Here is a 72,089-nt window from a genome sequence, read left to right as displayed (position 1 = left end):
AGCACATAATTAATCCAGTTTTTTCACCATATACCCCTGACAAATTTTTTTTTGCACCGTATACCCTTTCAACTTTCCAAATTCATCATATACCCCTCACTTTTCAAAAAATACATTAACTTACCCTTTTGACTAATGGTGTTAGACTTCCGTTAGTCATTAGGCCATAATCTACTCTTAATCCTAGTTAACTACCCTAAAACTAACCCTCTCAACCCTAAACCTAACTAACCAAAAAACCTAACCCACCCCACTAGCCCACAGCCCACCACCCCATCCCCAACCCACAGCCCACCACCCCCCTTACCCTAACCCTAACTAGCACCACCAACTGACCCACCACCACCTGACCCCGGCAACCCCACCACCCCTGACCGGATTTTTCGCAACCCCCTTCCCTTTCCCCGGTAACCCCACCCCTCCCCTTTCCACGGCAACCCCCCCCCCCGCTCCCGCGCAGCCACCGCACCACACCACGCCCTTAACCCTCCCCCACACCAACGAGAAAACAGAGACCGGCGACCCCCCTCACACACCCCTGTCCCCTTCGAAAAACAAAACGGCGAAGACTTCGAAAAACAGAGCGACGAAGACTGGCGAGAGGAGAAGTGGCTCCGGTGAGCCGAGGAAATGCCGGCGAGAGAGAGGAGCAACGAGAGGGAGAGAAAGAAAAACGGCGAGAGGAGAAAAGGCTCCGGTGAGGTGCGAAGGAGGGTGAGAAAGAAAAATGGTGAGAGTAGAAGAGGCGGGGGTGGGCTTCGGCGGTGGTGGGGCAAAGGGTGGGGCGGGGGTGGGCTTCGGGAGTGGGTTTCCGTGGTGGTTTATTTGGGGAGGCGATCGGATTCTAGGGTGGTGAGGTAAAGGGTGGGGAGGGGGGTGGCCGGGGATAAGGGGTGGGGGAGTGGGTGGGGGCTGCTGCCTGCTAGGGTAAGGGGTAGGGGGCTGGGGGCTGGGGTAAGGGGTGGTTAGGGTTAGGGACTTAGGGTATTAGATTAGGGTTAGGGTTTGGTTTAGGTTTAGGGTAGCTAATTAGGGTTAAAGGGAGGATTAGGGTTAAATGACTAACGACGTTAGCCTTCCGTTAGTCAAAAGGGTAAGTTAATGTATTTTTTGAAAAGTGAGGGGTATATGATGCATTTGGAAAGTTGAAAGGGTATACGGTGCAAAAAAAAAATTGTCAGGGGTATATGGTGAAAAAACCGTAATTAATCAGCAAAGTTGAGTACTACATAATATATGATATATAAACATTCCTAACATGATACTAAGAAATAATAAGCAAGGATAAATATTAATATAACAATAATCTAACATTCTGCAGATAACTTTTAGTGAACTAAACTTTAATTATCTTTTTATTACTTTAATGGAATGGTTATTGGACTGAGTTGTCTAACTAAACATGCCTTCACCTAGGAAGACGAAATACGAGCGCGACTTCGTATTCTAAAATAACCTGCGATATCGAGGAACCTTTGAAAAATTGGAACGATGATCAATCCGTCTCCCAGAAAAAGCCATGGGATACCATCATTGCATGTACTCCAACTCTTGATTGTCCAACTTCAGACGTGCATCAGTCTAAAGTTCATTACTATCCAAGTTACACTTTACGTGATTTACAATTTATTACTTGTTATGACACACAAGTAACACAGACATATATAATCAACATTCACAACTGAACTTCCTTTATATCTTAGGATTAAATAAGTGATCACGCAACTTACAATCCAAGATTAAATCCTTTTCATTCCAATCTTTCTTATTTGTTGAACCTAGTCAACAACCAACTTACCTTTCAAAGGCATAATTTATCAACTTACCAACGGTCCTCATAAAGTAGTGAAAATAATAACATAAGGGAACACATGATTCAACTCAACAATGATATTAACTCCCCCATGTGAATTAATAAATAAAGTTTCCAACCAACATGCTTGCATCAATATTCCATACAAACATGATAATCAACTCATAATCAAATCTCATGATCAACATGTTTGCACACAGACATAAAACATGTAAAATCCAATCATAATAGAAATCACATATGAACTTCCAAAGTTCTTATACATGATACTACAACTTTTCCTTCCTAAAATCATGATACTAATCACCTTGAAAATCGACTACTGAAAGATCTCCGCCTGAAAAGACCAATATAATTCAAAATCAGTTGTAACACCCCCAAATTTCTCTATCTTTAAAGAATATATTTTAATATAAAACACTTGAGAAGAGTATTACGTGATAACGTTAAAGGCTAAAACTACTAACTACTAATTTAACAATGCAGCGGAATTAATAATAATAACTTCTCTTTATTGATAAATAATAATTATTGTTGCTACTATGACAAAGAAAATTATAAAAATAATAACTACTAAACTAAACTATGTGATACTCCTCACTAGCTCCCCCATACGACGTATGCATCAATCAACTTGTAAATTCTGCTCACCAAAAGGGTCATCACAGGGACAAAGCCATAAAACAAACAAAACAAAATGCGTGTCAGTAAAAATACTGAGTACATGTATATGCGGAAATTTAAATACTTTATTAAAGATTCAAAATAGTCATATAAACCTTCCTTGGATGCTTGTAATAACTTGTATAATATAAAGTATATAACTTTAATAAAACTCCTTTTCCTTGCCTAGGTACCTTTCCTACAGTGTGCACACCCCCCAAGTTTAGTATTCCTTAATGAGTCTATTATGAGGGGAACTACCTTGTCCGCATGACTTATGCAAAAAGTACATGGGTGAAATATTATAGTTACCGTTCTTCCTAATAAATAACAAGTTGTGGCCTCTTTATAAATTGTGATCATAAAAGATCATATAACTAATATAAATCCTTCAAAAATAATACTCCTTTAAAAAGAATAATAATTCTTATATAAAACTTTAGCCATATAAAGGCATATAAAATAGATAACTTGTTCATGAAATAGTCTTGGAAAATCTTATTGATCATACACGAACTAATACTCTTTTTATGATAATACTAATATGAATATATAGTAATGATAATTATGCTAATAATAGGCAACCATATAACAAGATAGATAATTGAGCTTGAAAAACTAATGATACTAACATATTGATACTAACATATTAGCATGGGCGGATCTACTTAGTAACAAGGGGTAGCATAATATAAAAAAAAATTGGCGGAAGAAAAAATAATAAGAAACTCATATATACAAAATCTAGTAATATATAATTGAAGAGTTCTACTAGCCGCAGTGGTAGGTTCATTTTGTTAAAGTCCGAAGACAACGAGGTCTTAGGTTCGACTACCCACATAACAGTTTTTTGGGTTGTTACTTTTTGTTCATTCTTTTTTTTTCTCCTCCTTTTCTTCCTTTTTCTTTAACTTCCCCTATGCATTATAAGAGAATCTTCTTGGATTTTTTTATAAAATATAAAAATCTCCATGTATTTTCTCATTTCTACATTATTATTTTTTGGGATATTCCATTTGGTACCATTGAATTTTTGTGTTATTTTAAACTTCCACATGATACCACTCTAATTTAATATTAATCTTTATCATACCATTTTTTTAAGTAAATTGTTAGTTAATGGTTGAATAAAAATACGATTTTGTTTGAGTTTGCATGTTTCTATTTGCAGTTGCAAAAATTTAATAAATTAAGATTTTAGGATGTCGTTTTAACCCTTAAAGCTCTATTTTTCAGTCAAAATTTTCATAAAAATGATCATAATATTCTATGTCTTTTTATTGTCAAATATGACCTCAACTTTGACCTTAACGACTAAAACAATTACTAAAACCTTAACGCAAATTAAAACATGTAAATCGAAGTAAAACTCTAGCCTATTCTAACTTAAATTAACACTTTACTTAGTTGAATGCTACAATAGAGAATAAATTCAAATTATAGTGGTACCATGTAGAATATCTGAAAAATGGTGGTACCAAATGGAAAAGCCAAAAGCACAATGGTACCAAATAGAATATCCCTTATTTTATTTTTTTTCAAAATGTAGCTTTTCTATTTATTTTTTTTAGTTATTCTATATTGTATCCCTCTATCAAATCAACGTCAAGTTTTTTATTAGTTTCTTATTTTTAGTTCTTCAGACTTACATTATATGGGAGAGAAAATTCTTCGAATTTAAAACGGTTGGATATGATAGAGCAGTAGGGTAAGTAGAGTTTTTATGGGAAGAACTATCTCATGATGTAAGTATAAAGAATATATTATGAACCATATAATTGATAATATAGTGTCGTATTTTTAAAAGGGTTATAAGTGTAGTTTAACGTGAATTATATTCTAGTATTATGAACGGTTATTTGGTTAGTTATCTTATGTTACCCCTGATTGAAAATCCTGGCTCCGCCACTGCATATTAGTGTAAGCTAATACCCATGATAATACTGACAAAAAAAATTCAATAAGACTGTCGCACCCAGTAAAACTAATGATACTAACATATTGATACTAACATATTAGTGTAGATTAAAACAACTCTTATTCTTAAACATTAACAACTTGCACGTATTATTCCAAAATTACATCGTTCATAGTTAAACTAAACTAAAACATAAAACGTGTATTTTAATCCAAATAACCAACTTAGAAACATGATACTACACATGCCAAATATATATTAAGAATTTACATATACACGCACCTTGAATAATAATAATTACTAGGGAGGAAGTAAATTGAGATGTTTTAAACTTTCCTAAACCCTAAACCTCTGCTGGCGTAGGTTAAGGTGCACTGCTAACTTGCGCCTCTTTGATTATGGGCCGGAAAAAGAAGGTGAACACGCCGGTGGTTAGCTCGTCGGCTCAGGGGAAACCTTGTGAAACACCACAGACACAAAAAAAACAACCTTTAGTGAAGGAGAGTGAGAAATCCAATGAAACAGTAGCTGAAGAAATAACAACCATAGGGAGAACGCCGGTGGAGATTGTGAGCAATATGGAGCAAGATAAGAGTGTGGAGGGTGATAAAAGCAACTTCAATGATGCAGCAAAGCTGAAATGGAAGACTTTTACAGCTCAGAGTAGAATATCCGATAAAGGTATGGGCCTCAAGTTCATCCCCCCTGTTTTATGATGGAATTCCGACAGCTAAACTTGATAAGATTGAGGTTGAAAGAATGAGTGAATGTTGGTTAAATGCTGTTGTGGTGTATGTAGTTGGGCAAAATCCAACCCTAAATGCTATCTCACAGTATGTAAAAAATCAGTGGCAATCTCAAGAAGAACCACAAGTATTTAAACATGATGAAGGTTACTTTATTGTTAGAATGAAAACTAGGGAGGAAAGGGATAAAATTTTGTTTTCAGGACCACACTTATTTTATGGTAAAGCCATGATAGTGAAGCAATGGAGTGCTAATTTTAACTTCCATGAGGAAGTATTGAAAGTAATTCCTATTTGGGTAAAAATGCCTAACCTACCTCTGAATTGCTGGGGAGAGGACTCTTTGAGTAGGATAGGAAGTGTGTTAGGTGTGCCTCTCTATGCAGATGAATGTACTAGCCAAGGTTTGAGAGTTTCCTATCCAAGACTGCTGATAGAAATGGATGTAACACATGAAATACCCAAGGTGGTGGCAGTGGAAAACCCTAATGGGGTTGTGTTTAAACAAAAGTTAGAATATGACTGGGTGCCTCACTTCTGTAAAAAATGTCAAATAGTGGGTCATAATTATGGAGGAAAGACTGTAGCTACTCGAGTAGTTCAAAGGTGGATTCCTAAGAAGACGGTGTCTGTTGAAAAGATAGTAGTTCAGCCTCCCTCTATAATTGAAGTTGATGCAGAACAAGGAGTGGAAAACATGATGCAAGATCAATTAGAGGAGGTTAATGTGGTCTCTGAGGAGAATACTGTCACTCCTATAAATACTCCTGTTAACATTCCAGTTGTAGATGAAGGTGAGTGGAGATTGGTTACAAGGAAGACAAAAGACAAAGGAAAGCAAGTGTACAATCAGAGTGGAACACAATTGCTGTTTGGATCAGGTTTACCTGGGAGCTGTTCTGGGGGTGCTAGGGGACCAAATTCCTATTTGTCTTAATGAAGATTACAACATGGAATGTGAGGGGTATGAATGACCCTATTAAAGTGAAGGAAGTCATAAATTTTCTTCACTCTCAAAAAATTTCAGTTTGTAGTCTATTTGAAACTAGAGTAAGACAACAAAATAGTGAGAAAATTCAAAAGAAGTTTGGTAATAGGTGGAGTTGGATTAACAACTATACTTATTCACCAAGAGGTAGAATCTGGGTTGGTTGGTTGAATAATGATGTGAAAATTAATGTCTTGCTTGTCACAGAACAAGTCATTGTCATGGAGGTCCAGAATAGTTATGGGGTGAATATGTTCAAGATGGCTGCTGTGTATGGGCTTCATACAATTGCAGATAGGAAGGTGCTATGGGAGGATCTTTATAATTTTGTATCAGTTTGTCAAGAGCCTTGTATACCGATAGGGGACTATAATGCTGTCTATAGTGCTCATGATAGATTGAATGGTAATGCAGTGAGTGAAGCTGAGACTATTGATCTTAGAAACTTTGTCCTGAATGCTCAGTTGATGGAAGCCCCTACTACTGGTCTCTTTTACTCTTGGAATAATAAGAGTATAGGAAATGACAGAATATCAAGTAGGATTGACAAAAGCTTTGTAAATGTGGCTTGGATTAATCAATATCCTGATGTGGTTATAGAGTACAGTGCAGCAGGGATTTCAGATCACTCTCCTTTGATTTTCAATATAGCTACACAGCATGATGAAGGTGGTAGGCCATTCAAGTTTCTGAATTTTCTTGCTGACCAGAATGGTTTTGTTGAAGTGGTGAAAGAGGCTTGGGGATCAGCAAATCATAGATTCAAAATGAAAAGTATTTGGGTGAGACTTCAAGCAGTAAAAAGAGCTTTGAAAAGCTTTCACTCTAAAAAATTTTCTAAAGCTCACTGTCAGGTGGAAGAGCTAAGAAGAAAATTAGTTGTTGTTCAAGCGTTGCCAGAAGTATCTCAATTAAGTGAATTGCAAGAGGAAGAAAAGAATCTGATTGCTCAGCTGAGAAAGTGGTCTAGTATTGATGAAAGTATACTGAAGCAAAAAGCAAGAATCCAGTGGTTATCACTTGGAGACTCAAATTCCAAGTTTTTTTTCACTACAATAAAAGTGAGGAAAGCTAGGAACAAAATTGTGTTACTGCAAAATGATAGAGGAGATCAGCTGACAGAAAACTCTGAAATCCAAAATGAAATTTGCAATTTATATAAGAGGTTGCTGGGGACATGTTCAAGTCAGCTGGAAGCAATAGACTTGAATATTGTGAGAGCGGGGGCTAAGTTAAGTGTTACAGCTTGTGAGCATCTTGTGCAGCCTATCACTATGCAAGAGATAGATCAAGCTCTAGCTGACATTGATGATGCAAAAGCTCCAGGTTTGGATGGGTTTAACTCAGTTTTCTTTAAGAAGAGTTGGCTGGTTATTAAACAGGAGATATATGATGGTATACTGGATTTCTTTGACAATGGTTTTATGCACAAGCCTATCAACTGCACTGCTGTTACAATGATACCAAAAATTGATGAAGCAAAGCATGCTAAAGATTATAGGCCCATAGCCTGTTGTTCCACTCTATACAAAATAATCTCTAAAATTTTAACAAAGAGATTGCAAGCTGTGATTACTGAGGTGGTGGATAGTGCTCAGACAGGATTCATACCAGAGAGACACATTGGTGATAACATTCTATTAGCCACTGAGCTTATAAGAGGATACAATAGAAGACATATCTCTCCTAGGTGTGTGATCAAAGTGGATATTAGGAAAGCATATGACTCAGTAGAGTGGGTGTTCCTTGAAAGCATGCTCAAAGAGTTAGGCTTCCCTAGTATGTTTATTGGGTGGGTAATGGTATGTGTAAAGACAGTGTCTTATTCAATCCTTTTAAATGGAGTCCCATCTATTCCTTTTGATGCTAAGAAAGATTTAAGACAAGGAGACCCTTTGTCTCCTTTCTTATTTGCTTTGAGCATGGAATATTTGAGTAGGTGTATGGGTGATATGTGCAAGGACCCTGAGTTTAACTTCCATCCAAAATGTGAGAGAATCAAGATGACTCATCTCATGTTTGCGGATGATTTATTAATGTTTGCAAGAGCTGATGAAAGCTCCATCACCAAGATCATGTCTGCCTTCAATTCATTCTCAAAGGCTTCAGGTCTTCAAGCAAGCATAGAGAAAAGCTGCATTTATTTTGGGGGTGTTTGTCAGGAAGAAGCAAACCAGTTGGCTGAGAGAATCCAGATGCCTATTGGTACCCTGCCATTTAGGTACCTTGGAGTCCCTCTTGCATCAAAAAAGCTTAATTTCTCTCAATGTAAACCTCTCATTGATAAGATTACAGCTAGGGCTCAAGGATGGGTAGCTCATTTGCTATCTTATGCTGGAAGATTGCAGTTGGTGAAGACCATACTCAACAGTATGCAAAATTATTGGGGCCAAATATTTCCATTGCCTAAGAAATTGATAAAGGCAGTTGAAACAATCTGTAGAAAATTTCTATGGACTGGAACAGTGGATACTAGCTCCAAGGCACCTGTGGCTTGGGATTTTTTGCAGCAACCAAAGAGTACTGGTGGTCTAAATGTTACTAACATGGTCTTATGGAACAAGGCAGCAATTCTAAAACTTCTTTGGGCCTTAACTTTCAAGCAGGATAAATTGTGGGTTAGATGGGTGAATGCCTACTATATCAAGAGGCAAAACATGGAAAATGTTACTGTTAGCAGTAACACCTCATGGATACTGAGGAAAATTTTTGAAGCTAGAGAGTTGTTGGCTATAACAGGAGGATGGGAGACAGTGAGTAATCAAAGGAAATTCAGCATCAAGAAAACTTACAAGCTCCTTCTAGAAGATTTTGAGAACGTGGTCTGGAAAAGGCTACTTTGCAATAACAATGCTACACCAAAAAGCCAATTTATACTATGGCTAGCTATGCTCAATAGGCTAGCTACAGCAGAAAGAGTGAGTAAATGGAATAGAGATGTTAGTCCCCTTTGCAAAATGTGTGGCAATGAGATTGAAACAACACAACACCTGTTTTTCAACTGCATATATAGCAAGGAAATCTGGGGCAAAGTGCTGAGGTATTTGAACTCTCAACCTCAGGTTGATGCTCAGAATGAATTTGAGCTGGCCATTAAAACAGCTCGCAGCACCAAAGATAGAAACAAGCTGTATGTTATGATGTATACAGAAACTTTGTATGCCATCTGGCTTTAGAGGAATGCCAAAGTGTTTAGAGGGGTAGAGATTAATCAGAATCAAACTGTTAGAAGTATCATCTTTAGAATAGCAGTTAGATGTAATGATAAACAAAAGCAAATGCTTGTGATGTAAGTATCTGCTTTGGTGTTTTGGTGGCATTAGGAGTAGGCTGTTACTCTAATGCAGTAGATTGTACCACATTTTTTTTTTTGGTTATCAATAATAACTTTGAATTGCCAAAAAAAAAAAAAAATTACTAGGGAGGAAGAGAAATGTAGGCTAAAAGAGAGAGAGTTAAAGAGATTTATTTCTCAAATTTGGTGTGAAGAATATGATGGGTCCAGACCCCTATTTATACTAGTTGGCACGTAGAATCGGAATATGATTAGGAAACTAAAAGATAGATTTTTGAGAAAAGATAAATAATTTTAGCTAGGATGCACTATCTTTCTATGATCATATAGCTAGAATAGAGGTATATTCCATAAGATAAATAGTCTAGATGCTAATTAACCAAAAGATAAAACAAACAAATTAACCAAAAGATAAAACAAACAAATCAAACAAAATAAACAAAAGATACACATACTTAGCTCCCTGGCGGTGAGCTGCGTCAAAGCTTTGTTTTTTTATTTTTTCTTTTATTTTTAAATCTTTTTGGAATTTTCTTTTTAAAATATTTTTAATTTTATTAACCAATTACTTGGATTAGATTTGTAAACTTAATCCCAATATATAATTTGGGCTAGAATTTATTTGAAAAACCCATAATTTAATATAAAAGCCTATTCAAAATCTTTATAATTAATAAAAAAGCCTTTTTAGTATATAAAACCTTTTTTAAAAAATATAACTAATAACTTAGTAAAAATACGGAGTATTACATCAATACTCCAAATAAATTCCAGCAACTTTAAAATACTTTGAATCCTCTTTAAAAATATTTAAAAGTTATTTTTACCATTAAAACTTCAATTACTTATTTTACCTAGGATAGTACTACTATACTAGTCATTAAAATCCGTAAAACTCCATTATTAACACCCATTCTAAATTTCAGAAACTTATAAAATATTAACTCTCTTTAAACATACATAAACATGCTTAAATTCACAAGTTAAATCAATTTCATAGTTTACAACATGCTACTATGATTTTCTAATCTTTACATCCTAAAAATTCATGCTTTGATAATTAAAAACTCAATCTAAATATAATAATCAAATCTGAAATTTTATTCTTTCAATAGATAATTTATATAATCCAAGATTGATCTTTAAAACAGTAAATTAAAGTTATTAATCATAATTAGTACTCTCTTTTTTTTTTATCATTCTCACTTTCCTGTGCGCATCTTCCAATGCACGTTTTTAAATTTAAATATATTTCATTATATATTAGTAAAAATTATAACGATTGAATATTAATAAAGTACTAATTGAGACGAATCAAACAAGACCCCACATGACTATGTTTTTTCTTATAACTTGAGAACATTTGAGAAGATTCTTTCTAAACATGAATAGTATCAAGATTGGAAGTGAGACAGATAAAAAAACAGAGGGAGTACTTAAATAAAACATAAAAACACAATCTTTAATCAAAACTTGAGGAGGAAGAAAAGAATTAAACCAACGAATCAAAGAACGAAGAAGACAAAGGGGGCCGAAACACCCAGCAACAACGCCAACAGCAAGGTGGCAGCGACGGTGAAGGTTGTGGTGGTGTGGTGCCGTTTCTTGGCGAAGAAGAAAGTATTTCTTGAAGAAGAAGAAAGAGAATTGAAAGAAAATAAAAAAAAATGTGAAAGGGTAAGAGAGAGAAAGAGGGTTGGTTCTTGGGAGTTGTGTGGAGGAGAGAGAAAATTTGTGTGGTAAAATAATTGAGTTTAAGGTACTTATAAGTATGTTTTTCCTTTTGGGCTTAGGAAAAGAAGATTAGGTTTCAATAAAATTTAATGATGAATAGGATTGATGACGTAAAACTCCTAACATCAATAAAGATCTTTTTTCCTAATCCACTTAGAATTTGGATTCCTCAAGCCCATTTAAACTTTTTTCCAAATCCAATTAGTATTTCAAGGCATGCCTAAACAAAAATATTTTAACTTCCTTAAATCCTTAATATAATTCCTTTGACTTTCAAAATATTCAACCTTCTTTGAATAAATAAATCATTTCAAACTGAATTATATATAAATATAAATATATAAATACTAAAATATATTTATAATATCCATAAATTACGGGGGATTACAATCATAATGATGTTGTCATGAATAAAATTAATTAAATATAAACTAACCTCTAATAATAATTGAAAATACAATTTAAGAGAAAAATATCTCTTCATCAATCATGACCATATCAAGATTTATCAAACTTCCTCCTTTTTTATGATCCAATACCTCAAATAGTTTAGAAACGCGGAACCTTGATTTTCCAATTAGTTTTAGTTGAATTAAGTTCATGGAGAAAAGAAGAAAATTTGACATGTAGATATATGGAGAAGAAAAACATAAATAATTATACGTATACAATAAATATTCTAGGAATAAATTGATTAGTCAATTACATATTACCTCGGCAATGTTGTTGACAAACTTTCAATTGATTCTTCATGTAATGCCATCATGTTGTGCTTAAAACCATATAAATGTATTTTTTTTATCTTTATATAACTCAATTTTTATTTTGAAAGACATAATTGCTATGGTCACATATAATACATTATTTTTTTTGTTATTTAAAACAAAAATAATAATATGTTATTGTTCATCTAAATAAATATATATTCATAATCTCTAAAATTATATTGTATGCGGAACTTATTTCGAAGCATATTTCGAGCACTCTCCGTTGGTAAAAAAAAATATAATATTGCGAATTACATAGCAAAAGTTATATTCAATTTACATAGTATAATGATTTAAGTTGTTTATTAAAAACCAGATTGTAATCCTCATTTATCAAAACACCTTATATGTATTTATATCTATATTGAACACTATATTTTCTAAAAAATTAAAAATTAAAATAATGACATGACATGTTTAGATGAAGTTCTTTATAATATTCTAAAGGTTTTTTTAAAAAAATCAAATTCTAAAACATTTTTGTCATTCAAAACTCTAATATATATGTAACTTTATAGCTAAATTTATTCAATCTCTCTCTCTCTCAAACCCTAACCTCCTCTACCCTTCTTCATCAATTAAGGATTGTCATGGATGATTTCATCCATGATAAGACCCTTTTTCTCTTTTATTTTCAGTTTTAGTTCATTTTCTTGTTTTATTGAATAAATTAGTATCTCCTTATAAGATTTTTTCGATTCCTTTTATGGGGATTTTAGTCTCTGTTGTGGAGATCTCTTATTCCCCTATGGGAGTTGTGAGTATGGTTTTTTAGTCTTTAGATATCAAAAATTGTTCTCATTGGTTGAAATCTGAGACTCAACATGAAAGTATTGGAATCGCAGATGCGATAAACATGACTCGATCAAGAATGGTCTTCCCAAACTATATCATGATGATAGACTTCCTCATTAATAGCTGCATGATTCAGCAATTACAAGAAGGATGCACTATATTGCTCAATCTGGTTCATTGTAGTTTCTTCGAAGACGAATTTGGTTGACTTTGTTCGATTGTATTTTGTTTTTCTTTAATACCCATTGTAGATGTCATTTGGCCTTGAATTAATAAAATTTCTCTTTCAAAAAAAATGTAACTTTATTGATATATATTCTAGTTTTTGTTGTAATAACAAAGTTTCCTTAATAAATTTTGTTGCAATAAAATAGGGGTGGGGTAAATATGGGAAAAAATAATGGGGGTCCTGTACAGTTTTCTTAATTGTGCCCTTCTTTTGTAGTTCAAAAAAAGATAGAAGTAAGTATAAGACTCGTGTTTAAAAGTTTAAACAATAAAACTTTGATGAATTTCACGTTCTCATCATTTCTTCTCTTACACTTTTAGTATTGATCCAAATGTTTATCTTTCGTCTTATCTTTAAACAATAAAAAATATTTATATTTTGGGGCCCTTATATTTTGGGGGCCCTATTCCGTCGCCGTGATTGCATGGATCAAGAACCGCCTCTACAATACTACAGTTGAGTAAGGCTGAGATTTTGAAAGATAATATGTTTAATCTTGTACATTACACATATGATCAAATGCTATAATCACATATATTACACTATACTGATAGCTATTATTATGTTTATCTAAAAGAAAGATTAAATAATGCCTTATAATTAATCGAACTAGATATATTTTTTACGAGTTGTAAAACAATATTGTAAATAGATCTTATTCTAAAGCATATTTTAAGCACTCTCCAAGGGTAAAACATTATAATATTCTGAATTAGGTAGCAAATGTTATATTCAGTTTACATAATATAATAATTTAGGTTGTTTATTCAAAAATAAATTCTAATTAATCCCCATTCAAGACTCCTTTTATGTATTTAATAGATGTAGAATTTTATTCAAAAAAATATTTAAAATAAAAATTAATGACATGACAATCCTACGTGGCGCTATTTCATAAGTTGTATAACTATATTGTAAATGGATCTTATTTCTAAACATATTTCGAGCACTATCTAATGATACAAAAATTAAAAAATACTACAAATTACGTAGCAAAAGTTATACAAAATTACGTAATATAATAATTTAGGTTGTTCATTCAAAACCAAACTCTAATTTTCGCTTATCCATATCTCCTCATATGTATTTAAGTTTATGTAGAACTTTATTTTTGTGAGAAAATAAAAGTAAAAAATTGATGACATAACAATGCTACGTGGCACGCTCTATGCTCTAGAAATCTTGAGGAGCTCCACATACTCTTGAAAAGTTCTTCCTTTATATATACTTCATCCGTTCTGTTTCAAAAGAATCGTTTGCTTTTTCACGCAACCCAACATACTTCTTTTATCATTAATATCTTTAATTGTGCACACGTAAAAAAATATAAAAGAGTTATGATTTGATAATCTGCATCAAGACAAATCTAACAAGATCTCACTTGACTATGTTTTTCTTTATATAATGGCGATAAATTGGAGTGAAAAATGATCAATAAATAGTGTCATTTCACCCAGTATTTCATTTAAAACAGAACGGAGGAAGTATACTAGTTGTAATACCCCAAAACTTTGGTTTAAAAACATTACAAAATATTCGGTTTTGATCTATATATCCGACCAAACCTTTAGGGTGTTACCGCCGCATCTATTGTTAAAAATAAATGCAAGGCTAATTATTAGAATAAAAATTTGACTTACAAACCAAAGTATAAAAATAAACCGAACCAAATTGTCTAATTTAAACCAATCCAAAAGTAAACAATCCCAAATAACAGTACTATAATATTTATTAACCTAGGTGAACTTAAAAACTATAGATTCTCTCATTCCTGCAACATAGTTCCTTTCACCAACCTGCACAATATAAATAGGAAAAGAACAAAGGAAAAAAAATGCACAAAAAATTAGCGAAAGCTAAGTAATCACAACTCCACCCCGTAAAATAATAATAGTTGTATTTTGAAAATAATTTTTATAACATAGTACAGACAAGTATAACATACTACTGACAAGTATAACATTATGAAAACAAGTATATAATATACTTAACCATTTTAAACACTTCAAGTTTATATGATTCACACGACAACAAAATATATTATTAGAAGGGAATTGAACATCAATAGGCCGGGACTAATCCCAGTAACCACCTACTTCAACATGGATCGTCACCTAGTTGGCCAATATCGTTTTGCAGAACGTCCCTAGTGTGCACACCCCTCACTAATCTAATGGGTATCCGCAACACGCACCAATAGTATTAGGAGGAAGACAATAAAGAGTTGTAACAGAATAAGAATTAAGTATTGTTCATCACCTATGGAGGATCCAAGTCCACATGATAATTCCCTCAATTATATTTTCACTTTACGTGATTAATAAATTTTAAAAGTTATGACACATCAAATATCACAATAAACACCAAACATGAACATCTTTAGCTCAACAATTATTTTTCCCAACTTAATCACTTTATAGATTTATAATGATCAACATCTATAATTCATAATAACCAATAGGTCCATCATTACAGCCTCAAAGAGTCACAATGTCAACTTATAATAATCGTTTGTAACCTCATTAATTCACTTGTTGTACCCATTAAATTATATTATTCAAACTAGCATAGTTTTAATATGATGGAACGATAGTTACATTAATAAGTCCAACAGAAATAATCATACTAGTAAATACATATATATATATCGTATGTAGAGAAAATAGTACTACTAATAATAATAATCATAACTTTAGTCATACACGTACTAATCGTTATTCATGTCCTATAATGTATATATCAAACTTAACATATAATCACATGCTTACATCCATTACACACAGCATACAAAATTTCTAACGGGATTCTAAGTATTGATGGACATTGTGAATTACCTCGAACGCATCCCAAGTATAGCAATAGTGCCTAAAATTCACCTTCTACGTAGTTTTCGTCTACAAACAAATAATACTACCTAAAATTAGTCACTTGATATAATATCCCACAAATAAAACCAAGGTGTAAAACTTTAGTAATAACTATTAACCAAAGTCAAACAAAAAGTCACGTTTAGATAAACAATATTATTAAAAAGGTGAAAAGTTAAAATTCAAGAGTAAAATTTGCTTTGTAAATAATGAACCGTGACTTCATGTCACACTTAGAGAAAATAAGAAAACTCTTTTTTTTTTTTTTGGAAAAGAAAACAATAAAGGGCTGAACTAAAACTAGAAACTTTAAGTTCCTGCTTGCACCTGGCGCAGCAATCCATTTTCATTTATTTTTTTTTTCTTTTTAAAACCAAAAAGTTGAAGTAATCAAATCAAGAACATTTTATTACTGGACAGGCAAGAACCAGAAGAAAGAGGAATGAAGACAGAGAAAGAAGAAGAAAGAAGAAAAGAGAAGAAGGACGAAAAAGGTCGACCGGCTAGCGCTGGTATTCTTGAAAACTCACCGGCAACGGCTTAGTATTGGTTGCAATTGATTTTATTTTCTTTTTGAACCTTTGAAACACAACAATGGTGGATTCTAGATCTAGAATTTGGAACTTACCCAAGAGATGAAGAAAGTGGATTACGTGGGAATTTTTGGGTGTTTGGGGTAAATATATATATATATATATATATATATATATATATATATATATATATATAAATATAATGTTATATTCTTTCACGAACTTGTATTTCCTTGTATTTTCCAAATGGAAAGTACGGTAGTAGTCACTGACTAAGTTAGGTCTTCCGCTGCTAATCAAGAGTTAATTAATTAACTAATGATGCTTATAAGGCGAGGCGTTACATATTTAGCACGAGATTAAGGTTTTAAAATAAGGATGAAGATTAATGTCATGTAATGTTTACATGAGGGAATAGAAATTTAGGCGGTGAGGAATTAGTTAGGCGTAGGAATTGTTGTTAGGTGGTGGAGTTAGGGAGTTAGATGGTGTAGGAATTAGGATAAATATAAACTTACTTAAACATTAGTATTTATAGTAGTGATAACTTAGAACGTGGGATAAAATCATGTGTTAGTGGCAAAAACTTTTGCCCATGATGTTTCTTAACTAGAGGAACATGTTCCGCTTTGACACCCATGATCTCTGTTAAACGTGGGTTATGGATCTTTTACTGCTTCCTTAATTTAGCAACCACTTAGGTAGTAAATCAAAAATCCTATTTAATTAAAAAGTATTTTAATTAATAAAACCGAAATAAAATCCTTTTACCAAAAATATTATCATTAAACTATTTTACATAAAATCGAAAAGGATATTTATTATCTCATAAAAATAAAATCTTTTCCTTAACAAGGTTTTCCTTAAAATCAGATTTTTTTTACTTAAATAAAACGGTTTCCTAGAATCTAGGAATAAATCACCCATACGACATTATTAACAGTTGTACTGCTTCATGTTATGTCTAAGTTCCTTTTAATAGTTAGTTCTTTTAAACTTAATATGACAGTGACAGTTGGTCTGCTCCTTACAAAGGAATAGATGCTCATTCTTATTCTAACTTGTCACAGTTGCTTACCATTCTTACTCATTCCTTTCCATAGGAACTAGAAACAAAAAGTCTTGCTTTGATCTTCTTGCTCCAATGCTTCTCCAGTACCAAATCTTTGAACACCTTCCCTTAGTCTTCAAAATCCAACTTGATTTCTTCTTTTACTTAGTATTCTCTTTGCTCCTTTCATTGATACCTTGTATATTCATTCACTTAACAACTTGTTAGTTCAATACTTAGTTTGCATCTTTGTCCCTTTGTCATCATCAAAACTAGAGTTTAACAATTTTCCCCTTTTTGATGATAACAACAAAGTTACAAAGTAAGGAAAATAAAATAACAAATAACTTAAGGAAATGAAAGACAGAAAAAATACTTGCTATAATTTTTAGTAAGGCAGATTAAGGATTTTTATGGTTTAAGTTTTTTTAATTTTTCAAGATTTTCAACTTCGTTTGTTCCTAGTATCTTTTCCCCTTTGTCATCCTTAAAAAGATCAAATTCTTAGTGATTTTGGGAAGACTAATATGTACAAGACGCGAAGAACATTAACAAGCACAAAAAGAAATGGTTAAGTGAGGAAGGTCAAAGGTTAGACTTGCTCAAACATCAATCACAGAATACTAGCCATTCCAAGCAAAGAAATTATTCATTTAAATCATAAATGAAGACAAATGTAGCAAAAGTCATCATATTTATAACATTTGTTTCATAAAAGTACAACATAGAAAAGGAAGAAAAGAAAAGAAACAAAAGCTAAGAGTTCTTGTTCCTTTAAGAGAAACAAGACTAAACATTAGGAAGGGAAGGGGAGTTGTGTTCCTCTATTACTTTTTCTTCAACCACCTCCTCCAACTTCTTCATCACCTCCTCATGATGCCCATCAAGTTGCTTCTTTAAAGTGTTGATTTCTTGGGCCATCATCTCCATCTCCTTTTGTTGTTCTATCATCGTATCACTAAGGACTTTCATTAAACCCATCATCTTATCCATTTTATCATCCAAAGTCCGGTGAAAAGGAGATTGTAGAACTTGATCATATGTTGAGAAGAGAGACACACTTTATTTACCCAACTAAAATCATCCGAATGAACCCGTTCCTTTCCCTTAGAACTAAAGTCAATAGATGGTTTAGGTGGAGGTAATGGCGGATCTTGACCAACTATTTAACCGGGTCCAAATAGATAAATTTTTTATGAATAAAAACACTTATAAGAGTGCGCCAAATTTTTTGATGAATAACATGAGTATTATTAATGATCGAAAAGAAATTATTGCTAATGTAATTATTCTAATTAAATCTCAATCATACCTATTCAAATTTTAAGTAACTTTTTTCATTTATATGTTTGACCATTATCAAATCTTCAAGGAATTCAAAAAGAATAGTTCGTAAGTGGATAATTTTTTAAGAAATTGATGGATTAGTTCATCATTAGTCACTAAATAAATTGCCAAATTGCTTTTTTAAGTCACAACAAAAAAATAGCTTATATTTTATGATTGTTAGGAATGATTTGAGGAAAAAATACGAATTACAGTGGGAGAAACATAAGCTTTGTTTTTTTTTTTTGAAAAAAAAAGAAAATAGTAACAATATATGAAAAACATTTTCCAAAATTAGGCAAATAAATAGAAGCCAAAGATATAGGATAAGAGAAAAGAAAGACACTTAAAATAAAGAGAGAAGAAAATTCGAAGAGAAAAGCACTAAAAATGATGAGAGAAGAAACTTTGATAAACAAAAATACCTACAAATCTAGGTTGCAAGGTTCGAACCTTCAACCTAAGCTTTTCCTTAGTACCTAAGCGCTTTCTTCTCAACCATTGCGCCAACATTTAATTCATGTGATGAAATGCAATTGCTTCATTTTATTTACATATAGTTACGGGGGGCCAGGCCCCCATTAGTCCCCCTTATGATCCGACACTGGGTGGAGGAACTGGGGTATTTTCTTGGGATGGTCCTGTTGTTCCTATGAGAGGGACAGAAGGTGAAGTGGTGGTGTAAAGTGAAGGAAGAAATGGAGTTTGTAGTGGAAGGTCAGTGGATGTAGAGGAGAAAAGCTTTGGTTCATTCATCTCAACCTTCATCTGTTCATAACTGGAAGAAACAGAGAAGGATGAGGGAGATGGAAGGAATTATAGTGAGGGTAATTGGTATTTTTGGTGAGGATGGATGAGTGGGTTCCTAGCGGAGCTGGTAGGCAGTTCCTCTTCATCGGATAGGACAAAAGTTGAGTCCTCATTAGAAGGAACATGTGTAGTTTTGGTAATCTGCAACCTAGAACTTTGCTTAAATCTCTTAGGAGCCAGAGGGGTAGGCTTTTTGGAAACAATTTTGCGTCTCTTGGGTAGTTGTTCTTTTAGTTCAATAGGGGCAGAAACTTGTTCCTCTAGTTATATTTCCACTAGTTCATCTTCAACTGTCTTTGGTAGTTTTCTCTTTTGAGAGAAACTAGATGCAACCTTCCCTTAAGTTAAAATCCCATCTTGGATAAAGAGGTCCAATCCAACAAAGTCTTTTCATTTAATATATATATTACCTTATTTAATTTTCAAGGTAAGATAACCAGTGGTCTTGATTTTGAAGTGAGAAAGAAGAGAGGTGATCAAAGCACCATAGCCAACAACATACACATCGATTTTCTAGGCAATGAGTAAGGTGCTGGATAAATGGAGAGGGGAAGTTTATTTAGATGTGATGGTCAAGGCAAAACATGTAACACATATATAGGAGTCCCACTTCATTCCTCTTTTCAGTTTGAGGAATGAGTGCTCTTCAAACAAGGTTAAACAAAATTTTATGGACAGGAGAGAGGAGATTGTGATTAAGTTTTGTTTGGCCAGCAGTTCTCCCAAAAGATTTGACAATGTCATCTTGGGAGAAATTTGGAAAGGAGACAGTTCTTTTCCTCTTATAATATAGATCAGTTCCTTTGCGAAGAACTTCTCATTTTTTTTTCTAAAGTTTCTTGGGAAAATTTTATTTTCTTCCCACTAACTTCAGTAGTACATACTCCATCAGTATGATGAAGTTTGCATAAAACTCATCCAGAGCTAAATGAACCAATGCATTGTTTAATGAGGTTTCAAAAAGGTACTCTGTACCTTTTTCCTTTAGGATCTCAAGTAGTTCATTGAGTTGAACTTTCTTGTCCCATTCTAGATAAACACAAAATCCTAAAACATACCTAGAATTACTTCGTTCCACTCTTTTCTCGGAGGAAGAAGCGACAGTTCCTTTGGAATGGAACAAGCGTAGCTTGTTCTTCCCCCTCAACTGATTCTGGGATTTCTTCTTCATCATCTTCCCCAATCAGTTTTCTTCTTCTCACACTTCTCCTTGGTGACTCCAATTTTTCTACCGCAATTATTGTTTATTGAGATTTTTTGATTTCTAGGATTTTGGGAGGAGAAGAGGGGTTTTCCATTTGAGAGTTTGTGGGAATTTTTGCTTTTGGAAAATGTGAATTGAGAGAGGTTTTTGCCATTTTATGAAGGAAAATTTAGGTTTTATATGTGGTTTGAATAGGTGTAAAGGAGATGATTAATGGTGAAGATGAATCGATTAAAGGAACACGATTTTGGAACGGAAGAAAGAAAAAGAAGGAAGATGCATGTAACAGTAAATGGAGAGTTACACACGTAAAATTTATAAGATAAAATAAAAGTAAAAGAAAAGATAAAAATTGAATCAAGACTTGATAAATCCGATTCCTATATTTTTGGGATTTTCGGATTTTCATGAACTTTTTAATTTATGGAAAGAAAAAGAAAATATTAAGGAACTTGTGCTATAGGAACAACTTATGCTAATTATTGATATATAACTTAATCTGAGTACTTGAAGACTAAGTTATGGATATGTGAAATTATGAACTTGGAACACTCACAAGTTATAATTTTCGGATTCTTAGTTTAGTTGGAACACTCGACAACTTCACTAAGGGTGTTTATACTTTTATGAGAAACACTCGATCACAAAAGCTAAACAATGAAGATGAGTATTGAACCACAACACTCATTAATCAATTCACAATGCCGAGTGAATTCGTTAGCAAAATCAAAACTCTAATCTACCTTTTATTGAAAATAACTCATCCCTTATATAGGGTACAACTTATACTAATCCAACTAGGATTAGTTAGGTTTATCTCCTAGTAATTTAACTTATCCTACTTTAATTATTATTACTCCTACTCCTAAAGATAACATGAACAACATGTTTATCTTTTTAAACATAAAATTATCTATACTCTAGCTAGACAACAATGTCCTTGCGCCAACCATAATCCATGAATTATGAAATCATTTATGCCACGCATTTCCTGACGACTTAGTATCAGTTCCTTTTCTACCATGCTTGTATCAACCTCCTGATCATCCTCCCCTTCTTTAAAAGGAATTGACCTCAATTCTTGTACTTGCGTGTCATCCAAGTAAGGACTTAAATCTCCAACATTAAAAGTACTAGCTACGCCATATTCACTGCCTATGTCGAGTTTATATGCATTGTCTCCGATTCTATCTATGACTCGAAAAGGTCCTTCGGCTCGAGGCATGAGTTTATGTTTACGTTTAATTACCTGGGAAACGTTCTTTGCGTAGATGAATCCATACCAAATCACCCTTTTCGAATATGCGCGGCTTTCTACCCTTATTGGCGTGTTGCTTATACATGTTGTTTACTTTCTCAATTCGATCCTTCACTTGTTTATGGAGGCGAACCATGGCTTCAGCATGTTTCCTCGCATCATCATGTACGTACTCGGTTTTTGGTAAGTTGATCAAATCAATAGGCACATACGGGTTAACACCATATACGATCTCGAAAGGAGAATGCTGAGTTGCGTATGTAGGTGTCCGGTTGTAAGCAAATTCGGCATGGCACAGCTTAACATCCCAATCCTTCCCTGTCTTGCTCACGAGCCCTCGAAGTAAAGATCCAATGGTCCTGTTCGTGACCTCGGTTTGCCCGTCAGTTTGCGGGTGGTGTGACATGCTAAACAAGAGTTTGGTGCCAACCAATTTCCATAAACCTTTCCAAAAGTAACTGAGAAACTTACTATCACGATCCGAAACAATAGTTTTCGGGACTCCATGTAAGCGAACAATTTCTTTAAAATAAAGGCTTGCGACTCCCACTGCATCTTTGGTTTTGTTACAAGCCACAAAGTGCGCCATTTTAGAAAAACGGTCAACAACAACCATGAGCGAATCCTTACCTCTTTGTGTTCTAGGTAAAGCCACAATAAAATCCATACTTACGTCTTCCCAAGGGCGTTCTGGTACGGGGAGTGGCGTATAAAGTCCCTTGTGAAAAGTGCTTTTGGGTCGTTGACAAGTCCCACACCGTGCCAACACTGCTCGTACATCCCCATGCATTTTGGGCCAATAGAAGTGCTCGTGTAACAAATCAATTGTTTTATTGATGCCAAAATGCCCTGCTAATCCCCCTCCATGAGCCTCCCGAATTAAAAGGTCTCGTATAGTGCATTTAGGAATGCATAATTTGTTGCCTTTGAATAAAAAGCCATCGACCATATTGAACTGATTTGCGATATTATGCTGACACTCATTGTAAATCGTGCTAAAATCCGGATCTCCCGCATAGTACTCTTTTATAAGTTCGAACCCCAAGACTCTCGAATCCACCATGGTGAGCAAATCATGTTTTCGTGACAGTGCATCCGCAACGACGTTCGTCTTCCCTGCCTTGTATTTTGCCACGAAATTGAAGGATTGGAGGAACTCAACCCACTTGGCATGTCTTGTATTTAATTTTTGTTGGCTATTAATGTGCCGTAATGAGTCATGGTCTGAATGCAAGATGAAAGCCTGAGGTTTGAGATAGTGGCTCCAATGGTCTAAGGCAAGCACCATAGCATAAAATTCCTTGTCGTACGTGGAATAGTTTAACTTGCTACTATTCAATTTCTCACTGAAATAACAGATTGGTTTACCTCCTTGTGTGAGTACCGCGCCAATTCCCGTTCCACTTGCGTCACATTCGACTTCGAAAGGTTGCGCGAAGTCTGGCAATGCTAGTATGGGCGCATTGCACATTTTCTCCTTCATCAATTCAAACACCTTCTGTGCTTGTTGCGTCCATGTGAATTTGCCGTGCTTGGTGCATTCCGTGATTGGGCTCATAATAGTGCTAAATTTTTTTATAAATCGCCTATAAAACGATGCCAAACCGTGGAAGGAACGTACCTGTGTGACTGTAGTTGGTATTGGCCATGAAGCAATTGCCTCGACCTTCTTAGGATCCACTTTTATACCCTTGTTCGTCACAATATAGCCTAGAAAGCCGATTTTTTGCTGCATAAAATCACACTTTTCGAGCTTGGCATAACTTCTGCTTCTGTAGTGCCTCAAACACTTGACGTAGATGCCCTAGGTGCTCATCCTCACCTCCACTGTATACCAAAATATCATCCAAATATACTACCACAAATTTGCCAATAAAAGGGCGAAATACTTCGTTCATCAACCGCATAAAAGTACTTGGGGCATTCGTTAATCCAAATGGCATCACTAACCACTCATACAAGCCATGTTTTGTTTTAAAAGCGGTTTTCCATTCATCCCCTTCCCTCATTCGAATTTGATGGTATCCACTTCGAAGATCAATTTTCGAGAATAGTTTGGCGCCACTTAGTTCGTCTAATAAATCATCCAATCGTGGAATAGGGAACCTGTATTTTATAGTGATGTTATTGACGGCTCGACTATCAATACACATGCGCCATGTCCCGTCCTTCTTTGGTACCAAAAGTGTAGGTACTGCACAGGGGCTCATGCTTTCTCGAACATATCCTCTCTCCATCAACTCATCTATCTGCTTCTGCATTTCCTTTGTTTCTTCGGGGTTACATCGGTATGGCGGTTTGTTGGGTATGGATGCCCCAGGTATCAAATCAATCTGATGTTCAATTCCTCTTATGGGTGGCAATCCTTGAGGTAAATCATCGGGGAAGACTCCCTCAAATTCTCGTAATAATTCCTGCAACTTACGATTATCCACATTGGTGAATGATTTTATTTCCTTGGCTATGAGAACATAGGCCAGCTGGTGGTGGTGGAATTCCTTCTCAAATTGTTTCCTATTGACGTACATGATTTTCTTACTTTCCTTAGTGGTATTCCTTTTTGTGGCCTTGATATCACTAGGGTGTAATGGTAGTAATATTCTAGTTTTTCCCCCTTGTGTGACCGTATAAGTGTTAGCCTCTCCGTCGTGGATGGTCTTCCTGTCATATTGCCACGGCCTCCCCAGCAAGATATCACACGCATCCATTGGTACAATGTCACATAATACCTCGTCTCGATACTTTCCAATTGCAAAGTTGATTAATGTCTGCTTCCTCACCGAGACTTCATTATCCTCATCCATCCACTTAAGCTTGTATGGTTTAGGGTGTCTCGTGGTTGATAGTTGTAGTTTTGTCACGAGCTCTGCAGCTACGACGTTGGCGCAGCTTCCCCTATCGACTATTAATTTACACGCGAGTCATTCACCTTGCACCGTGTGTGGAAAATGTTTTCCCGCTGCGTTTCATCTACAGATTTCGAGTGTAGCACCCTTCTTAAAACCAAATTGTTCTGTCCCTCGTCCTCCTCGTCACTGCTCTCAGGTTTGCATTCTTGATCACGGTCCACCTCATCCTTTCCCTCGTTTTGGAAATCTTCAATCTCACGTACATCTCGTAATGATAAAACCCGAGCCGTTGGGCATTCTCTCTTGTAGTGGCTATAACCCTTGCATTTAAAACATTGTATCTTGGGTGTGCCGTCGTCCAAGGTGGCCTCCTTCCTCCCTTTATCCTTATCCATGTTGGAAGACATCTTATCCTCGCTTTTGTTCGCGCCCGAGGCCATGGATATTGGCGTTTGTTTGGATGGCGTAGCGAATGTATTCGAAAAGGCTTTGTTTGGTGTTCTTTTTCCTTGTGATTCTACCATTGCTGCGAGTTTACAGAACTCATGAAACGATAGGGTGGGTTGCAGCTCTACCTTGTCACGGATCTCGTAATTTAAGCCACCTAGGAACCGAGCCATAGTTTGTTCCTCCCTTTCTTCAACATCACACATGATCGACAATTTCTCGAATTCCTCTATGTACTGCGCAATGCTCTTCGCGCCTTGCTTCAACGTGGCTAGTTTCACATACAAAGATTGCTGATAATTATTGGGGACGAACCTTTGCCTTAGTACCTTCTTTAATTTCTCCCAAGTCTCGATCTTTTTCTTTCCCCCTCTGCTACGTTGTTTTTTCACGTTTACGTACCATAAAGCTGCGTATTTTGTTAATTTCGCCACTGCAATCTTGAATTGTTTTTCGTTGCTAGTTCCCTTGTATTCGAAGAATCTTTCTAAAGCCAACTCCCAATCAAGATAGATTTCGGGTTCACCTTGGCCATCATAATCACTTACTTCGAATTTAAGTCCACGATCATCATCCGTTTTATCGTTCTTGTTATTCCTGGATTCGTGGTTGATAACCTTGAGGGTCAATTGCGTGACCATCTCTTGCAATGCTGCTGTTTGTTGCGCTAAGGCTTCAATTAATGGATCCCGTGGGATAATCTGATTCGCTGCATCGTTATCTCCCATGATGTTTGTCGCCTAAACCAAAGCTCTTGATACCACTTGATATATAACTTAATCTGAGTACTTGAAGACTAAGTTATGGATATGTGAAATTATGAACTTGGAACACTCACAAGTTATAATTTTCGGATTCTTAGTTTAGTTGGAACACTCGACAACTTCACTAAGGGTGTTTATACTTTTATGAGAAACACTCGATCACAAAAGCTAAACAATGAAGATGAGTATTGAACCACCACTCATTAATCAATTCACAATGCCGAGTGAATTCGTTAGCAAAATCAAAACTCTAATCTACCTTTTATTGAAAATAACTCATCCCTTATATAGGGTACAGCTTATACTAATCCAACTAGGATTAGTTAGGTTTATCTCCTAGTAATTTAACTTATCCTACTTTAATTATTATTACTCCTACTCCTAAAGATAACATGAACAGCATGTTTATCTTTTTAAACATAAAATTATCTATACTCTAGCTAGACAACAATGTCCTTGCGCCAACCCTAATCCATGAATTATGAAATCATTTATGCCACGCATTTCCTGACGACTTAGTATCAGTTCCTTTTCTTCCATGCCTGTATCAACCTCCTGATCAATTATCAACATTCTTCAAATCATGCATGTTTCGTCTATGACTTTAGGAACAATAAAGGGAATATTATGTGACATTTGTGAGTGGGTTTATTCCTTTGAATCCATTTTTATGTTTTGACCATCTTAATTTGCAATGGTCTTAGGCAATTAATCATAGTCACTTAATATCACATAGAGTAAGACAAACCAATTCAGACATGGGGGATTGGAATAAGAACAATTACTTAAGTTTTATTAAACCTAACTCAAGCCTTGTTTTCATATCTATCTCTTTGTAGTAGCTTGGTTAGTATATCAACAATCTGATTTTTAGTTTGACAAAATTCAAGTTTAATCAGACCTTTTCCAACATTTTCTTTTAGAAAGTGATGTTAGATATGTATATGCTTAACTCTTGAATGATACACTGAATTCTTTGAAATACTAATGACACTTGTATTATCACAATAAATAGGAACATAATTAAAGTTTATTCCGTAGTCACCGAGTTGTTGTTCTATCAAAAGCATTTGAGAGTAACATGCAACAGTAGCTACATATTCTGCTTCATCAATGGATAAAGCAATCGAGTTTTTTTTCTTGGTACTCCAAGAAAGTATACTATGACTAAGAAATTAAATTGAACCATACATGAGGTGCTTTTCCTATTTACAAGATCCCAGCATAGTCAGCATCGACATATCCTCTTAACTCAAATGTGTCACTTCTTGGATATACAAGTCCAAGATCATCTGCTCCTTTGAGATATTTAAGAATTCTTTTTACTGCTATAAAATGAGACTCCTTGAAATCTAGCACACAAACCAACACTAAAAGCTATGTCTGGACGACTAACAGTTAACTAATAAAGAGAACCAACATATATGATGAACTATGCATTTCTTTTGATACTCTAACAATAAGAGAGGCAAATGAGTTTGGGCGAAGAAAAAATAACTAAAAGAATAATGGCTCTTAATCCTTCTCACTAGCAATATGAGAAGCAAATGAATTTCAGAGCAGAAGGAGTTGTATAACTCGACAAGAACTCACAACAAAAAAGCAATGACAAGTCTTTGCTAGCGTTGATGAACTTGGACGACCTTCTCCGAATTGTTTTCTCTACAGTAATAGAAAAAAAGAAAGAACCAAGAGGAGAGAGGAGTTAAGAGTAGAGAGAACTAACTACATAGAAAATTGACAAAAATAAAAACTTTTGAAATCATTAAAGAAATTTTGAAATCTAAATTCATATATGATTCATATCTCCATTTTAATTCAAACAAAATTTTTGAAGTTACCAGACATAAATCCCATAAGTCACAACAACCATGAAAACTTATATACATATGCAGTTAATTTCACATTAATTTCATAAATAAACAAGTATAATTCTTGAGCCAATAACTCGTCAATTGATCAATATTTACAATTATTATAAAACCAATTATAGTTAGATCATCAATATTAGTTTTCTTTATAACATTGTAATATAAAATTACATTACATTTTAAAACAAATCTAACAAGAATCGTCAATAACAACTCCACAAGCCCACAACCCTACCTACCCAACCTACCATCACTTTTTCTGTTTTTTTTTTTTTTTTTTTTTAACATGGACCTACCAATACCATCACTTACTTTAATTTCTTGCCATAAAAATGGAAATAATCATACTATTATTTTGTAAAATTACAAAAAAGTCCCAACACCCACGTATTATTTTTGCCCCCTTTGTGAATTTCAGAGTCTTTTTATCAGCTGAGAATCAACGTCTTTCTCTAGATTCTCTGAGTTCATATAGGAATCAAATAGGGAGTGTGCTCAAACACAGGAATTTTTTTGATCTGCAACTTTCTCTCTCCTAATAAATTTCACCTCACAAACAAAATAAACATGTCGATTTCACTCTCCTAATAAATTTCACCTCACAAACAAAATAAACATGTCGATTTCACATGCAGATCCATCAATTTCATTCAGGTAATTTCTTCCATTTTTTTTTTTTGGTTTTTCTCACTAGATATTGGGGATTCTTTGATTACTTTTTGAACAACCTAAGTTTTTGAAGTTTGTAATTATGGTAATTTTCTAGTCCAAATTTGGTGTGTTCATTGAAAAATTTGCAGATTGTGACATGCAATAAATTTCAGGGAGAAATTTCTCATAAACATTGCAGGTTGGTAAATTTGAAACGTCTCAAACCGCTGCTATTTTTCTGACATTGTTGTTTGCTTATAATTGCTGTAGTTGATTTGAGGCAATTTTTTGTTTCTATGTTTTCTGTTGTTTTTGTTAATTACTGGAAAAATTGGGAGTTCGTTTCAAAATGAATTAGTGTTGAATTTAGGGTTTAGTGGAGGTTGAATTTTAACAGGAATTTATTACCAAACAATGCTTCTGCTTAATTCTGCTTTATTTATAAGCAAAATGTATATCCGATATTAATTATGCTTGTGGGTCAAAATATGGACATCTTTATATGCTTCCTTTTTATGGTGTTGGTATATTTAAGTATATATAATTTTTTATTATAATCTGCAGTTGACAGTTTTGAAGTGCGCAGAACTGCATTGTACAAAAGATGGTATTATATGATTCCCCCTTTTTCAATTTACTGCTGTCCGAGTTAGATTTATTTTTATAATTTGCGTAATTATAGAAAGGTACTGTAAACGAACCTCTGTAAATGTGTAGACTGGGAACCTCTCTGACAATGGAAGTGATAATTTTAGCTGGAGTAGTGATGATGAGCTAGAGAAAGAGAAAGAAGTTTTTGATTCTGGCTCGTCTTTGACTACCCTCCATGCAGGAGCCTTTACTGGTACGGCTGAGGTGAGTAATATTATATGTCGTGTATAATTTTGCTAACTAGACTGGGTAAGTACGAGTTAAAGAACTTTTTAAATGTATGCAACTCGAAGTTCTCACATAGCGGACTTAGTAACTGTATTATATAGAGGAATGTCTGTTTGTATCCAAAGCGCTTTTTGTTGGGAAAGAGTATTGACAGCATTTGGAATAAAAATCTGCTTTTCTATGTCTTCTTTCGTTTTAGTTCATAAAATCTGGCAATTTTTGATTCTGAAATCATTGAAAGCCTCTCAGTTTTTGAGCACAAAAATTGCCTGTGTTTTTTTTATGTGTGTACTATTGTAATCTGTAATCCCTTTACAGGACAGATATCTGTATAAATAAATCATAATGAGATGCTGTAACAAACAAAATTTCCTTTTGATTGACCGACTTCCTTTGTGTAACTTAAGCAAGTGCAACACTTTGATTTTGCATGAAAACATTGACTACCTTTGAAACTCAGCATTCTGTATTAGTTGACTTATATTTGGCTATATGAGCCCCAAGTGTTATGCTATAATATTCTTTCAATATGGTTTCGTTTCAAAAGAGCAACGTACAACATGTTCTACCAACAATGTGCATGCAGGAGTATTTGTAGTGGCGTGGCAATTTATCTCTTTATCATCTTCTAGATCTTTATTTGATAAATTTTCTATGTACAAGTGCCTTTCATACTGTAATTTTTAGATGTCTAGTTTGTGCTTATATTGCCAGTCACTAGGGTTGAGGGCAATGTTTAGCTGCAGCGAGTATGTTTATGCCACCATGATTGTGGTGCCTCTATGATTACCAGTTTGTAGAATTGTTTGGTAGTCCAGAATCCAAATTGAGAAAGTGAGTGATTCTATTTGGTTTATAGTGCTGATGATGAAAGGATTAGTTTTGTTAATCTTTGGGTCTTGAGAAACAGGTTTTAGACAATGTATCTAAAAGCTGCTCTGCTAGAGAATGCAGTGAAGCTTGCTGTAGACTCCAATATTTGGTGTGCTTCTATTGATGGTATGGGATAAGAGGGTAGATAGGATGCCAAGATGAAATGAATTTTTGAAGTATTATCATATAACCCATGGAAAATCATTTTGAGGATATGTAATTGATTCTATTCTCTAGTCATTCAATTATTTGGTATGCTTCTATTGATGGTATGGGATAAGAGGGTAGGTAGGATGCCAAGATGAAATGAGTTTTTGAAGTATTATCATCTAACCCATGGAAAATCATTTTGAGGATATGTAATTGATTCTATTCTCTAGTTAATCAATTACTTGGTGTGCTTCTATTGATGGTACGGGATAAGAGGGTAGATAGGATGCCAAGATGAAATAAAATTTTGAAGTATTATCATGTAACCCATGGAAAATCATTTTGAGGATATGTAATTGATTCTATTCTCTAGTCAATCAATTAAGCTTTTCGAAGGTTAAAGTATTTTGCTACTAGCACTTTGCGTAGTATGTTTGTGTTGGAAATTTGATAGATAGATCTGCAGGGGACAATGTTCCTTTTCTGATTTTCTCTTATTATGGTTAAAATTTTATGTACATGCTTTATGCCGTCTTGTAATGTTCTTATCACAAAACAATGTGTGATGGTCTACTAATTTGTAAAGAACAGTTAATACAAAGTACAACATGATTTCTTTGTTGATTTCAGTCCCAAATGTGTGAGAGAATGGGAGGTTTCCTGGTTACATAAGCATAATCTGTCTATTTGTTCCCACAAAACATAGGCATTTCTTCAATAATCTTTAAATTCTAGTTTGCTAAGATATCTGTTGTCTGCTAAGCTTAAAATCCATGTCTCTCTTATTTTTTTTATGTTATTTTAAAGGGAAGTTCCTCTTCCGGGCCTTCCTCGACATTGTTTCGCCATTTTGTTGGAGCAGGTTTCTCTGAAAATTTGGTCGCCAAAGCAATCGAGGAAAATGGTGAAATTTCCCCTTAATTTGATGTATTAAATCATGCTTCCATGATGTTCAACTTCCTAATCATCTTTTATCATTGATTTATTTTATCTGAGCAGGAGAAGGGAATATGGACTCCATTCTAAATGCTCTTCTTACTTATTCGGTTAGTAAATGACCACCCTCATCTCTATCTTTTTTGTTTTGTTTACAATTATAACAGATTATGAGACTTGATATGACATTTCTGTTCCAATTATGCTACTTTTTTTTTATATCGTGGCTAAAGTTTGGTCCGTTAGTCCTATTTCAAATTATGGCCTCTTGCATTTGTGATTTGATATCATGATCATAGTTCGAAAATGCGGTTTCTGTCATGATCGCGGTAACGGTCACGGTGATGGGGAACAAGGATGATGCAGTTGTTGTACGGCCAAATATCGCTCAGACCATGAGATATCCCTCGAACCCACCTAAAACGCGTTTTTTTTACACCTTTATGATGCCGGTAGTGTCGGTGGGTAGATAAAGGTGAAATGATACGATGCGGCCTTGTTTTGACACCATGATCATGATATGAAGTATTTGAAAGTGTATAATATTCCTTCATTCTCTTAAAGAGTCTAGAAAGATATATGGATATCCCATATTGTAGTTATGGTCTATTGTTTTTGTCTAGAAAGGTGATTTAACATCATAATATACTCTAAAGTGCATAATATTTGTTATCTCCAAAAGAGGTCAGAAACGATATGTGGTTTGGATATTTTCTTTAAAGTAGTTAGTTCATAGAGGTTAATATCCTCAAACGACCTCCGGCATTAGCAGCAGCAATAGGGAGGCCAAGGTGGCTGGGCTCTAGTGGTAAATCTTGTCACCTCAGACTGCTCTGACCCTTGAGAAAGAAACATTGTTGTACATTGGAGAAGTATTTTCGATGAGAAGCTAAAAAAAGATGCTTGATATTGAGGATCGTGTAGAGAAGACCGAAGCCTGATAAATAACTTTTACAAGATTATCTAAGATATGTGCTTCGTTTCTTTAGATATTAATGTGCATGTATGCTGTTCTTGGACTTTGGCAGACGTCAGTAGTTGGGAATGAGACTGCATTTTTGTTTAAAAATTGCATTTCAACAAAATACCTTAAATACCTTATTTCTACCGCAAAGAGAGGTTGTATACTTGTATCTTATAAACTCCAGAAGATTGAGCAGATGCCAATATATGGTTACTCAAGGACAGGATGAAGCATGAAAGTTGTCCAAGTATAAGATACTATGGGAAGCGAATTCATGTCTTTGAATTTGCATGTGTGTGGATGTAGATAGTTGGTCTCTGGCTCTGGTATAATTGGAAAAGATATCGTTGTGTAAATTGTCTGTGAAATGGTAAGTACCCTTTGTATTTTGTCTACAATTTTCATAATTTAAGTGCCTTATAGATCTGTCTTCTTCTGCTCCAATACTTTCAAGGTGATCAAGTATTCGATAAGAATTTAATATTACTCATCCAAAAATAGAATTAAGTTGGAGAAAACAAGAGGAAATGAGATAGATTAGAACAGAATAAGGAAATTTTAGTTAGAAAGTCAAATGAGATTCAATAGTAATAGAACTGATTGCAAAAGCTAACTAGGAAAAAAATCTAAAAGAAAGAGTAGTTATATTAATATGTAGTAGTATTGATACATCAAAGTCATTGAGGAAAAACAGTGCGAAAAATGGGCCATGCTGCCTGTGCACAAGAAAGTGACGGCATGTAGAAGTAACAAGGGACATAAGAAGATTTCATAGAACTAGAACGAGTAGGAAAAGGTGAAAAATTAGAAAAACAGATGCTAGATGTTTTCTGTCACTTGATGCCACTATCAAGGATTATGTCTTCAGTGAGGCGATGACCTGCTTGCAGTGTTTTGTTAGGTCTTCCTCGTACTCGGAACACTTAACCACAAGCATATACTCCTGACGGACAATGTCTCCATTTAAAAATCTATATGCAATTTATCTATTGCAAATTTTGGAAAAATATTTTTATATATGGAGTGGTATCTATACCTTACACTCTAATTGGAGAATAAGAAAACAGTCTAATATTACTTATAACTAGTTTCCTAATTGCAATCAACAGGCACTCAATTTTTTTTTAACAATCACGTTTTCACTGACATTGAACTTCCATTTATTCTGCATCATTCTCTTCCTCTTATATAGAAGCTAACCATGACGTAAGGAGATCGAGTTGGGTACCGAACGTAAATGGGTACAGGGATGGGAACAGAAAATGGAAAATTTTTAATTCTAAAGGCGGGTTGGGAAACATTCTGATAAAGATAAAATAGATTATCAGAAAAAAACTACGGTCAGAATTTTCAAATAAACAAGAAGTCAAGAACATCAGGCCACCAAGTTGATAGGAAAAATAACCTTGATACCATATATAGAACGAACAGCATGCCGAAAGATGAAAGAACAAAAGGTAGAAGTCCAAAGAGAAGTATAACATGATACAAAGATAAAAGTACAAATCAGCAGCCATGTAATTGAATTTTGAAGGGAGAGATCAGTGTTCACAGAGTATTAGAGAATAAGGTGAACTAGATAGGTAGAAGAAGCCGAGGAATAGTTGCCCTAGGTGTAAGTCAATCACTGATCATGTTTTTCCTTCTTTTTATTATTCTCCTTTTTGAAATAAAAATATGGGTCAATAGGTGCGGATACCGCGTGAGATTCAACGACTGTCCCCAAGAAGTTCCTTGCCGTCCTCCTCTTGTGACATCCCCGAGATTTTGGAGACGTTTTTATGGATGTCTCCATGCCATCTTCGTATGATCTCCGTCCAGGGGACGCGTCTAGTAGGTGTCCTCGCGCTTCATAAACCATGACTTTCCAAAGTAATAAGAATGAGTCAGTGCATCTCTGAAGCAGTGGAAATGAGGGTGAATACTGAATAGTTCACAACATGTAAGGTGCAAATCGGATTCATTTAACCGTGTAGACGAACTTTGCGGAAAAAGATCCATTGAAGGTTCACGGTTGAGACTTGAGCATTGAAATCTTGATAAAATAAGCTTCGTTTTCAGAACCTTCTTCTGATGGACAAGGTTGCAGCAGTTCATCCATTTTCTTTGTCTTATTTTGAAAATTATGTGAATCATCTTACATATTTGGCTCTTCTCCTGTTGTAGAGCTGGAGTAGCAGAGATAATAATAGCAGCAGCAGTGGACATTGGCCTGAATTGTTGCTGCAAGGGATTTGTGTCGTGTCAACTTCTTTTCTCCCTACTTGGTCTGCACTGTAGAACTTCAGCCATTAGCCTTGGTTTTGTCACTTAGGTGTTGTTTGGTTGAACTTGAGAAGTTATACTTCCCTTGTTTTTGCAATTGCTATGTAGTTTCACTTCCTGGGTTTTAAGTAATATTATTGCTTGAGCGTAAGAAGTTGGAATTTCCGTAGGAAGTTTTACTTACCTAGGGGGAGGGTGGGTAGGTAAGCAACTTCCCCTGTATTGTGGGGAGTAGAACTTCCTAGGAAGTTCCACTTCATATGCTCATGTCAATCATACAACCTCTCTAGTTCTAGCTTCCTAGGAAATTAGACTACCCTTGATTTACGATGTCAACAAAACAACGCCTTTATTCCTCTTCTCACTTCGTTCAACTAAACTTCCTTTTACCTTCTTCCTAATGCTGGTGAAAATGTTAGTGTATGATTGAATCTATGAAATTCTTCCACTAGATTATAGAGGTTTCACCTTCTGAGTCAAAAGGTGAGCGAGTAATATATTTGGGAAGGTTTACATAATAGGCACACCTCAATCTCTCATAAAAGACTAATAGGAAACTGATAAATCCTAAGTAGTGCATATTATGTAAGCTGATGATACCACTTCTAGGCAATAAACCCAAGCGATTTTTCAATTCGATGAACTGAAAAAATTGTAAGTGTAGGATGTCAATATGCAGCATTCCTAAGAGATTATCGACTTGATTAAGGAGTGAAACAGAAATACACAAGCTGGAAACGAAATACATTCTGCATAACTGGGAGATGAATAGTATGTAACTGTTATAACAGACTCCGGGACTGGAAACTGCAAATGGGGTGCTTGATTCTGATTGAAACTTTTGGCGTCTAAATTGGCGGTCATGTTGATCTGAATTGCCAAAATTGCTTGACAGGTTTCACTTTTTTATGTCTGTAAATGTTGACACCTTTCATTCGAGTTAAAGATGAAATCTGCCGGCCAATCTGCAAGGTCAAAGATGACCTACAAAATTGTGATTAGGGCTTAAAGAGTATGGTTGGTGGTGGTAACTGGTAAGACCGTGAGGCTAATGTATTTTGGAATAGTACATATTACTCTATGAAATTTGATAATGACTTCATAGTTATCATGGAGTGATTACCAGTCACAAATAAATAAAATAATCCTGATCTATCGACCTATTTGGATAGAATCCCCCTCTTGATACAAAATTGATGGAGAATAGTTTCAGTCAAATCTTATATTAATTCTTTGGAAAGTGGTGAGGAAGGTGGTCGTGTTTCTTCTTGAATGGGTAGTCAAGATCTTGATTAGCTTGGTGGCGTTTCTCTTATTTGGCAACGAGGATGAAGAAATTCCAACGGTTTTCTTGAGAAATTGTATGTGTCTTGTATCACCAAAAAAATGATCTTGACACTTGTGTTTTTCAGCTTTATTCTTAAAGAAAGGTTGTCAAGTATGATGAACTCTGAGCACCTCAAGCAATTCGGGAAAGAACAGCTATGACTCAGCACTAATCAGATAAGAAATAGAAGGTTTCACCGTTTCCCTTCAAAAAAAAAAAAAGATAAGAAATAGAAGAATTAAAGAGAGATATAGGGAATAGAGAAGAGGAAGGATTTTGTATTAAGAAGAAAACTAATGAAATACAAAAATGGTGAACAATCCCAGAGGATCCCTACTCTGCCAAGCCAAGTATTCCTTTCAATAATCAGATGCCGCCACATGCTATTGCGTCCCCCCTTTGATTGGCATTCTCTGACCCTTGTAATTAACTATGACGTATTAACAAAATCACAACCCTTCTAACTGTCTGGCAGCCTTTTCCTTGATTCTCCCTGTTGTGCGTTGCTTATGTCAACAGCTTAGGTGCGTTGAGCTGCCTGTGCACTTGAGCTGAGGCATTACACAAGAAATCAGAATAGATAGTGGATTTGGTTATGGTTTCGTTAATTAGGTTTCAATGCTCTATCTCCTTTTTCATTGTTATGTTGAGGACAATCGTCTTATTGACTTTCTTTGCTTCCTCAAATTAAATAAGAATGTATACAATAAAAATTGGTTCTTATAAGTTAGACCAAGAAATCTTATCCCCTCATCAAGGTTTTTAAGTTCCCTTTTTATGAGGTGATTGTATAGTTAGAGTCAAGTATTACAGTCATAGGATCTGAAGGATACTTGACTTTCTAATACAATGCAGAAAGATTTAGAGTTGCATTTCGTAAAAACAAATGTATAGCAGTTGCTTCTTTTAAGGGATTGAGTGTTTTGTCCTTTGCACCTTTATTGTACATGGGTGACACCTCCTTGGTGTCTTTCTCTCATATATCTCATTACAACATATTAAGAAAACCTAATCATGTACTCATAGAAATATGCACAATAATAAGAAAAGATAAACTACACAAAATCTTGTGAATTTTGTAAAACAAAGAAATTAGTTACTATGATCTTGAACTTCCAATATATTACCCTATTGCAGTGTTGTGTATTGTGATGTCTTTTCTCAAAACTGTCTATAATAATTTCCATTGTAAATGTTGCCTTGTGCATTTTGTTGTTTGTTAAGCGTAGTCCCAGCTTACCTCAAATCTCCTTATTCTTGAAATTGTCCTTATTACAGCATATTTAAATAGAATTACTCTCATTCAAGCCACTAGTTTGTAGTGTCTTAACTTAGTATCACTTTAGTGGTCAATGATCGAAAATCAGCTACTGCTATAAGAGAAAAAAAAGTATTCAGTTCTTTTGAAATTCTTGTGTACAACTTGATTAGGAGCAATTTTTTGCTTCCTTCTTCCATTAAAAGGCTTGAGAATTTGCCTGGCAACCAGTAGCTGATATTCTTTTGTGGCTTTTCTTTTGTCATGACAATTTTAAGTTAGGATTATGTGTGAGTGCTTTTCTGAGATTTCTCCCTATTTTGAATTTCTCTCATACCATCTTATCCAGAAAGCTTGAAGTTTACAATGTTATCATGTGTATTGTTTACGGCATAGTTTGTACCATCTTATTCGTTCCATTCGCAATTGGATTGCAAGCTCTTGCCATCTTGGAGGATTTTATTTGGCCATCTAACATGAAAAGTTTTTATGACTTGTGCTAAAGATTTGTTATCCACGACCAAGAATCCACTTAAGAGTCCTGGAGAACTTTGATGAGATATTATTATCTTCTGATCTCCATCTTCAGGGGTGTGTGTGTCATGGACAATTGAGTACACAGTATCATATCTATAATTACTGCTTACAATCTAGTTGCCTCTTTGGACTTAGGTTTCTATGCTTTGCAGCTGTTTCCTAGATTAAATTCTATGAATCTCAGGCTTGGGCAGAAAGGCAGAGCAAGTACAACTATTAGTAGCATAGCAAAATGCTAGTACATCTGAGAATTCTTAATTCACTGGTTGTAAATAGCCCCGGACAAAAGATTATCATGGACCTACAGCGAGGAATGAGGTATTGACGGAGATTTGAATATAGAGCAGAACATAACGGTCAAAGCGAGCCCCTTCATTTCATTATTTCTATCTGAGCTCAGGACAGTGTGTTAAAAGACATGTATTTGTATTTCTATCTTTAAAATTGTGTAGACTATATCATTATATAGAATCATTGCTTACAACAGGCTACCTCATACCTCTCTTGACTCTGGTAACTCGTTTTCTCTATCAAGCAAGTTGTTCCCTACATTGAAAAACCTATTATATTTGAGGTCAGGACAATGTTGAATGACGTAAGGTGCTCTTAAAGCTCTTGGAGCTTAGGCATGAGGATGGACGTGGAGGCACACACCTAGACCAAGAGAGGCACACGTCCTGATTAAACCATGCAGTCATTTTTATATATCCTACTTCATAAATTGCATATTACATAGGAAAAATTGTCAAGAATAAGTCAACCTTTGCGTTGACCGCTTTTGACAAGTCAACCTTCATTTATTCCAGTAGCAAGTAAGCTTGTACATGAATTAGCTTTTAACGAGTTTTTTTACTTATGACCTGAACAACCCCTACAATTTTGTTCAGTTTTAAGATTCTCACGGAACTTTTATAAAATTCAAGCAGTGCAAATATGTTCTGAGAACAATTTAATGAGTTCTAGAATACACACCTTTAAACTGAACAAAATTGTAGGGGTTGTTCAGGTCATAAGTAAAAAAACTTGTTAAAAGCTAATTCATGTACAAGCTTTACTTGCTACTGGAATAAATGAAGGTTGACTTATTAAAAGCGGTCAACGCAAAAGTTGACTTATTCTTGACAATTTTTCCTATTACATAAATGGGCTATAAAAAATCTACCTTTTCATAGTATTGCATGTAAATGCTATAACATGTAAAAAGATAGGGCCAAGATTTATTGTATACCTTGTTAAACAAAACTGAAGTAGGACAAGAGCTAAGGATGCACCTGCCATGACTAAAGCCCCTTGATACAGTTCACACAGCAGGCAGTTATGTTATTTTGAATGCTGACATTGTAATGCTGCCTGCATTGCACTCATGATATATGAAGGATGGTCACACAATAGGCAGTTATGTTATTTTAAATGCTGACATTGTAATGCTGCCTGCATTGCACTCATAATATATGAAGGATGGTCACACAGCTTATTTCCTTGTGTTCCTGGAATAATCATTTATGACTTCATCCAATGAAATGGTCGGCAGATTTGCAAGATTGTGTCATGTATTGAATTTTTCTATTGTATGTTTCTTCAACTTTAGTCATTCTTTTTCTATATTTGGCATTGACTTGTTATTGATTATTAGGCCTTGGAAAGCTCTCCTTCAGATGGACCAGATATTGAAAAGCCTTCAGCAAGAGAGCAAAATGGAGATTTTGCTGAGAGAATAAATGACGTGTTTGGTCATGTTAAGAATGCTGACTCTGATCAGAAGACTGATGCTGATTCGGATTTCTGGTCCTCAGATTATGAAGAAAATATCCCTGAGGATTTGTCTGATTCAGATACTTGTCTTGGAATGGAGGTGACTCACATATTCACTCATGTACCATGTTGTCTTTGTATACTTCTGTAGCAATATATAATTTGCATTTTTCCCAAATTCCTCTTTTGTCAATCATCAATAGTGTTGAGTGTTGCTATATTATAATGATGATTGTTTACTTTGTTCTCGGGGGCATAAAAATAATTTCAAGGTGTATAATATTGAATTATGAAGTTACTATTTTATTTGAGATTGAGGATCTTGTAACTACATATTTATTGTCGATTGCAGGAAACATCTGGCCCTTTGTCAGAAAAGGAGCAGAAACTATTGTTTTTGACCGACATGGGTTATCCCGTGGAAGAAGTCTCAATAGCAATAGAAAGATGTGGTATGTGCAACAATCTCGGTAGAACCTTTTATGTACTCTATAGTATTCTCTATTTACATCTCTTGATTGTGTAAATATGTGTTTTGATGACTTTAAAGATCCTTAACCCTAAACAGATAAAGTCAAGCTTTTTTATGTGGATAACTGATTTCTAACTACATATAAAAATAAATTCCTCACCATATGGCAAAGCATGAACAAATTACAAACTAACAAGCAAGCAAGAACAAGAATACCATGTATGTAATATAAACCCTAAGATGACACTTAGAGATGGTGGAGATTGAAAAGTCTTGCAAAGATGTTCATTGTTTATATTGTGAACTGGAATGAAAACTCGTCTTCATTTTTCCTGAAACTTTTTCTTTGCTTCATCAAGAAATAGAGTCTATGAAAGGTTTAGGAATGTTATGTGACAAAGATATTAGCCTAATTGTTAAAAGTAAAAAATTGGTTGGACACTCAATCAAGAAAAAAGAAAGGAGTCTAGAAATATATGTACTAATAACAAGTAAAAGAAAATGTTGTTCTATTTTAAGGTAAAATATTGAGAAGTCAACAGAGTTATAACACTATTAGGTTTCAGGTCCCTAACCCTAAACAAAAAAGGTTGAGGATCTTAACCCTAAACTTTTTCAAAGTTGAGGTCCTTATAGTTACCTTAACTTGTGTTGTGATGCACCATGGCTTCTTTTTTCCCCCCTCTTCACATGTGATTCTAATAGTTGTTTCAACCTTTTTTGCATGTAGGTCCAGACTCCTCACTTGAAGAACTAGCTGACTTCTTATGTGCTGCTCAAATGGCGAGGGCATCTGATAGTACATATGTTGATCCACCAAAACAACCAAAGGTAGTGTTTTGACACAAGTTGTTAATAAACTTTGATGATGATCTTCATTAATTATAAACTGAAGTTCAGAAATTTGAAAAAATAGATAGCAAGTATTTGAGTGACTTGACACAAGTTGTTATGAACTGAAATATGGGCAGATAAATTTAAGGGAAGAAGATGATGAAATTTATATATAAATTGAAATACAAAAAATTAAACGATATCAAGTATTCGAGTGACATGAACACTCCCAAGCTAACAACTAGAAGAAACTCTTAATATTTTCTTCATGCCTTTATCTCTCTATTCTGTTATATTTGAGAGCTAACTCGCCTCCTTTCTCTCCAAGCTAAACCAATTGTGTTGTACTTCTAATGTTACCCCTCACCTATACCCAATGTATAACACTACCGGCCACTTAAACTTCTGTCTTATCCTCAAGGTGGATTGGAAGTAGCACCGAATTTCCGGCCTTGACAGGGTTGTTCCATGTACTCTTTGAAACTCTTTTCCCACAGCCGCTCAAGCTCCTCCTGGGTGATTGTTGGTTTGAGTGTAGTGGACTCAAGACGTGTGTGGAAAATCTAGAAACTGGTCGTGGAAGGGTATTGAAGTTAGAGGTGACAGACTGGTTCTTGTATAATCAAGTGGGATGACCATAGTGATTTCTGTGATGCATTTAAAGATCTTGGGTAAGACTGACTGGGGAGCTGGGAGATTGAGTCGAGTGTTTGACAAGGGGTTTGGGTCAAAGAGTTGTGTTAGTAAAGTTACGCACTGGCTATTCATCATTTATCTTGAGTGGGCTGAACGGATAAGGGGTATTTTGTGTGATGAGGTTCTTGTGGAATTGGGGATAGATCTTTTTCCATGCCTCATTTCAGTAAAATGGTGTGGCGGGCCATGGGAATTGAGAAAGGGTCGAATCGGGCATTAAAAGTATTGGTGGAGGATTGGGGCTAAGATTTGGCATAGGAAACTGGCGTCCTAAGTTTGTTGGTGGTGATTAGGCTGCCATTTTGTGGACTAAATAAATTAGGAATGTCATGTTCTAGTAAATGGATGGGTTTAATAATCATTGACTTTGGCTGATGTCTAAGTCGGGTGTTGGGGTAATCAGGGTTTAAATTTTGGGCTGAGGAAGTAGTGGGCGCAGGGTGAGAAACACCAGTAAGAGGTCTTGCCAGTTTTGAAGGATAGACAATGGGGTTCTAATCAGAAGGCCTACACTTGTGCCCTTCTAGGAAGTTCCCCATACATTCCCTGCTCTCCTTCAGTATCACCTTTGGCACCCTATTCTGATTCTATCCTTTTTGGCAACCTACTTTTTCAGCATTAATTCCTCCAACAGTACCGCGACAAGCACCACCAATGAACCCACTGATGAAATGACCAGGACCACCTCCAGATCCACAACCCATAGATCCTCCTTCAACTTCTCTTCCTCCTCTCCTTCTGGCGTGGTCAACAATTCCAATTGTTTCACCAATTCCTACACCTAGTCCACCACCGAATTTCTCAAAGTCACGAGTCTGAGCCCCCGTCACTGTCCAGGCTACCTTCCCAACAATGAGCTCAGGTCCACCACCTGAGCCACCACAAAAATCAGTCCTCCTACTGGCTATGGGTCTGCTGGAGCTGCCAATAGAAAATGCTTCCTTGACCTCGACTCACTCCACCATCTGTACCACTGCCGATAAAACCTTGTTGTCCATCACTGGTGTAACACCTGCAAGAACACCGCTACCACCAAATTTATTACTATCAAAATCACCATGCTTAAAATCAGCTCCTCCATTCAGCCACAAAAAGTCATCGGACCCTTTGCTAGATCCAAAAAGTTGGATCTGTCACTGCCAAAATCACATGGACCTCTTGTTTTTACACCACTTATTCTACATCAGCAGCATGACCAGCAATTTCGATAACCTAGGTTTGGTGAATTTCTCCTCTACCACCATTGATGGTGGCTTTGATTTCTTGGGAGAGCTCTTAGCTTGAAAATGAGTTTGATTCTCCGTGAACTTGGTCAACTTCTGGTTCATACGAGCAATCTCATCAAACAAGCGCTGTTGTCGAGAATGAGAGGAGCTCGAAAGCTTCTTTTGCGGCTGGGTTGCGGCTGGGCTCAAACACGAATTTAATGGGGAGCTCGTGGATTTGCAATTCTGCTCGGATCTCAACCTATGCTGCTTGATGGAGTTTCGGATCTCAGCGAGCTTCGGCTCCACTGAATTGAAGCGGAGCGAGATGTTAATAAATGCCAATAATTCACCCAGCAAAGGATTCTCTGAAACCAAGTTATGAACTGAGGCATGTTAATAGACGGCTAGGCGCCAATATTTCACCCATAAAAGCGTTCTCCGAAACCAAGTTATGAACTGAAATCTGGGCAGATAGATTCAAGTGAAGATGATGATAATTATCATTGGTAAACTGATATGCAGAAAATTAAAAGATGGATATCAAGTATTCGAGTGACTTGGCACAAGTTGCTGATGAACTAATATCTGACCGAATGAATTTAAGGGAAGAAGATGATGACTTTCATTAATAAAGTAAAACACAGAAAATTAAAAGGTAGAAGTAGATAAAGAGTATTCGAGATTTCGAGTAAATTGACACAACCCCAAGCTAACAACTAGAGCAAACTCTCAATAATTCTGTTCTCTTAATTCGTAGAGCTAACTTGATTTCTCTCCAAGCTAAACTAATGATGTTGTACTTTCAATAATACCCCTTCCCTCTATCAATGTCTCAATGCATAACAGTGTTTTTTAGGAAAATTAATAATGCTTATAAATTGTTTTAAGCAGCTTTTTAAGAAGAGGAAGCTGCTTGAGTACGAGTTAAAGAGAAAGAAGCAAAAGGGGCTTTTTGAAGATGAAGAGCAGATTCGCCTTCCCAAACCCATGATAGGGTTTGGAGTTCCTACCGAGCCAAGTCTTCCTTTTCATAGAAGATTACCAGAGACCGCCTTAGCTCCTCCGTACTTCTATTATGAAAATGTGGCACTTGCTCCTAAAGGAGTTTGGGACACAATCTCCCGTTTTTTGTATGATGTTGAACCTGAATTTGTTGATTCGAAGTACTTTTGTGCTGCTGCAAGGAAGAGAGGATATATTCATAACCTTCCAATAGAAAACCGATTCCCACTTCTTCCTCTTCCCCCTCGCTCCATCCATGAGGCATTGCCCTTGACTAGGAAATGGTGGCCACATTGGGATATAAGAACAAAGCTTAACTGTCTGCAAACTGCAATTGGTAGTGCAAAGCTGACAGAGAGGATCCGCAAGGCTCTTGAAGATTATGATGGTGACCCGCCTGTCCATGTTCAGAAGTACGTGCTTGATGAATGTAGGAAATGGAATCTTGTTTGGGTTGGGAGAAATAAGGTTGCCCCCCTTGAACCTGATGAAGTAGAAATGTTGTTAGGTTTTCCTAGAAACCACACAAGGGGAGGTGGAATAAGCAGAACAGATCGATTTAAGTCACTTGGCAACTCATTCCAGGTATGCTAAGATCGATATTCTTTTGTTTATGTTCCTAAATTCTCTAGTTGTAAAGTATGACCTTTTGTTATCTTCTTTTCAATTTAATTCCATACTTCAGGTTGATACAGTTGCCTACCACCTTTCCGTCTTGAAAGATTTGTTCCCAGAGGGTATCAAAGTGCTTTCTCTTTTTTCTGGAATAGGAGGTGCTGAAGTTGCTCTTCATCGTCTGGGCATACCTTTAAAAACTGTTGTTTCAGTGGAAATTGCTGAAGTAAATAGAAATATTCAGAGGAGTTGGTGGGAACAGACTAACCAAAAAGGTATTTTGGTAGATATTGCTGATGTGCAGCAGTTGACTAATGATAGGTTGGAGCAGCTAATAAGTTCTTTTGGGGGCTTTGATTTGGTTATTGGAGGAAGCCCTTGCAACAATCTAGCAGGTAGTAATAGGGTAAGTAGGGATGGGCTCGAGGGTAAGGAATCATCTCTTTTCTTCGATTATATCCGTATCTTAGACTCAGTAAAGGGTATCATGGGGAAGAAACAATGACCAATTGTAATCTACATTTTTCCAGATGTACTCTATAAGCCCCTGGCTATTTAAGCTCGAATAGAGTAATCTGATAAAATAGTTGTTTAACGTTCAGGGTCGTAGTTAAGTGTTAGTATCATCATTGCTTTGATAGAATTCTGAGGAATAATATTTACTAGAGTGGACTTTAACCAATTTATGCCCTTGGTTATCATGTCCACTGTATTCTTGTGTGGACAGAAGCAGATTCTATGTGTAACATTGAAATTATTTGAAATAATCTTATCACATCAGCAAACTTGTTGGATCTCAATCTTCTTTTTTTCTTTTTCCTTGTAGAGATCATGTGCAATCAAAAGATTTGGTGTAAAATGCTTCATTTGGGGGTGACAGATTGTGTTGTCTTCATAGATTGATGTTGGACTATTGGCAATTGATGATACAGATTCTTTTTCAATTCCACTAATCATTAACTTAAGCGCTGCACATTCACATTGTTCCTCATAAAGTGCAATAGATTGTGCATGGTATGATATTGTTGCCGTAAAATTTTGTGATTAAAATTCGATTTGAAACGGACAAAACCGAATGGACTATGATAAGGACTAATTCAATCAGAAGGCTTTACCTCCTTGAGACCTTAGGAAATGCTCAAACTTCGATGGATTCGTGGGCAAGAGTATCAACTAGTCCAAGGAGCCAAAATCCGCAACAGCGGCCTCTACTCAATTAATACTAGCACTTAGAACTGTCAAAAAATAACCTGATCTGATAACCCGACCTGAACCTGTAATAACTTGTAAATGACTTGCACCTGAAATTTTGGCAAAACAGGTCACCTGAAACCCGACTTGTACCCGACCTGATAAAAACTGATACATGCTCTTGACTCGATACTCTATGACCTGAACCTGAACCGGTACCCGTCCAAAAAAGACCGATAACTGAAATGACCAGACCTGACAATGATATGAACCCGATTCGACACCTGACCCGATTAGGACCTGAAACTGATTATAACTCGACGTAGCTTGTCATTAACCCGACCTGTTGCGACCCGTTACCTGATTTTACTAGACCTGTTGTGACCCGGTACATTATTTTACTTGACTTGGTTCTACATGTTACCCGATTTTACCCGACTTGTTAATTGTTGATAACTCGACTTGTCATTGATTTCACGAGATAGTAACATAAATCATAAACTAACACTACTATAAAAAGGCATATAACTAGATGAACTATTCAAGCATTGATTTTCAATGAAATCTTAAGTAATGATACAAATTTGAAGCAACGCCACACAAAATTTATGACCTGTTCCGTACTTGAAGCGACCCGAAAGTGACCTGAAACCAAATATGGTATAACCCGATAACTACCAACCTGAACCCGACTCGAACCTGACCCAAACCGCTATTGTCTTCACCTGATAAGTATCCGACCCATGCATGACCTGAACCTGAAAGCACCTGCTACAAACCTGCTATAAACCCAATCCGACACCACATAATCACGAAAGATGGCCTGTTCCGAAATTGACCGCGCCGAACCCGACCGAACCCGAAAGAAGAAATGAACCGAGACAGACCTGATCGAATTATGACTGTTCCTGACCTGCACCCGACCTGTTTGGTTGAATGACCTGACACGACCTGACCGAACATGACCTGAAACCTGAGATGACCCGCCTGAAACCCGATTCGAATAACTGAATTGAAGCTCTACTAGCACTATATGCACGCGATGCGTGCGACAGTATATTATCTTATATTTGGTAGATAATTCAACAACTCTCCTATTAAACGATGATCTAGGTTATGTTTTTTATTTATTTGAATATACATATATTTTATAGGCGTATTTTATGAGAAGTAATTCAATTTAATTTTATTGGGTAATCGAGGTTTTAAGCATACTATGGTGAATAGTGCTTCAATAAAAAAATAAATTATAAATTGATATTAGCAAATGATGTATGTTCATCTCTTTAATTATTTATGATCTTACTGATTGTGAGCCCCAAAAAATAAAAAATGAATATTTTCTATGTTTCTTAATTCTTCTATAGTTTGTTTATGCATGTTATTTGAAATTGTTATTGCAGGTAAGAGTTTAGATAGCAAAAATCTCTGCAAATTTTGTTTTTATAATTGTTTGAAAATTGATTTAGTCATAAGTTATAATCTAATTTGTGAGTTTTCTCTTTTTACACTATTTTATGTATGTCTTTTTGGTAATATAGAACTTTCCTTATTACCCATATTTGTAAATGAGGAAAAAATTAATAAAATTTTTTCTTTATTATTTTTTGTGAGATTAAGGGTATATAAGTCTTTTCAAGAGGGAATACCATGGTTCCTTTTTGGCTAATATAATAGAGATCTACCTCACAAAAAGTTAGATTAAAGGATAACTTGTCAGAACAGACTTTTTAGATCACTTTTTGTGGAAAATGGCTATTTATAATTTTTCTGGCAACTTAAGACCTTAAAATTTTACTTTCTTGTGAGATACAACCTTGCAATATTTTCAGGCCTTGACCCTTCGGTATCTGGTATTGACCTACTAGTTTTCGCATTTTATATACTTTTTTTTTTTTATCGATGCCCCACTGCGTTGGGTTTTCCTTTTCCAACCATTTCTTCTCGATTTTCTCTTTAAAAGAGTGTAAAAATTCAATGCACATGTAGTGCACATGAGAAATTAAAGTGGGTCAACAATAGGGTAAGGTTGTTTCCTGTAAATAAAATAAAATTTAAGGTGTTAAGTTGTCTGAAAATTATAAAAGTTGTTTCTAATAAAAAGTACTCCCACCATTCTTTAATAGACGTTCCACTTCTAATTTTGGCACTATTCACAAGTAAAGAGAATTTTTAAATTATTTTCAATAGATAAGGAAAAACACTTACAAGGGATCTTGTTTGATTCGTCTCACTATGTAGATTATGAAATCAAACTTTTATAATATTTACTAATATAAAATGTGCATTGGGAAGACACGTAAAGGAAAAACAAAAAGTCTACTGGAAGTCTGAGGGAGTAATATATAATGGATTACAACTTAATTAAACAAAAGGGTGTTATTATTTACTGCTAATATATTACTGAAACCACCTTTATTTTTATAAGTACTTCATTTTTTTTTAGTTTATTTCATCTGGAATAAAAAATTGGCATCAAAACATTCGTTTTTTTAGGGGGGTGTTTGGTTCATATGATTCTGGTATGAGGTATGGGTTTAGAATAAGCAAAACCCATAACTAGTGTTTATTTACAAAATTAATAGATTTAAAACCAATACCTCAAACCCATAAGGTATAAGATTTAGAAATCCAGGAGGGATCTGGGTATGGCTCATACCAATACCTCAAGGTATCAAATCAAAGAAAAAATTTCATTCCCAAATAAAACCAAATACATGGTATTAGGTATCAAGTTCCAAACCTATACCACCTTGGTTTCATTCCTGATTCCAAACCCATACCACTATATGAATCAAATGCCCTCTAGGTGTTATTATGGTGGAATAGTCCTTTTTTTGTTTTCCACCATAGCATCCTCCAAAAGGACTGGAAGATTACAACATTTCTTGCCTTTCGTATTGATTTCAATATAATATATATAGTACACCAATAAGGAAACCGTATAAACCTAGGGCCCTATACATAAGGAAAGATAACAACTATACATATCTGTACAATATCTCCTAACACCCCCCTCAAGTTGGGCAGGGGAAGGATCCAAGATGCCCAACTTGGACAGCAACAAATCAACCTGAGATTTCCCTAGAGCTTTGGTGAAAATATCGGCAAGCTGAGTCGAGGTGGAAACATAGGAGGGAAGAATCAGACCATCCCGGATAGCATCACGAACAAAATGACAATCGACCTCAATGTGTTTGGTGCGCTCATGAAACACCGGATTGTTCGCAATATGAAGAGCAGACTGGCTATCACAAAACAGAGGGACCGCTTTGGGAGGATGAATCCCCAAACTAAGTAACAATGCTTTTAACCACTTGAGCTCACAAGTGATAGAAGCCAGAGAGCGGTATTCGGCCTCAGCAGAAGAGCGAGAAACCGTGGGCTGTTTCTTGGTCTTCCAAGAGATAGGAGAAGCACCCAGAAACACAAGCCAGCCAGACAGAGAACGACGAGTGAGTGGGCAGGCAGCCCAATCTGAGTCACACCAGCCCTGTAGAGTGAGATCACAATCAGAGCGTAAAAGAATACCCTGACCCGGGGTACCTTTCAAATAGCGCACAACCCGCAGTGCAGCCTCCCAGTGCTCAACACGAGGCTCCTGCATAAACTGAGATAGAACATGAACAGAATAGGCGAGATCAGGGCGAGTCACTGCCAAATAAATCAAACGCCCACAAGTCGGCGATAAGCCGCAGCATCCGTGAGCAAGGAACCAGATGCAAGAGCCAGACGGTGATTTTGCTCAATGGGAGAACCACAAGGCTTAGACCCTAACAAACCAGCCTCAGAAATGATGTCCAGAGTGTATTTGTGCTGACATAGAAAAATGCCGGTAGAGCTGCGGGCAACCTCAATACCCAGAAAATACTTCAACGTCCCCAAATCCTTCATTTTGAAACAGTCACTCAAATAAGCTTTGAAAGAAGAGAGAGCAGCGGAATCATTACCAGAAATGATCAGATCATCAACATACACCAAAACATTAAGTTGAACAGACTCCCGAGAGTAAGTAAAGAGAGAGTAATCAGAGTAAGACTGCATGAAACCATAAGCTTTCAGAGCGGTAACCAATTTGGCGAACCAACAACGGGGAGCCTGCTTCAATCCATAGAGAGACTTACGAAGACGACAAACAAGATTGGGGTTAGAGCACTCAAAACCAGGAGGAAGCTTCATGTAAACTTCCTTATCCAGATCACCATGCAAAAAAAGCATTGTGGACATCCATCTGATGAAGCTGCCAGTTTTTAGCTGCAACAATAGCAAGAAAAGTACGAACAGTAGTCATTTTAGCAACAGGAGCAAAAGTCTCCGTATAATCAATACCTGCCTCCTGATGATTACCAAAGACAACCAAACGGGACTTGAGACGCTCAACAACACCAGTAGACAGATATTTGGTGCGATAGACCCACTGACTCCCTAATGCGCGCTTACCAGGCGGCAATTCCTCTAAAGTCCAAGTACCATTATCCTCCAAAGCTTGTATTTCAGCTTGCATAGATTTCTTCCACTCAGCACTCCGCATAGCTTCCCTAAAGGACCTGGGCTCAGTAGTAGATACAATAGCTGCAACAAACTTCAAATAATTTGCAGAAAAATTTGAACAACTTATATAGTGAGCTATAGGATAGGGAGTACCTGAGGAAGCAGAAGGAGAGGCAACAGAGGAGGACGGACTTTCATTAAAACAGCGTTGGTGACAAAATCTTTGAGGAGAACCGAATGGATTTTATCCCGCAAACCACGACCGAGAAGAGGAGAAGAGGAGGAAGGAGGTGGGTCAACATGAGGGGCCTCGGGTGAGGGAGAGCAGGCCGGAGAGGAAGCCAGGCCCGAAACGGGAGAGCTGGAAAGAGGAGAGGACACGGGTGAGATGGTATCACGCGTGGGCTGCGTGGATGGGCCGGGAGAGAGAGCTGGGCCAGAAACCGGAGAAGGAGGAGAGGCATTTGTGGTGGGAGGGAAATTTGAGGCGAGAGAAGGAGAGGGAGACGGGCTGGCAGTTTTTGTGGCGAGAGAGGGAGAGGATTCGGGAGACGGGGCCGGGCTAGCTGGAGGCGTGGATGAGGGGTGGAAGTGGGAATCATAGTCATCATCGAAATCCGGATGAATGGGGGGTTGAGAAGGGAAGAGAGTGGTAGGGTCAATGTTAACATCAGCAGGGGATAAAAAAGGGAACACATCCTCAAAAAATTTCACATCTCTAGAGACAAAGAATTCCTGGGAATCAAGATCATACAAACGCCAACCTTTCTTACCAAATGGATATCCAACAAAAACACACTTCCGACTAGCAAACTTATCGCCCTTAGTTTTGTGATTGTGAGCAAAGCATAGGCAACCAAAAGTGCGTATAGCATCATAAGAGGGACAAACACCAAAAAGAATCTCAAAGGGGGATTTATTTTGTAAGAGAGGAGAGGGAGTACGATTAATGAGATGAGCAGCAGAAAGGACACTTTCACCCCAGAAATAAATAGGAAGATGAGCTTGAAATTGTAAAGCACGACCAACATTTAAAATATGTTGGTGTTTTCGCTCAACCCTCCCATTTGTTTTGGAGTAGAAGCACAGGAAGTTTGAAAGATGATGCCAGAAGAAGCAAAGAAAGCCTGAAGACAATTAAATTCAGTGCCATTGTCACTTTGAACTATTTTTATGGTTTGGAAAAACTGGCGATCAATCATGGCAACAAAATTCATAAATAAGGGAAACACCTCAGTCTTATCAGTCATTAAATACACCCACACAGCACGGGAGAAATCATCAACAATAGTCAAAAAATACCGGGCCCCACAGGAAGAAACATGCCTGTAAGGACCCCATAAATCACAATGAATCTTCTCAAAAATACGACTAGCCTTATTATCACTTAAAGGAAACTTGTCTCTAGAATGTTTAGCACGAAAACAGATTTCACATGCTTTATTCAAACTACCCCTATGACCACATAAAGGGGGAAGTAACTTCACCACTTTCTCCGAGGGATGCCCCATACGACGATGCCACAACTCAAAATCTGCAGAGACACTGTGAACTGAGACAGGAGGAACAGAGTCATCACCGTTGAAGTAGTAAAGTCCATCCTCTCTACGACCCGTTCCAATCAGCTCCCTCATGCGGTCCTGTATAGCACACATAGAAGAGTTAAATTGAACAAAACACTGCAAATCATTAGTAAGCTGTTGAACAGAAAGTAAGCTACTACTGAACTGAGGAACTTAAAGGACGTTAGTAAGAGTGATAGAGGAAGATAAGCGAACCGAGCCCTTCTGAGTAGCCATAGCCATACTCCCATTAGGGAGACCAACCGAACATGGAGTAATAGAAACAAGATCAAACATACAAGAACTCTCACCAGTAACATGATGAGTGGCACCACTATCAATTATCCATGAAGAGGAAGAAAACGCACCGTTTAACCTGTTATCAGAGAGCTTGGCGGAACCAAATATACCAGCAAGAGCATGCCATTGCTCGGGAGAGAAGAGAGCCGAAGAGAGCCGAAGAGGCCGAAGAAGAAGGGGCCGAAGAGACGGGGGAGACAGCAGCCCCCACCACCACCGTAGCATGAGCGGCAACCGACCTGCGGCCACGGCCAGCCGAAGGTTTGGAGGAGCGAGCTTTAGGATCTGAGCCATCAGGGTAGCCAATTAATTCATAACACTTGGAGATATCATGACCCGGTTTTTTGCATTGAGCACACACATGAAGAGTCCAACACTTAGAAACCTCGTGTCCAACCTTATGGCAATGAGAACAAACTGGGCGGTCGGTAGATGAGCGGCCACGAGGGGCGGCCCCGGCAGCGCTGGGCGGACCACGCACGGCAAAGCCGAGTGCGTCGGGCGGACGGTCATCCGAGGCCGATTTGGCCAACTGAACTCGTTCCTCTTGAACGACGAGTTGGTAGGCGCGGTCAAGAGAAGGCAAAGGATCACTTGATAAAATTTGAGTACGTAATCGACCATAAAATTCAGAATAAAGACCCATCAAAAAATCATGAAGACGTTGATTTTCACGACGCTCAGCATGAAGAGAACCAACAGAACAAGGAGAAGGGCATGTACAAGAGATTAGGGGTTCATGCTTGAAAAGTTCATGCCATAACACATTTAATTTGCCATAGTAAGTAGAGACGGACATGGATTTGGTTTGTTCACACTTAGCAATTGCAGATTTCAGTTGATGAATTATAGGGCCATTAATAGTAGCAAACCGAGTTTTTAAATGAGTCCATAATTCATGAGCCTCACGAAATTAACTCAACGTACCTTTAACCTCAACGTCAATGGTGTTGAGCAACCAAGACACGACCGTGGCGTTAACCGTGCGCCAATCCGTGTCAGTGAAAGAGGAGATAGGGCCGCGCAGCGTGCCGTCGACGAACGCGAATTTGCGGCGGGCTTCGAGGGCGAGCTGGACATCGCAGGCCCAGTCGTCATAATTATCCGACGTTAGGCGAGTCGGAGTGATAAAGTCTCCGGGCCTGTCGCCGGTGCCGAGGAAAAATGGGTTGGTGATGTCGAGACGAGGAACACTTTCCGGCGGTTTTTCAGAATCGCCGGCCATGAGAAAAAATAGGGGAGAGAAAAAATTGTCAAGGCTCTGATACCATGTCAAGATTAATTTAGGGTTATCATTTCTTGCCTTTCGTATTGATTTCAATATAATATATATAGTACACCAATAAGGAAACCGTATAAACCTAGGGCCCTATACATAAGGAAAGATAACAACTATACATATCTGTACAATATCTCCTAACAAAAACTAAAGTAGTTTCAGCATTGTAGAACCTAATAATTTTGGGGGATTTTTTATGGTAAACTACAAAAAAACTGATTTTCTATTTATTCTAACAGTTGTAAGAGGGAGGAGAAAGAAGACGAGCCGGGAGGTGAGAGGAGGATGAAGGAGAAAGAAGAAGTGGGAAGGGACAGTAATGGTGGGTGTAGTTAGGGGTATCAATTTAGTTTAACAGTTCAGTTTTGATCATATTCAAAAATTTCAGTTCAGATCAGTTCGATTTCTAATAGTTAAAATTATTAATAGTTTAATTAAGTTTTTTTTCCTTTCCACTTTCATTTCAGTTGCACTTTAAACCAGTTTTACCGTACCCTAACAGTTAAATCAACCGATGATTGAATTCATAGTACTTCCTCTGTTTCATAATACTCGCTACACTTTCCATTGTGGGAAGTTTCACATTACTTGCTACACTTCTTTTTTGGGCAATAAACTCTCTCTATCTCTCCTCTCACATGGGTCCCTTTTCTTTTTACTCTCTACCTCTCTCTTCTCCAAAAATTGTCTAGGAGTCCGTGAATTGAGAAGTGTAGCGAGTATAATGAAACGGAGGAAATAGTTAAAATATGTTGCAGTAATTTTCAGTTTCATTTCAATTTATTCAGTTATTGACGATAATCATATAAGTTCGACAATAATCACATTGGTTAGGGTGGAAGTTAATCACATTCTTGCATTTATTCGGAAAAAATGGAACTTCGTGTCGGGTTTTGGCTAAGTGTTTTTTTCCAGGTCTGGGTAAAAAGTAATGCAACAAATAAGTGTAGTCGGCACTTGCCTCGAAAAAAATCGGTTACACATCATAAAAACGTGTATGAAAGTGACATAGGTAAATGTGTATTATACTGATATATTCAATAATTTGGAATAAGACAAACTTATATAAATCGATATATAAAACTTTTAGTTGTATTCAAATCACATCATGTTTGGTTAAAAAGGACATCTCATATCAGTATAGATTCTTGTAAACTTGCTCGAAAGATGAGTTAGACATTTTTAAAAATTCGATAAGATTAATGCCTTAGCTTACTCTAACTATAAGAGCTTACTAACTATACTAGTCACTATTATATGCATCTCAAAAGTGAAAAACATATGATCGACGTAAAATAAGTTAATATTGGATTAGATAAAAGTATCTACGTGTGTCGGTAAAATATTGAAAATAATTGTGCTCAATATAAAGTAAGATTAAGTTATCCAATTTGATTTCAAAACATAATATTGGAGTGACATTGATATTGGGTTATTCAATCAATGTATCAATGTCAATTGATAAGTTAAATCAAGATAAACATATTCTATTTGAGTTAATTGTTAACAAATTATAATCATCTTCCTAGACTCATACATCTAAAACAAACTGAAAGACATTGATATTAGACTAGATGAATACATCAATATAAGCTGGTATGATAATTGAAGATAACATTGCTCCATTTTGATATCGAAACATAATATTGAAGTGAAACAAGTTAGTATTAGATTATTAGATTATTGTATCAATGTGAAACGATAACCTAAATCAAGATAAGAACACTCCAATGTAGCTAATCATTTATAAATTACAATTATTTTGAAACTCAAATATCTAATTTAACTAAAACAAGGTGATAATACTGGATTATATAATATATCAATGTAAGCTAACAAGATAACTGAAAATCACTAGGGGAAAAAAAAGGAAGGGCTGCGCAGGAAGGGTTGCGCTTTTTCAACAAGCGCAACCCTACTAGTGAAGGGCTGCGCTTTTCTTCAAAAGCGCAGCCCTACATAACAGAAGGGCTGCGCCTTTGAAGAAAAGCGCAACCCTTCACTTAGTAGGGCTGCGCATGTAGAAAAAACGCAACCCTTTTTCTACAAGCGCAGCCCTACTAAGTGAAGGGTTGCGCTTTTTTTCAAAGGCGCAACCCTTCTGTTATGTAGGGTTTCGCTTTTCAAGAAAAGCGCAGTCCTTCTTAAAAAAATTTGAAATAAAAAATTCGCGGGCTTCAAATATTAAGCGGGCTTCAAATATATTATTCCTCCTTCTCTCTCCACTCTCACGTCCCTCCTTCCTTTTCCTCCTTCTCTCTCCTCTCTCACGTCTCTCCTCCCTTTCCTCCTCTCCCAATAACTCCCAGAAACGCGACAAAAAGCCTGAAATGATTTGCACTAATCATGCCGACGGAGTCCGATTGCCTATTGTGATACCTTTTCGGAAGCGGAACGGGCCAAAGAGTCAAATACACTGCTATGCTGTGACGTATAGGCTTTTTAAGCCATCCGAGTTCGTTTAAGGCTCGAAATAGGCATTTTAAGTATTTTCGAATTTTATTATTTTCTTAATTATGTATTAGGATTTTGTTTTACGTATTTAAACATTATTAGGTCAATGTTTGGAGGCAGTTTTGACTTTTCAGATCTATAATTTCTTAATCTTTGTTTTTATTAATGTTCTTGTATTTTCAGATCTATAATTTCTTCTCTTCTGTATATTAATGATAACATTTTTTGATTTCCTGTTTTTGTTTTAGTTTTCCTGACCATATTTCCTATTCCCCTTTTGGATTTGGATGGTTTACTTTAAAGTTTAATGCAAATGTTAAAATTCAGAAAATGTGAGATTAATATATGAGTATAAAAATGTCAATTTTTTTTTTAGTAGGAAGGGCTGCACTTTTACGTAAAAGCGCAACCCTTCGTTGTGAAGGGTTGCGCTTGAAAAGCGCTGCCCTACTTAAAAAGTGAAGGGCTGCTGTCAAAAAGCGCAGCCCTAAGGGCCTTTTTTTAGCACGACCCTTCCTTATTTTTCCACTAGTGAATAGTAATGATCAATCAAAGTGAACCTTGATAAAGCTTTTATGTATTGCAAATACAAAGCATATTACTAAAGCATAATAGGTTGATTAGTGAAGTTGTTATTAACTTATTCGAATAAATGTTATATATGTGAATACGTCTAAAAAAATAAACAAATTAAAACAATTTGTTATTGCGTAAGACAAATATATACTGATGTAATCCCCCGTAAATTTATGAATTTTATAAATATGTTTTAGTATTTATATATTTATATTTAAACATAATTTAGTTTGAAATGATTTATTTATTTAACGAAGGTTGACCATTTTGAAAGTCAAAGAAATTATTTTAAGGATTTAAGGAATTGAAAATATTTTTGTTAAGGCATGCTTTGAAAATATTTGAAATACTAATTGGATTTGGAAAAGAAGTTTAATTGGGATTGAGGTACCCAAATTCTAAGTGGATTAGGAAAAAGATTTCTATTGATGTTGGGGGTTCTAAATCATCAATCCTATTCATCATAAAACTCTATTCAAACTCAATCTCCTTTTCCTAAGCCCAAAAGGAAAAGCCTATTTGGTTGGGAGTTGGATCACGTTGAATCATGTGTTCCCTTGTAGTATTATTTTCACTACTTTATGAGGATTGTGGGCCTTATTTGGTAAGTTGAATTTATGCCTTTGAAAGGTAAGTTGGTTGTTAGCTAGGTTCAACAAATTAGAAAGATTGGAATAAAAAGGAATTAATCTTGGATTGTACGTTCTGTGATCACTTATTTAATCCTAAGATAAAAAAGAGTTCAGTTGTGAATGTTTCATTAAATATATTTGTGTTACTTGTGTGTCATAGCAAGTAATAGTCTGTAAATCACGTAGAGTGTAACTTGGATAGTAATAAACATTAGACTGGTGCACATCTGAACTTGGACACTCAGGAGTTGGGGTTCATGGTGAGCGTGCCATGGCTTTTTTTGGGAAACGGATTGATCACTGTTCCTATTTTTTAAAGGTTCTTCAACATCGCAGGTCATTTTAGAATACGGAGTCGCGCCCATATTTCATCTTCCTAGGTGAAGGCATGTTTTGCTAGGATAACTAGGTCCAATAACTATTCCATTAATGTAATAAAAAGATGGTTAAATTTTAGTTTAGTAAAAGCTATCTGCAGAATGTTAGATTGTTATTTTATTATTTGTCCCTGCTTATTATTTATTAGTATCCTGTTAGGACTGTTTATGTATTACTGTGTAGTACTCAGCTTTGCTGATTACGTGCTTTGTTTTTGTATGTTGATCATGGATTTGCCTTATTGATCCTGTGATGACTCATTTTAGTGAGTAGATTCTTTAGAGCATTGACATCTACAGGTTTGCAAATGTTGCATCATGGGGATCTGGGAATGGAGAGATTGTGTAACAGATTGTTTCAACATTTGCTTTAGTAGGAACATATTATTAAGTTTGGTTTGAAGTTAACATTTATAGTGTGTTGGTTTTAAGTACTTTGTTTATTTATTATATTTAAAGTATGAAGTTTAGTTATATGTGTTTTTACCGCAAAATTCTGAATAAGCTGATACGTTATCACACGGGCGATAATGCTTTGGTAATTATCTATGTTTCATATTGAAAAGGGAAAATTATCGGGGTGTTACAACTGATATTGGATTAAATCAATATGTTGATATAAGTCGATAAGCTAATTGGTGAATATGGTTTACATGGACCGTTTATGTTAAAGATACTTTGTATTATGTTTACATTGACCCTTTATGTTACAGATAATTTGCACTCTGATATACTCTCTATTCTCTATTGAACATAACATCACTCCATATAAGTTGATTTTTTAAGTCAATGAACAAATTCAAGTGAAACAAACTTGTTTTGAGCTACTTGCCGACAAGTAGCCTCCTACTCTTCACAATGTTCTTCGATGGAGACTTGTGAACGATGTCCGAATCTCGCTACCCGAACCAAATCTCTGTTTCCAAACCTGCAAAAGAAGGGACCCACCCTGGAGATTTTGGTGGTGGTTCCCCTCTGAAGCTTAAGTTAGATATCAAGAGTGTTAAAGAAAAGTATAGAGAGAAAGTGAGAGAGAATTTCTGCAGAGTATGGGCACACTGTTCAAAAGTTACCTTTTCTCCTAATTTTGAGGGGTTATAAATAATGTTGGGATCTTGAATGCTGCCATTTGAGGTCACCCTAAAATGAGGGCACCTAATTGGTCCGACAATTAGACTTCGACACGTGGCAGACAATGATTGGGTGATACACACCAACCAATTATGAGCCGCCGTTATTTGGGGTTTGGGCTTGAATATTCTGTTAGGCCAAAAGTGGGCTTTTACCCTTGTTTCAGTAAAACTTAGAGTTTTTGGCCTCTTTCTAATCCTTTGGAGGGGACATGTACACGCTCCTAATAGTTCCACGTGTCTCAAGGAGACTCATTCATTATTTAGGCTACAACATTTGCCCCTAAAAGGGGATTTTCACTAGGGAAAAAAAAGGAAGGGCTGCGTTTTCTTTGACACGCAACCTTTCTTGTATGAAGGGCTGCGGTTTTAAAGAAAACCACAACCCTTTTGGTGAAGGGTTGCAGTTAACAAGAAAACGCAGCCCTTCGTACTGTAAGAAGGGCTATGGTTTTTGGACTAACCACAACCCTATTAGTGAAATGCTGCGATTATTCCAAAAACCGCAGCCCTTCATGTATGAAGGGAATAACCCAATGAACCCCTCATTCCCCTCACTCTACTTCACACCTAACCCTAATTCCTCTTTCTTCACTGTTCGCTCCTCTGTCTTCCCTCTCTTGGATCGTCTCTTTCCACTTCGCTTCTCAAACCAGCGCCACCACCACTCTCTTTTCGAACACCCACGAAATTTCAATCTCGATCCTACATTCCTACCCTTCTCTCAATCTCCGTCGGTGCTTTAAATCTTTGTCGATGATTTCAATCCTCGCTCTCTCTCACTAAGACATGTAGCTACCTTGTCTTCCAGGCCAAGATTCAATCCCCTATATCTTCCATTTCATCGTCGATTTCATCATCTTTGCCTAAAACCAGGGATTTCGGTACTGTCAAGATATCATTTGCCAAGATATCACCGGTAAAAATGGCACCTTCCACACTGAACAAGCCATCGAATATGGCACCAAAATGGTGCGTTTTCTTGTTTGATTTTTACTGTTTTGTAATCTTGTAGTTTTGATTTTCTTGTGATTTTTGTTTCAGATAAGATTGTTTGTACATTTTGCGAATGATTTTTTTGGGGTTCACTAGCTGATTCAATCATTTTCGTATATTTTGCTAATATTTGTAGACTAGAACAAGTGAACATATTGAGTAGACATGGGCTAGCAAAAGTTTTGGGAACCATTGCGAGCGTTGGAGGGGCAACCATTATTACTTTGTACAAAGGCATTCCATTACTACAACTTAAAGAGCAGCCTAAACAAGTTAATTTGATGGCGGAAAATGAAGAAGTAAAGTTTGGTATATTTGCAAATACAACGCAGAACTTCACTTGGGGGTTGCATATTCCTACTCGGGCATTGCTGCTCCTGGGCTGGTTGGATGGTCTATCAGTTCAGTATCTTCAATTAACATTTTGTCGTTTAAGAGAAAAATTAAATGTTATTAGCACAAAATAATATCTTACTTTTTATAATTACTATAATTTTTAGGCATCAGTGCTGAAGAAGTACCCAACAAAACTGTCCCTTACTTCTTACACATGCTTCTTCGGATTAGTTCAATTCCTAGCTATTGCAGCTTTCACAGAGACAGATTATGAGCACTGGAAAATCGCTTCATTAGAGGAAGTTTATACCATTTTGTATGTGGTAAATTAATTCGTGCCTCCATTTTGTCCTTTATAAATAAAAAATGAAAAGTCGATCAATTATAAAAAAACAAAATCATGCGCCTAACTATAATATATGTTCAGGGCATCGTAGCATCTGGATTAGTGATTTCCCTTCAAACATGGTGCATTGCTAAAGGAGATCCAATATTTTTATTTTTTTCTTTTGTTTGGGGTCCAAAAGGGCTTCGGTTTAGGCTAAAAACCGCAGCCCTTCCACATTGGTAGGGCTGCGGTTTTGAGCCTAAACCGCAACCCTTCATTGTGAAGGGCTGCGGTCATAAACCGCATCCCTTCTTTTCTATTGAAGGGCTGCTATGGAAAGGGCTGCTAGCCAAAAACGCAGCCCTTAGGGCTGTTTTGACCGCAACCCTTCCTTATTTTTCCACTAGTGTTTATTGCTGGTCCTAAGACGATTAAATGGCCTTTTGCTTGAGGAAGCTACCTCAATTTCAAAAAAGCAAAGACGCACACTTTTTATTGTTTTACCGGTCATCTTCAACCGGTTTAGAAATGATCGGTCACTTCCGGTATAAAAGGTTTTTCACCCCCTATATATATGCTCTTTTGTCCTTTTTGAAATCATTTTTACACCTTGAGATAATTTTACTAGAGAGAGAGACTCTGCTCCATTCTTGAATTCTTAGAAATAGAGTGAGTTCGTCCAACTTTCTCTCCACTGAACGTCCGACTCGCTCGTCAGGTGTCCCTCTTTCTTCTTTTCCTTTCCTTTATTCTATATTTTTCTTTAAAAATCGACAAAATGGATTTCTCTTCTTCGTCGAATAACTCCGACTGTCCAAGAGTTTGTCTTGACACTAAAACCGATAGTATTTCTTATTTGGCACATTCTAGGATTGGGCCTATTCTGGCCGGTTATGTATATTTTTATGGTTTTGGCCGACAAAGTAAGACGACACAGTCTTTATCCGTGCAGGGTAATCTGACGTACGTCAAGCAAACGGCCCGTCTCAGAGGAACAATAATTCTCCCCTGTTATAGCTCTGAAATGGAGAAATCTATTGGACAAGTTCCAGAGGAGACAAAGGAAACTGAAAATGCCCAGCCATTGGCCGTGCCTTCTTCCCTTGACCATATCAGAGAAAGAAACTTCAAAGCACGTCCCGACCCTAGTCCGTCTGGCAGAGAGGTGGAAATGGAGGAGAGAATTGAAAGCGATGATGAGGGTAAATCCAGCACTGCTAAGGAATCGAATGATTCCTCTACTACCTCGTATGAAATTAGAAGATGCTTAGGTCCCTTGTTTGACCTGGGGTTTATTTTGGCCAACCATAGGTGGTTAGGAAAAATTGATTTTGACCCTAGTTTCTTGTCTTCTGACATGCCCATGCGAGGCTATTCCTTTGCTATTCCCGATAAGGAGGCTACCATATTAAGTCCTCCTAAGAACCATTTTACTGTCTAGAAGATACCACTGGACACGGGGTTGAGATTTCCCCTCCATGATTTCATAGAACAAATGCTAAGGTTTTATAGCGTTGGCCACAACCAATTGGTACCAAATGCCTGGCACAACATCCTTACCTTTATAGCTGTCTGTGAACTGCGCAACCTGGACCTCTCTCTTCCATCCTTTACCCACATATACTATGTATCTAAGGTTCCAAAGACGGTGGACGGGGTGTGCGTGCCTGGTTCAACATCTCTAACCGTACTGGCTTCCTTACTACATGGGATAAGCCTTCAAAGATGCACGACTGGAAGGTTGACTTTATCTTTTTGCGGACCACCAATGATTATATGGCCGAGGACTACCACGTCCATAGCCGTGCAGCTACGAATACTGGACGAGGATCATCTTTCTTGGAGCTTGACGACAAGTATGACGAGGAGGTGGCGGAATACTTCAGAGTAAAGGAGTATTCTCGTCCTAACCAGGCAACCTTTAAAGGAAATGCTTTGTAATGATAACTTCTTGGTCGTCGCTGGCTTGCGTTTGGCCGAGAATAGAGGTATAGCTTCAAAGACTTTGGTTATTTTTATAGAGACGGCCATATCTCAGTTATAAAAGTCTTTGATAGACGATATCAATATGTCCAAGTTTTCTCACAATCTTTGGAAAGAATTTTCCAAGACTGGAGCCGAGAAGAGGGTTGATACCTTGGTAAATATTTTTATTATTTATTTAATTTCTTTTACGGACCTTAGATTTTTTCATATGCTCGAACAAGGGTTGTTCACGGAGAGAAAACGGCCAAAATAAAAATAGATGGTGACCAGCCCTCACCCAAAAAGTCCAAGGGCTTTGTGACCAAAAAGAAAAATGAATAATGGTCGTCCGTTCCCAAGACTACTCCGGCTAATAAGGGGACCGGAAAGAAATCTATGAAGGTGGAGGAGCTGTCCACCAATGTTCCTGCCTTGGGAGAGAAAGGGCTTGTTTCCCCTCCTCTACCTATTGTTCAGTTAGATGCAATTGATCAGACAGGGATCCATCCAGACACGACTATTGTAATGGTAGATCAGCCGAACGCGACTGCCAAAGAAGGATCGGCCTTTAGTGGGATGGTTGTTCAACTGGTGTCTTAGATGCTACTATTTTTTGGATCCGCGTCTTGATCTTCGGGTGAGTCATACTACCCCAACGGAGTTCAAACGCTGCGGTTGGTGGACATTGAATGAGTCGGTCCAACAAACTTGCAGTAGTTTTCCCCATAAAGCGAACTGACTCGCCCTATTTTTCAAATAAGAACAAAGGATCATCTTCAGCTTCAGCTGCTCTGCCAGTGAACTCAGATGATGAGTCTCCTGCCTCCTTTGCCAAAATGTCAAAGGCTGAGCGAGAGAAGCTCAAGCAGGATCTTTTTAAATGCTACCCCGAGTCTTACATAAAAGACTTAAGGGGCGCATCATCTGGATATATAGGATACATGTCTCAACTTGGTACCAAGGTATATTGCCCTTTCCGTCTTTATTTAAGTACTTAGAGCAATCTTTTTGTTTTTTCTTTAACTCGTCTACTGACTTGTTGAGTCTCTGTCATTTCATCTTCTTGCTTACAACATTGTTACTGAGGATTGGGCGAGGGAGCTTAGAAAGGAAAATAAAACCCTCGTCCACTTAGCTACCACGGCTGGGGATAAGGCCATGCATGACATTCAGCCGGCGGAGACTTTTCATCGTGAATCCCGGGAGGCCTGGGAGAAAGGTCGGCTCAACTGGAGTCTAGCAATAAGCGGTACCTTGTCAAAATCAACGAATTGCTTAATGAAAAGACTGGCCTTGAACACCGTCTCGGCTGAGTTGAAGGACGAGAGAGATACGACTCTTGTGGTCGCCATCCAACTTAGAAGGGAAAACATCCTTCTAAGGGCCAAGCACCATCGTCTGAAAGAGGAGGCGGCCAACACCTTTAATGACGCCAAGGAGGCTCTTAATAAGGTCATCGGCACGTCCAAAACCTCGGCCGTGAAGACCTTTGAGATGATGTCCGAGCTGGAGGAGGTTCCTCGCTTTGAGCACCGCCTGAACTTTCAGGAAAGCCTTCATAGGGCGATGGTGGTAGTCGAGGAGCCTCTAGTCTTTCTGGATTCTTCAGACGAAGAAGCAGAGGCAGAGAATGATGAAAGGTCTCCCATGGACGGCTAAGATACTCCTTTGGCTCAATAGAGTGCCTAACCTTAGGTTTATTTTTCAATGTATCATGGCTGGTACCATTTTATAACTTGGTTCTCCATCCCCCTAAATTAATCTTTTGGAAGAATTAATATATGAATTTTTTGTCTACAATTTTGTCTTTTAAATTGGATTCGTCCTGATATATGAAAAATCCTTGAATTCGTCATAAACTGTGGATCATCTATGGACTTTACTCAATTTGAGCATACAAATTAAACTCGTTCTAATCTTTTGACGACCTTCGGACTTTACTCAATTTGAGCAAAGTACAAATGAAACTCGTCTTGAACTTTGGACGATCTCCGGACTTTACTCTTGTATGTTTTGTTGAAATATACCTGATATAATGAGAGGACATCTGCTCAGATACTAAACTCAGACGATCTGCAGAGATGGATTACCGCATCTCATCTCGTACACTCTAATGGGTTTTTAAATAGTACCGCAAGTGCATGGTATCTGTAGTTAACACATACAATTCGGTCCAGAGGGAAAGGAGCTCTATAGATTGATGTTAAATTATCTAACTACTTTAAGAGAATAATTTGTTGAATGATTAATAACTAAACTAGAACACAAATGGATGAATTTTTTTCCAAATAATTAAAAACCTAGGGCATATGCTCGGTCCACCATGCTTTGACCAATTCAATCAATACAATATAATTTAACAATACTTGGATCGAGGGTCGAGTAAGTAGAGTCTTTTGTTAACCCTACGGTCGGGTCTTAACACTCTTAGGTCAACATATGCTAGTACAGTCTCTCAACCTAATCAGATCTACCAATTATAACAAGCCTCTAATGAGTACGATCTTTCATTTCTAACTCCTGTTAGCTAAGCATAACCCATGATATTTCCCAATTACAAGAATTAACCAATTATAACAAATCAATAGGAATTACTCTAATGCAATCCAATTCAACCATTGAAGAACTTTAAATCACAATCAAAGAGGTATAAACATGGCTTCCCTCACTAAACCCTAGAAAAAGACTATTTACTCATGGTATTGGTGAACACAATAAACATAATGAAAATATAAGAATTCATAAAATTAAACTAAGTAAGAAATAATACCGAATGATTGAAGAGTAATTGAAATGAAATCAACAATCTTTAATGGAACTGAAGCTGTCTTACCCATTGAGATTGAAGAGCCTACCATGAGAGTCATCTTGTACATAGAAGAAGCCAGTTGGGCTGCTTTGCGCACTGACATGGACCAAGTACCAGAGGTCAGGGGCAATGCGCTATTGAGAATGCAATTATACAAGCTGCTCGGGACTTTAATAAGAGGGTCGCTAGACGACCACTCAAAGTAGGGGTCTTGTACCTAAGAAAGATGGAAGTTGTTGGATGAGCTAAAGAATTGGGAAGGGCCCTATATGATAATCCAGGAAGTACGAAACGGAACTTTTTGTCTCCAAGATATGGATGGACGTCGAATACAACGCACCTGGAATTCGGACACACTAAAGAAGTACCACGTCTGATTCAGACAATAGACAACAGAATCAAGCAGTTTGTAATCCCAACAAGTGCACGACACAAAGAAGAGAATTTGAAATGTAAACATGTAATTTAGTAGTTAGCCAGCAAAATTCATATAATACAATTTCTACTTTCTCTGTATATTCGTACTGTTCCTTTATTTTTACTAAAGTCATTCACTTTGGGGCATTTTTTACCACTAGTTAGTCTAGTGGTCTAAAAGAGATCAACTTAGATAACATATAAAAAACAATGAATGGCCAAGAACAAACAAAAGAATCACTCAATCCAACAAGGAATAAACATTCCCCTGACGCACATTGGTTCCTCAAGGAGACCGGCCAATAATGATAATCTCTAATAAGAGAAACATTATGGTCTTGTAATCCCTCATAATTTTAAAAGATTTTATAAATATATTTTAGTATTTATATATTTATATTTAAACACAAATTAGTTTTAAAATGATTTGACTATTTAAAAAGGTTGACTATTTTAAAAGTCAAATGAAATTATTTTCATGACTTAATAAAGTTGAAAATATTTTAACTAGGCATGCTTTGATAAAAGTTTTAAATAATAATTTATATTGAAAAAAAAGTCTATTGGACTTGAGAAACCTAAAATCCTAAAAGGATAAGGAAAATGAGTCATATTGATGATTAAAGTTCTAATTTGTTATCCTATCCATCATCAATTTTTATTAAGACTTATCTCCTTTTCCTAAGCCCAAAAGAAAATCTCCTTATAGATATCTTTATACCCAATTATTTTATTCCACACAAAGATTATTTTCTTTCTCTCACCCAAATCAGATTGTCCATATTTCTCATAGTTCCGTTTATTTTTAGCCAAAACTTCTTTCTTGAAAGTTGTAGATCTCGAAAAGTTATTGTTTTTAGGCTCAAGAATCACTCAATTCCAATTCTTATATTATTAGTTATGGCCTCTGCAAGTTTCGCAATTCTGCTGCCATATTTCACTCGCGATTTCGGTATTTCACTCTTTTTCTCCTTTTTTCTTTTCTTCTTCCTCAAGTTCCCATTAAATAATATATTTTTATGCTTTCTTTTAATGTTAATAATGATTTTGATTTAATTTACTGTTTTAATTAATAATCTTGATTCATATATATTTTATATTATAAGAATAAAAATTAAGATTTGTTTATTTTGATTAGATTGTAGTTTTAATCATTAAAGAATGGATTTTTAGGGTTTTAATTACTAGAAAACCATAGTAGCATATTAGATACTATGAGATTGATTTAGATTATGATTTTAAATATGTTATACATGTTTTAAGGAGTTTATTAATTTTCAAAGTTGCTGTAATTTCAGAAAAGGGTTATTTATAGAGTTTTTGAGAGTTTTAATTAATACTAGTATGTGGTAGTACTATGCTAGGAATTAAAAATAATTCAAGTTTTGATATTAAACTCGACTTTTAAACGTTTTGAAAGGGGGTTTTAAGTACTTTAAGGCGGCTGTAATTTTTATTTAAAGTTATTAATTTCGGTTACCTTGATTTCTAGGCGGAGAATATCTCGTAAGGGAATTTTAAAGGATTAAAAGTGGACTACAGGCTAGTTTACACGAGGTACGTACATGATTACGTGCTGTGTGATTAGTATCATGTTTAAGGAGGATTAAATTTTAGTATCATGTATAGGAACCTACCTTGTTCATATATATGTGATTTCTAGTAATTGATTTACATGTTTTATGCCTGTGTGCAAGCATGTGATTTGAGATTTATTATGAGTACTAGATTGTATGTTTGTATGGAATATTTGATACAAGCATGAACAGAAGTTTTATTTATTAATTCGCATGAGGAATTAATATATGTTGTAGGAATTGAATCATGTTATTCATGTATTCCTTGATGAGTATTATTTTATTATCTTATGAGGACTGTGTACCTTATTTGGTAAGTTTACAAGTTATGCCTATATAAAGGTAAGATTATTGTTGGCTAGATTCAACAAGTAAAGAAAGTTGAGATTAAAAAGGAAAGTATTCTTGGATTGTAAGTTGTGATCACTTGTTAAATCCAAAGATAAAAGAAGTTCAGTTGTGACTGTCTGATTATTATTTATGTGTTACTTGTATGTGTGTGTCAACACAAGTGATAATATGTAAATAACGTAAAGTGTAACGAGAATAGTTATAGACTTTAGACTGATGCACGTCTAGAGTTGGACATTAAGGGTTGGAGTACATGGTGGTAGCCCATGGCTTTTCTAGGAATGGATTGATCACCATCCCTCTTTTATTTCAAAGGTTCCTCGATATCGCAGGTCACTTTGGAATACGGAGTCGCGCCCGTATTTCGCATTAGTAGATAAGACAACTCAGTTGCAATAACTATTCCATTTAAAGTGAGAAATGATGTTTAGAGTGTAGTTCAGTAAAAGTTATCTGCAGAATGTTATATGATTATACTATTATTTATCCCTGCATGTTATTGTTTAGTATCATGTTTAGGATTACTTATGTTTGATATGTAGTACTCAGCTTTGCTGATTACGTGCTTTGTGCACGATCATGGCTTTGCCTTATTGATCCTGTGATGATCCTTATGGTGAGCAGAGTCGATATAGCATTGACATTACAGGTTCGCAGATGTGCATCATTGGGAATCTGGAGTGGAGAGTTTGTGTAACTAGCTTAGTTTAATTTCTGCTTTATTTAGAACATATTTTATTTAAGTTGCTTGAGTTATTAAGTTGGTTTGTTTAAGTCCTAAACATTTGTTATTCATTTTGAGATATAATAAAGTTAAGGTTTAGTTAATTATTTTCCGCTGCAAAATTCTGAATAAGCCGATACGTTATCACACGGGCGATAATGCTTTGGTAATTCTCTAAGGTTTATATTATAAAGGTATTTCTAAAAAGAGAGAATTATCGGGGTGTTACAAGTCTTCTTAAATGAAGCTGACCAGAAATAAGGATGCCTTAGTAAAGACATCTTAATTTCAAAAGCAAGGTCATCCTAGCAGTAAAAGCACTGGTAAGGGCTCACTACTGCAAGACGACTGTTGCTTCATCAAAAAAGCCGACCAGAACATGGTAATTCGTCCTAAATGAGTATTTTACGTTGGCTCGGCATGTGTTCGTCGCTCTCCTTCTTGTTTCCAAGCTTGTTTGGAATTTCTGGACGAATTGAGCCCAATAAGGGGGGAAGTAACTGAACCCTAGAACTTCTAGGATACTGTTCTAGGACGAGTTTGGAAGCCTACTGTAACACCCTGTAATTTTCACCCTTTATTTTTGGTGTTTGTTTACATTAAAATGATTTTTTTTTTGTAAAAATAAATAATTTATTATTTAAATTATTTTGGAACGTGTTGTAAAAATGTGTATATATATTTATATGCTGTGATATATTTATATATATTTATTTTAAGTTGTTAGTTATTTATTTTGAAACTTATATTAGTTTCGTTATTTATTTGCGCGTTTAAGATGCATTTTTTGTCGTGTAGCGTTTTTGTAACGTTGTTGGACTGACTTGGGTGATGAAATATTGTATCGCATGTGGCGTGTCATGCTGGCCGAAAATCAGCAATTATGGAGTGGAGGATGAAGAGTTTTGGTGCTTATTAAGCTAAACTTTGGATCTCTTGTAACCGCTCATTTAATCCCTCATTAATATTCTCCTAAACCCTTCATTTTTCCTTGCCAATAAATTCTGATTTTTAATCAATGAAATTCAGCATCATTATTCATTAAGCCTCGTCATTTTCAAAGAAAAGAGAGAAGAGGAAGAGAAGTGAAAAATAAGAGAAAGGTTCAACCCGGTTTTTCCTGTCACACCTTCACGAAAATAACCGTATCCGGAGATCGAACCGTTTGATCGTCCTCAAATTTGGACAGCATGTTTATAACATCTTGATCTTCACTTTGAGCGAAGAGATTGTGAATGCGATCTCTCAATCTCCGGAAATCATGGTCGGACCAGAACATCATGAAATGAGATTTTTCAATGTTCAAGAAGAAAACGCCTAGTGACTTGTTGCTACAATTTATCGTTCGTTGTGCTTTGGGGTTAGAAGAGGAATTGGATTGTATGCGTAACTCTTAACTATCTCTTTAGACTAAGCTCTCCTCCCGACGTTCCAGGTAACTAGTAGCTATCTTAGAACAATAGTGATTAGGGTATTGTTCGGTATTAGATTATTACGCTAGGAACTATTTAAAATACTTTTTGAATGAAATTATTGATAAAATTTGACGTGCGTATACTTGATGCATGATGTATAAATATTGTATATAGAAAAATAATTTTCGACTGATTTTTAGTATTTATTTGATTTAATTGTTATTTTGTGCGTTTTTGGCTTTTTTGCATAATAATTATTGAACGAATGTTAAAATTTCTGGAATTATTTTTCTTGGGTCATATTATATGTGCTGTATGTATTTCATGCCATAGAATAATTTTTTCCTACTGTTTACCAGTTTATTTAATTAATTTATCTGTTTTTGAATTTTTGTTTCTGTCGGTATATAAATCGTAAAAATTATTTCTGGAGGCCGAAAAATTCATTTATTTGTATATTATGTATTGTCATGAATTTATGCATGTTATGTGAATTTTTGGGGGTTTATTTTTATTTTTAATTATTATATTGGCTTTATTGAGTAATCTGTAAATTAACGTTTAAAAATACTTTTAGAGTCCGAAAATTAAAATAAAAATTGTACCATGTCAGTAGAGGCATTAGGGTCGTATGATAATTTTCGTGTTATTTTACTAATCGTATTTATTAGTTTAATAATTATTATTGAGTTTTTATTGTGAAATTGAGGATATTATTTTTAATTATTTAAGAGCTTGTTAATCAGAAATAATTTGTGATCTTTCATGTTCTTGGATTCTAGTATTTAGTAAGTTGCTGTAAGTATTATTGGGTATCATTATTTTTATGTTTGATTTATGTAAAAATGATTAGTTGTGTACGTTTTATTTATTTAAAAAGCCTTAGAGTTAATTGGTGATCTTATTTGTTATGATGCATTTCTGTTTGAACTGTTAGTGATGTTCAAAGTATTTATTGTTGGAACATTTGTTCTAAGTTTGTAAGTTACTACTTTGAAGAAATTTTGAAGAAATATCTTTTGATGAATTATGGGTATAAGGCCGGGTGGCATCCCTATTGACGAATATTTTTTTGGGTAATGTTATATGTAGCCCTTAGGGCTACATATAAGCATTAAATACATTTCTTTAAATGGAAACAGTTTAAGAATTCAAGACATATTTTCACATCAACTGAGGTAATAAATGCTTGATTCAACATTTTATTTCCATTTTAAGCACCTTATACATAGCCCTAAGGGCTACATATATCATTTTCCTATTTTTTTAGATGAATGATACTTTGATGATATTTATGATTTTATTTTGAGATAAGAATATCCGGTGGGATAGATGTAGTCCCCGGTGAAGAACATGCCAACCACCTGGTTTGCGAACTAGGGGTACACATGGGTTAATTGTTGTCGTCCGAGAGGTCAGGGAGTTCTGCGTGTTCTACCCAGCATCGGGAGTTTGGCCATTCTTAGACACAGGCAGTGGGGAACGTAAGCCCATAGACTGACCTGGAGATTGCGATCTGACAAACCTTAGGAAGTGAATTGCGATTCATTGGCGTTCCGTTTCTGACTCAATAACTTGTTTTACCTATACTTTTATTATTTCTTTTCTTATTAATCTATGTCTGAATCATGCTTTGATTTCTTTTGGTCTGGGAGAACTGCTAGTTACTCCCCACTGATTGTGGATGTTTGTTGTATATTTTGCAGGTTATGTTGATGAGAACCTTCTTTGGTTTTGGGCTCGGGTTGAGTTGTGAGCATTAAAAAGCTAGATGTTTTAGGCCTAGACTTTTAGTTAGTTGAAGAGTTAGTTTTCTCTTTTTGTTATTACTCTAATTAATTCAATTTATTTATACTATTTACTTATGTTGGTTTATCACTTAATTATTTAAACGCATTTCTTGTAGTAGTGACATTCCCAGAAGACGATGTTTCCACCATCGTTCTTTTAATACTATTATTATTTCTTTCTTTTCCGCTTTGAAATTCTGGGGTGTTACACCTACAATCCAGAAGGATGACCTTCCATAGTTTAAGACGAATCTCATTCGTACTATGCTTAATTTGGGTAATGTTCAAGGATTATCAAGTTCCATTTGTACTTTGCTTAAATTGAGTAAAAATCGAAGATCTTCCATAATTCAAGACGAGTTTCATTTTTATTTTGCTTAAATTGAGTGAAGTCTACAGTCTTTTTCCCCCTTTTATCAGCATCAAAAAACAATAAAAGAATCAGCAATATGCATATAAGACTTGATATATACATCATCATAGCATAGTAGCTCAAACATGATACCTAATAATACTAACCATCCAAGCAGTTGAATGACAATAGCAAGATATATAGGAGCAATGCAACATAACAAAAAAATGCACAAGATGAGTTCAGGGAGAAAAGAAAATATGATAAGATAAAAAGAATGAGGCAAATGAAAAATAAGCAGCAAAAGAAGGTGTGCTCCGCACAACCATAGGATAAAGAAAAATAAAAACAAGTCACCAACGTTTAATACAACCCAAAAAATAATATTCTTAATGAGATAAAGAGATAGGAAATTGAAATGGGGATCAGGGTTTGGGACGGACAGAGAAAGAAGAAACCACATGGTCAATATTCTCTCTCACTACAGCTTCACCATGTCTCAGAGCAACAAGAACCGTCTCTTGTTGAATGTCAAGGCGTGCAACTCGAGCTTCCACACCCTGGACTCTAGCATGCAAGAGAGTCAAAGTTTCTTATAGTGAGCAAAGAATTCCAAAGAGACCAGTGGTGGAGAGTAGGGTATGATCAATTGAATGAGATCGTGAAGGAGCTTGATCCTCCTCCAAATTG

The 72,089-nt window shown here is 36.0% G+C and overlaps 2 protein-coding genes and 2 long non-coding RNA genes across 6 annotated transcripts; 3 read left to right on the top strand and 1 right to left on the bottom strand.

Annotated features, from left to right (window-relative positions):
- Positions 1–28,331: 28,331 nt before the first annotated feature.
- LOC130590338 (uncharacterized) lies at positions 28,332–28,734 on the bottom strand. Its single transcript, XR_008967966.1, has 2 exons — positions 28,527–28,734; positions 28,332–28,477 (listed from the first exon to the last, which is right to left on the bottom strand). It is a non-coding gene; the product is annotated as an uncharacterized LOC130590338 (long non-coding RNA).
- LOC104887263 (DNA (cytosine-5)-methyltransferase DRM2) lies at positions 28,440–45,147 on the top strand. 3 transcript variants are annotated; one of them, XM_057392520.1, is made up of 11 exons: positions 28,440–28,582; positions 28,729–28,778; positions 29,144–29,186; positions 29,297–29,434; positions 31,294–31,385; positions 31,481–31,527; positions 39,402–39,620; positions 39,873–39,972; positions 40,723–40,823; positions 43,622–44,317; positions 44,418–45,147. In XM_057392520.1, exons 4-11 carry the CDS (start codon positions 29,406–29,408, stop codon positions 44,850–44,852), a joined length of 1,719 nt encoding a protein of 572 aa, XP_057248503.1. In that variant the 5' UTR covers positions 28,440–28,582; positions 28,729–28,778; positions 29,144–29,186; positions 29,297–29,405; the 3' UTR covers positions 44,853–45,147. The 3 variants fall into 3 exon arrangements, with proteins under 3 accessions (XP_057248503.1, XP_010670174.1, XP_010670176.1); XM_010671872.4 differs by having other exon boundaries at positions 31,289–31,385; XM_010671874.4 differs by lacking the exon at positions 28,729–28,778 and having other exon boundaries at positions 28,441–28,582; positions 31,289–31,385.
- LOC125494750 (uncharacterized) lies at positions 31,535–36,270 on the top strand. Its single transcript, XR_007271014.1, has 2 exons — positions 31,535–34,463; positions 34,548–36,270. It is a non-coding gene; the product is annotated as an uncharacterized LOC125494750 (long non-coding RNA).
- A 12,947-nt stretch (positions 45,148–58,094) lies between the features above and the next one.
- On the top strand, positions 58,095–60,554 carry LOC104887363 (WAT1-related protein At3g18200-like). The gene is made up of 4 exons (XM_048638441.1): positions 58,095–58,222; positions 59,472–59,736; positions 59,836–59,994; positions 60,099–60,554. Exons 1-4 carry the CDS (start codon positions 58,095–58,097, stop codon positions 60,240–60,242), a joined length of 696 nt encoding a protein of 231 aa, XP_048494398.1. The 3' UTR covers positions 60,243–60,554.
- Positions 60,555–72,089: the final 11,535 nt, after the last annotated feature.

Source organism: Beta vulgaris, chromosome 2 (genome assembly GCF_026745355.1).
Source record: "Beta vulgaris subsp. vulgaris cultivar EL10 chromosome 2, EL10.2, whole genome shotgun sequence".
NCBI lineage: Eukaryota > Viridiplantae > Streptophyta > Magnoliopsida > Caryophyllales > Amaranthaceae > Beta > Beta vulgaris.
Note: the sequence above shows the minus strand (reverse complement) of the source record. Positions and strands in the feature narration are given on the sequence as shown.

Coding starts and splice junctions, on each gene's coding strand:
- LOC104887263 (XM_010671872.4), top strand. Junction 29,435..31,288: donor CCTTTACTGGTACGGCTGAG/GTGAGTAATATT, acceptor GTTATTTTAAAG/GGAAGTTCCTCTTCCGGGCC. Junction 40,824..43,621: donor ATCCACCAAAACAACCAAAG/GTAGTGTTTTGA, acceptor TGTTTTAAGCAG/CTTTTTAAGAAGAGGAAGCT.
- LOC104887363 (XM_048638441.1), top strand. CDS start 58,095: ATGTCCGAATCTCGCTACCCGAACCAAATCTCTGTTTCCAAACCTGCA. Junction 58,223..59,471: donor ATCAAGAGTGTTAAAGAAAA/GTATAGAGAGAA, acceptor TAATATTTGTAG/ACTAGAACAAGTGAACATAT. Junction 59,737..59,835: donor GCTGGTTGGATGGTCTATCA/GTTCAGTATCTT, acceptor TATAATTTTTAG/GCATCAGTGCTGAAGAAGTA.